The sequence below is a fragment of the Passer domesticus genome, chromosome 5 (genome assembly GCF_036417665.1).
Source record: "Passer domesticus isolate bPasDom1 chromosome 5, bPasDom1.hap1, whole genome shotgun sequence".
NCBI classification, from domain to species: Eukaryota; Metazoa; Chordata; class Aves; order Passeriformes; family Passeridae; genus Passer; species Passer domesticus.
The window spans coordinates 24866850-24938938 of NC_087478.1; the positions used below are offsets into that span (position 1 = coordinate 24866850).

Consider the following 72089-nt stretch of genomic DNA (forward strand, 5'->3'; position numbering starts at 1 on the left):
TCATCCTATTCTAATTAACCTAATCTTGTTTAAAACTTCATCACCTATTTATATTTTGTTAGCTGTGACTTATCCAAGTGCTTTGACTTGCATCTAACTAGTTCCATTTCATCCTTTAAGGGATTTGCGTATTGTGCTTGTGTTCTCTAAGATTTTGGCAGGCATTTGTTCATATTAAATACTCTGAATTCTTTTTTATGCACCCTCAGAGATATTATACTTTCAAAGACTCAAAGATGTATTCAGAGATCTGTTTCAAGAGCACCTTTTTCTCAAATACACAAAGAATGAAATCTTAAAATGACTCTGCTAAAGTCTTTCTGGCTGTCACTTAATATGCCACTAGGGAGAATGTTATTGCTCTAAAGACCATAAATAAACTTTTATTTCTTCTTTAGGAAAAATGATTGCCTTGTTTAGAATTGAATGAACTGGCAGAAAATCAGCCAGTAATTTCTCACAAAGGGGCACTCACTTTAATGCAATCAGGCTTAGAAAACAAAGAGGTTGTTTTTGATTGTGAAATAGGTACACTTGTGGCAGCACTGCATGTGACTGTATAAGCAATCGCATTTCAGGTATAAAAATTATAAAGTAAGTCAAGTTTTAGACCTCCTTAAAATATTGCTGTTGCAACTTCATTGTTTGATGGCTCAAAAATAGACTGACTTCTTTCTGAATCTCTGATCTTTGTGATCCAATGAATGACACTGAGATTAATAAAAGTAACACCCCTGCATTCTCCTATCCTTACTGTACTCTGGAGCTTATCCTCTAAACTTTCATTTGTGTAATATTCCTCAGCCTTCCATGTAATGCTGGGAACTGCATAAGCCTGTGAAAGCTATTGAACTGAATTTCAATTAAGCAAGCAGGATCAGCAAATAGTAAACTGACATCTGGAAAGGCTGGAAAACAGACTGGGCTGGAAGATGGCAGGTTCTTATTCTCCTGCCATGGCTTAGCAGTACGTGATGGAGCCCTGCACACTTTAAATGCTGCTTCTCTGGGAGCTGAAATCCATAGCAGGTGGCAGATGATAGTTTGCTTCTGGTTTAGAAGATCACTGTTACTGGCAGGGTTTCCTTCAAGCTTAAATGAAGAGTATTTCTATTTTTATAAAACTACTAAAGGACAAATAAAAAAGAAGTCTTCATCAAGAAGATGTTTCTGTACATTAACTTTAGTGGTCAAGAGACTACGCACAGACCTAAATCCAACAGAATATGTGTTTTTACATCACCTGGGCAAAGGGGAGGCTAATTGGTCAAAACAGGGTAATGATACAGTGACATCCAGCTCTTATGAAGTAATTTTTTTCCTTCCTGCCAGTAATTTTGCACTATTGTGTAATTCTTTGCTCTAACATCAACCACATCATTGCAACATTGTCACTTTACTCATATCTGGTAGTAACTTTGGCTCCATGCACGTGCCAAAAAAAAAAAAAATGTTATATTTGTGGCTAAAAGAATCATTTTTTCCCAAAAGAATCAGGAATCCATTTTACTGTGGAATGCAAAAATAGATATTCACAACACCTCTGCCACAAGAAAACAAATGGTTTTGTAGATATACCAAAGTTGCTGCTTCATCTCCTTAGGTCTTTATAATACTTAATTTTTTATATTTATTGAGATGGTAATATAGATACAAAATACTTTAGTGCTTGATATATATACACAATTCACAGAAAATAGACTATAAAAATAAATAACCAAACTCTAATATTGGGAAATCCTCCTTTTCTTTCTTTATCAGAGTCAACTCTGGAAGGTTCAACTAAAAAAACATTCACTTTTTATTTTATTCCTAATTTTTAATTTCTAACCTGATCCTATTCAATTTTTTTTTAATAGACATATGGGAATTTCCAGATGAAATTATCTTAATAGCAAAATACTTTTTTTTCTAATGAAAATATCTGTTTCTTTAATTTTTATTGTCTAAATGAAAAATTTGTCCTATACTTTGGCTAATATTGAAGTTTGCCTTTTTTTATGCAGTGAGAAATGACCTTCGGTAGTGTAGGCAGGGAACAGCACACCCACCCACACACCAGGCACACAGGCATTCACTCAGCTATAAAAACATGACCTAGCTTCACTCTGGTTCCAGCACCACACCAGGGAGCCCAGGTTTTCTTCTGGCAGGAGACAGACTCACTCTGTGTAAGGACTCTCTAAAGGAATTATTTTTGCAGTATGGAATTTTCAAGGGTAATTCCAGAATGAAAGCATGCAACATTCTATGTAATAAAATACAAAAACAAGTAAAGAAAAAGTGTATCCAAAACAACAAAATGAAAAAATAAAATATTGAAATTAATTATCATTCTGAAGTCAACAGACTTATGGTTATTTCAATTACAAAAATTATATAATGTTTTAACTGAACAATTATTTGAATTACTGATATAATTGGGCTGTTAGAAATCCATAAAAGCATTATTATTTTTACCTCAATTAATTGCAATGATAAATGGTGATGGGTTCAAAATTATCGCTACAAGATAAATGTATTTTTAATGTGTGCTATAAAATGCAAACTACATGTGTCAGTGATCCTCATTCGATTAAACATTATTAATTATCAGTTTGTTCATGCTTGGTGTGAGTAAGAGCTACATGTATCAATCACACACAGACATGTATTCAAAGGTGGTGCTACTCCAAATTGTTGTGCAGTCATTATACTATAGCCTTTCCCTCTGTGACTCAGATAAGAAATGGAGAAGCCATAAATAAGATCATCTCACAGTCAGCCCACATATTCTTCTTTTGGGAACATTTTCTTTCTATATCTGAGCTATGCTAAGCTAAACTGGATTTTGTTGGTGTGAGATATCACCTTTAGTTAGATTTCTATAAACAATTATCAGCCAGCAGCACCTGCACAACCTCTTCAGATCTTGTGAGTTGTAAAAATATTTAGATTGGAAGGTGTTTCTCTTAGACAACAGAATGGCTTGAAGGGTGTGGTACAGAAATTATTCAGCCATTTGTTTGTTATTTAATTCTTTCACTCTCCAAGCGGAGACAACAGAAATGCATACAGACTGTAAGGACAAGCTGACACTGTCCTTTAAAACTGCACTGAAGGCAGGAATATGGAAGATATAAAAAGGGCTGAGTCCCAAAGGAAGTCTCAGGGAAATTCTGGCTAGTTGAATGATGTGATCATTTTAATAATCCCAACTGTAAGCCATATTAAAGTGTGTTATTCATGTCATGAAGGCAGACAAGTCCCAGGGGCTGCCTCTTCCCTTTGTTCATCTGTCTAAAACCAGCCACAGTCTGTCTTTGCTTTGATTCAAATCCATCTCTGAACTACATTATATGTTAAAAGCATGACTGAAATTCACATTCTACTTTAGAGGCTGTGGTTGAGAAAAATACTAGATTCTCGATTTTATGATTTTTCATGAAAAAGGTTCCAATTTGGAGGAGTTAAATGCTTACCCTCTTTGCTTGGCAGACAGCTCTGGAAAACCTCCACTTACCTGGCCACTAAAGTTTCTCACAGGGATTTCATTGTTCAACCCAGCAGCTAATAAAATCTGCTTTTTTTCAGCCAGTTCTGATAATCGAAGGGAATATATTCATCATCAATTTTAGACTTACCCAAGTGTTTGTTATTCAAGAAGAGAGATGAGTAAAAAGGCAAAAGATATTATAATCAGTGAAGGTTTCTGTCATTGGACCAAAAGTAAAATACCATACAAAGTTGTTTGAGGGCTGCTCTAACTTTAGGCAGCTGTCTGACCCCTTGTGGTCTTCTAAAATTTTTTTGATCCATACTCTTCTCCTCTGACTGCTCTCTTTGCCAGCCTCAAGGGTATTGCGGGACAGGTCTCATTGACCCTGTGCAATTTGATATTCCTTTAGATACCTGCATTTACATGTAGGTGTAGATAGATATGGTGTCTTGTATTGTGATTTAAATAATTGTGTGCTTCAAGTGATTTAGGTTAAAAAAGGAGTGTCTTGGCATGAGTTTTCACTGCATTCAGACTTTTCTTAGAAGCTGCTTAAAAATATTCTATGGGAGTTTATGGAAAAAAAGTAAATCCTTATTTATTATTGAGAAAGAAATTGGGTTACTTTCTGCTGTCTATATTGATATTCAATAATATGATTACGTTAGAATAAAAAGTATTGATTTGAGCATTGATTTAATTTTTTTTCTATTTCTTATTTACTACCAACCGCTCTTCTATTTTTTATTTTTAAATTTTCTTAGGTCTGTACTTGAAGATGTTTAGACAGATGCTGTTGTCAAGGAATATGCAGTCATATACCTGGAGCTCTACTCTGTTAGTTTACTCCATATAAAGATTGTTGGGATATCTTGGGTGGATATGGATTGTTTATAACAATTTGGTTGTGAAAAGTTTTTCACTTCTTTTAATTCATTAATGTTAACTAGTTCATAAATTAAATCTTAGAACTTCACAGAATATGTTCCTTTGGCTCTGGCAGCTATCATGGTTAAAATTTAATTAATTTGACATATATGGTATGCTGTGAGGTTACAAACAAAAGACTATAGGATACCCTCTATGCTTGTGCTGTTGATTCAGGGAGATGTTCCACCTTGGGGACTCTGACTTCTGTGGTTTTTAGAGGCCAAGGAGCCAAGATGTGGCCAGCACCTTTTCTGGCTTTTGAATATTCAGCCTTTTCCTTCTGCGACTTTTTATATTTCTTGTATTATTTGCACAACCTCTTTCAGTCTGAACATTCAGACAACACAGTGTTGCCATTAATGACAAATAGTGCACAGAAATCATGGTTTTAAGAGATTACATTATCATTAAGAAAATAAACATGTGGCTCAAGAAAGGCCTTATGTGTATTCATGAAGAGGGAAAAATAAATTTCAGGGACCTACATCTTCTAAATGGCTTCCCAAGTGCTTCAAACCAGTTCTGAAACAAGGAATCTTATGACCCTTCTCTCTAGCACAGTATTGCCTTTTATAATGAGCAGTTTTAATGTCTATTCCGTCTTTGATTCTTCCTTAACGCGTGGAGTCTAATAATGTTTCCCATAATGAAATGTTTTTCAGCTATTTCTGCATATTTTTGATAAAAACTTGTATTTTTCTGTATCCAGTGAAACAAATAAAAAAAATTAGATCTAAGTACCAATTTATTAAGCCTCTCAGACTTGTAATTTGTGACTGTTAGCAAAAAAAATTATATTCAGTATCAATCTGGGGCCACTATTAGTCCTTTTTCTCTCTTACAACCACAGTGATGTCCTGAGACTCCTAAGGGATTAGGGCTATTTAAGCATTAATTGTTTAATGAAAGAACTGCCTACATCTTGCTTTGAATATCTAAGAATGTTTTCTGGCTAGTTTTTATTTTAGAAAAATGGAGGTGTGTAGCCATAATATTTTATGAAAAATCCTCTGCTAGGATTTTTCCCGTCCTGAGGATCTGAGAGCCTCAGGAAAGAAATGTAAACAATAACTCTCTGCTGCTGCAGAATGCCACAGGTGTGTCTTCCGTTGGTCCATGTGGATTGTTTTCAATTAGTGACCAATCACAGCCACCTGTGCCGAGGCTGTGAGCAGTCACAGGATTTTTGTTATGCATTCTATTCTATTCTATTCTTAGTCTCTGTAGCCTTCTGATCTGTCTTCTCTCTCTGTTCTTTTAGTATAGTTTTAATGTAGTATTTTAGTATAATATATAACATAATAAATCAGCCTTCTAAGCAACATGGAGTCAAGCCTTGTGTCCTCATACTTGGGGCATTCACCGCAAGAGAGGAGGAAATCAAACTTCCCTTGGTCCAACAACAAGTTTATCATAAATCGAGGATGACACCCCATCCAACAAAAGAGGCCTCCTGCTTAGGCTTTTTGAAAGAATAATGCTATGAATAGGCTATTAAAAAAACAATAATTTTTTTGTATTATACATCTCAAATCTAGTTTCTTTCAACATTTTTTCCCTCCAGAGGACTTTGGCTCGGGAGAAAAATGTGTTTTCAAAGCACACTGCTGCAAATACCATGCAATGCTTTAGGGAATCCCTGCTGTTTACATGCTTCCTTGAGGTGCCCAATTCCCATTTTGTAAATAAAGCCCAGTGTCTCAGAACACAAATGAGTACTTCACTCTGAAAGTCTTAACATTTTACTCCTAGATTTACCTATTAGAGTCATAACTTCTTGTTCTCAGAAGTAGCATATACCTGTGCTCCAAGCAAGAGCTGTTAGAAGAAAATCCAAGAGTAACCTAATGAAACAGTACATTACAGGATGAGGATGGTCACCTCACAAACAGGGACATGGGCAAGAGAGAGGTATTTAACATGTTCTTTGCCTCAGTCTTCAACATGGATGATGGACCAAGGGGGTCTCAGTGCCCTGATTTAGAGGACCATGGCTGTGAGAATGATCAGCTCTCAGTCAACCCTGAAATTGTGCAGGATCTGGTATTCCAGCTGGACCCCTACTAATCTATGGGGTTTGATGGGATTCATCCAAGAACCCTCAAAGACTTGCTGATGTCATTGTAAAACCTTTTTAAAAGATTTTAAGCAGTCTAGGAAATCAGAGAAGTCCCAGCTGGAAACTGGTAAACATTGTCCCAGTTTTCAAGGAGGAGAACCCCGGACTACAGGCCTGTCAGTCTCACTTCAGTGCCTGACAAAGTTATGGAGAACATTATTTCTGGGAGGTATTGAAAAACATCTGAAAGACAAGGCAGTCATTGTTTACAGCCAGCAAGAGTAAAGTTCTGCTTATCAAACCTGATTTCCTTTCATGGCAACATAACCCACCCAGCTGACCAAGGGAAGCCATTTGATGTAATCCCTTTGGATTTCAGCGCAGCTTTTGATACTGTCTGTCACAGGATCCTTCTGGACAAAATGTCCAGCACTCAGCTGGATAAACACTTTATGTGATGGGTGAGCAACTGGCTCATGAGTCAGGCACAAAGGGTTACAGTGAATGGGGTGACATCAGACTGGTGAGCTGTCACTAGTGGGGCTCCACAGGGCTCCATCCTTGGCCATGTGCCCTTCAACATCCTCATACATGACCTGGACATTGTACAGGAGGGGATACTGAGCAAGTTCACAGACCATACGAAACTGGGAGGGCAGGGAGGCCCTGCAGACACTGACAACGAAGGTGAAGGGCCTTGAGGAGAAGCTATTTGAGAAGTGGCTGAGGTCACTTGTTCTGTTCAGCCTGGAGAAGAGCAGACTGAAGGGAGACTTCACTGCAGTCACAGCTTCCTCATGAGGGGAAGAGGAGGGGCAGGCACTGATCTCTGCTCTGTGGTGACCAGAGACAGGACCCGAGGGAATGGGCCTGAAGTTGTGTCAGTGGAGATTTAGGTTCAATATTAGAAAAAGATTCTTCACCCAGAGGGGGGTTGGGCACTGGAATGGGCTCCCTATGGAAGTGGTCACAGATAATACCAAGCCTGACGGAGTTCAAGCTCTCAGGAACACGGTGTGGCTTTTGGGGATGGTGCTCTGCAGGTCTGAACACTGGACTCAATTATTCTTGTGGATCCCTTCCAGCTCAGCTTTTTTCTGTGATTCTGTGAAAATCCATCCATCTGCCAGATCAGAATTGCTCCAGCACTGCCCTTTATGCTGCCTAGATTGTCTAGCACTCATTTATTAAGTAAATATAATTAATATTCAATCAGTAGCTGGTAGCTATTTGGCTGTGCCCTTTCTACAATCCTAACAGTTCAGCCTTTTCTGTTTGTTGTTGTTGGAAACACACAGTGGCATGAGAATTTGGGGGTATCAGGATGGTTTGCCACCATAATCTCACTATTTTACAGATAATGAAAGAAAATTTATTTTAGAGAGAATGCATTTTGGGTAAGTGTCTGTATGATCTCATTGTGTGACAGTGGGTCTTGAAGTGGTGTAAATATGACTGATGAGATACAGCATCACAGAGACAGTTTGCCACCTTTTCCCAATCAGACTGTTTTCTTTTCCTTTATTTGAAATGCAGGGTATTGAATTTTTAAGCGTCATCATTCAAGAACCAGGATATATCCTGCCACAAGAATGTTTGGGAACAGTTTAGCCTTCCAATTTCTAAGCTCTGTTTCTGCAGCAATGCAACTTACCTTTTCACTCCAATTCCCTATTCATATTCCTGATGGAGGAATTGCCACACTTTTTTTTTTTCTGTTTCTAAAGGATAGGGACAAACTATATGACACAGCCACCTGTAGAACTTAGCATTTCCTAGAATTTTAAGCTGCAAAACCAGTAAAAAATTGAAGACTTCCATTAAAGGGGTGTGTCAGTGGTATTATTTTTTCATCTATCAAAGTTCCTGAAACTCTAGGAAGTAATTCCTGAAAGAAAGAAAGCAAACATGAAAGAAAAGTGTCACACAGAAAGAAAAGGCAGCAAAATCTCTATTTTTCCCCAGTAGTGATATCCACTTCTGAAATGGCTAAAAATTTACTGTCATGCAGAGGCAAACATTTACACTGTGAAAGTTACCAAGTTTGTTATTCCCTCTCACTATCTAGAAGACATAGCATTTAAAAACAAGGTGGTTGTGACTCACAAAGCCCAGAAAATTATTTCTGAAACTTCCATTCTGTAGAAAATACACAGGCAAATAGAGACAATTTTGTTACAGGTTTACATTTCCTGATTTAAATATTGTGGCATGAAACTTGACCAAATTCAAATATACTGAGACAAGTTCATTTACTGATCATGCTAAATGACAAATTTCAAATACAATGGGGGAAAGTATGCTATAGGTTGAGAAGAATAATGGGTTAATAAGAAGACAGCTGCTGTCTAGTACACACACTTGTTTGTTTATCTTTGGAGGGGTTTTCTCTCTGTGAGATATGGACAAGGTTTGACCAATTGTTTTTACCCTGACTTAGTTTTCTGAAAAGGACAAAAATACAGGAACATGCTGATAACTTTAGCTAAATTGTCCTCTTTCTTCTGAGATGAAAGAGGAGACCACAGAATGCCACCAGGAGTGTTGTATGTTCCAGGTAAAAAACTGCAAAAAAATGTCAGCTATAGCCAACTCATCTGGGCATGTAAAGACAGCAGAAAACTTAAATGGTGTTTCCAAAGGATTGATTGCATAATTGGAGAAATATCCTTGCTCTCCAGTCTAACCATGCTGTGTATGGACAAACATCAGATATTTTCACAGCAACTAAAGTGAATTCCATGCTTAAGAATGTGGAGTCAGAAGAGCAACTAAAATGTTAGTTTCCTCTAAGAAAATGAATGTGGCATCCTGAAATCAACACCTCCAGAACACAGATAATTTTGTAAATATTGTTCCCATTTTTAATATTTTAATTAAATTTGAATTTCTGCATAGATTGAAAGAAGAGAAGCAGACCACAGAAAGTGTGCAGCAAGACCAGGTTTATGCATTGGAGTGGTAAAAAGTAATTTAAAACAGGGAATGAACATTGATGAGATTCAGAAAACAGTGAAGGAGGTACATGGTAGAGAAAGTACAAAAAGCTCAACAGAATTAGAATATTTTGCAGACATTGGGGGAAAAATGGAATTTATATAATCTTGCATTTTTTCAGAAAGGAGACATGAATACAAATAAAAACTCCACAGAGCAGAAGATAATTCCTAAGGGAAATATTTATGTGACATACTGAATGATGCTGACAACTTTATTTCTCAATATCTGTGCATATATAATATATATTTCTTTGACCTACCTATAGTGTGAGACTGTGCCATAATGAACAGAATATCTATGCAAGTGGCAATGAAATATTCACTAAGGCAGCTGATAGTTCTGAGATACAATCCAAGGTTAAAAAATGCGTAACCCTGAGGTTGACAAAAAAACTAACACAAAAAACCATTTTTTGTCACCTGAAATAAATTTTAAGATCTATAAATCTGAAGTTATTGCTTTCAATTCTTAATGAATAAATTATTTTAGTATTCTGTTGCTTTCAAATGCAAAAAGTATAACAGTAGCCTTGTCTTCTACACTTTAAGTAGGGATAATGGGAAAGAAAATTTACATCCACTGCTGCCATGTCAAATACATTACAAAACACCATACTAGCATTTTGAAAATGATTGTAGAAGCTCTTGAGAAAAGAGGTAGTTACAAAATGCAGCAGACACATCTTAAATGATAACCCCCCCATTACAGATCATAATACTTTCTCATAGCACTGTATATAAAATCACAGTTCAACATTTCTTGATGCTCATTCAACCTCATTATTTAATACCAAAGTTTCATGAAGTTGAGATTCTTTTGCTCTCACTGAGACATCTAAGAGTTAGGCTTCCAGCTCAAACAGATTATCACAGATTTGTTTTATAATCAATGGAAACAGGTCTCTACATCAGGCAATTCATCTTACTGTCAGCAAAAATAAAGTTTCAGTTTCCCCAAAATAGTTACCTTGAGATTTTTGAGATCCAACTACCTGCATGTGCTTGTCAGATGGGAGGCAAGACAGGTGGGACACCCACTCCCATATGACATTTATCCTGGTAATCTGAGGTGCCAAAAGTGACAGCAGACAGCTGGATTCTGACAAGTGAGTGTTCCCCTGAGCATCCATGCAGTGGTCACTCTGAAGGGCTCCAGCTACAAAGGGAGCTTAGGATGATGGCTTAAATTAATGTTTATAGCTTTTAGATACTTAAATTGGGTCCCACCTTTTATACTAACATTTTTTTCCTGTGAATAATGCAACTCACACAGACAAAGAAATAGATCCTCTCTGCTTTACATGGTTGGCTTGAAGATCATCTTTGTCAAGAGAATTTATGCAAAAATAATTTCCTCAGGTGATGTGAGATTTACCACAGCTGAAATTGATTTGAAGGGAACAGGTGCTAAATATCTATCAACAATACCTATTTTTAGATTTAGGAAAAAATGTGAGAGAAAGAGACAATAGATATTATGGTTGAAAATATTTTCTTTTTTCCTGCTTTGCTCTCCAAAATTGTCATGCTGCCCAATATTGCCCAGCTAAGGACAGTAGAACTTTATGTGCTTAATTTAGGTTTGTATAGTAAGAGGAGAGAGTGTGGTTTAGGTCAGGTACCTTTGTAAAGTGCTCTGAGTTGCCATCTAGAATAGCCAAGTCCATGCTTTGACCCTAAACAACCAAGAGGAACAAATCTCCCTGCCAAGCCACGTCAGCGCTGTTTCATGTCAAACACAGACGGGGACAGCTTTACCTGCTCCTTTCTTTTGCCTTTTTCATCTGCTTCTCTATATGTTTATGTAGGTGGCAGAAACATATGCTCACATCCTCATTTGCCTGCTTTGGGGAACAGATTAGAATTTGTGTCTTCAGACAATCTCCTGAAGAGTGAAGTATACAAAGTAAATGTCTATTTGTTCTTCCCTAGGAGGGGGTTCCCTTTGTATAACTAGTTAACCCTGGAATTAGGACTCAGTTCCCAGATGCTTACATCTGACATGGGCATTCTGTTATGTAAAAGTTTGCTATTTGTTTCCCTGGTCCAATAAATGCTGTTTTATTTGAGGTACATGTGGAGGAGAGGAAAAGACATGTTTCTCAGCCTCATCCCTTTGAAAGTACAGAATTGAAATTCAGGTGGATTGTCTTATATTGTAACTAGAGAATTAAAGCTAACTGGGCTCTTCACAGGCTGTTTTGCTTCATGCCTTATCAAATTACATTTTTTATGGCTTGCTAGCAGGCAGCAGGCTGATATGATGATGATATTATTGGTATATATGCAGATCCAGAGTCAGACATTTACTCATTAGAGAAGTTATCTGGTGGAAAACTGTGTGCTTTAGATAGGGTAGCAAATATTTATCAAGGCCCAGAATGTGGGTCCAAAATGTGGTAGCCAATTTAATGGTTGGTAAACACCTGCATAACAGTATGTGTCCAAAAATATATGACAGTCTTTTGTGATGGATGGCAGATGGCTTTTTGTTGTAAAGCATGCATGTGAGAGATGAGTACAAGTTACTTATTCATAAAGTCAGCAATGGATATAAGTATTGGGTTTGTTATACAGTTTCATCATGTAGTTTGCATAAAATTATTTAGGATGATAACATTTCATTACAGGAATGGTTATGCTAAGATGATTCTTTGATAGAATTTGCATTCTTGTAAGTCTCTGCATGATAACAGCAACAGTAATGAAAATAGTGGGGTTTGTGTTTTTTTTGTAAATAGGCTAGAACCAGCTGTCAGTTTTGGTAATACAGATGAACAGTCCTTTATAGAGTCAGGGTAGATAATTTCTAGGCAGATTGTTTCTTAGTTATTCTTAGAAGAAGCATATGTGCTGCATACCAATGCCAGGAAATCACTTGCAGCAAGTGTGTTAGTAGCAAAAAATACTGCTATTAATTGACGCTCATAAATTTAAACTACTCATATATTTTAGCCAGTAATAAACCACAAACACAGAATAATTTAAGTAAGGCTGGGAATCTAGTGCAAAATAATCTAGGTTTAAGTGTTAAAACAGGATTTCTGAAAATTTCCTTTTACAGTAAATTTTGTGGCAACACAAAAATTATGCAAAGTTAGTTCTACTGATAGAATTATTTTTAGTCTTTTCAGTGAAGTCTTTCATAGAGCGCTTTTGGGTACTTTGGAATTCAGAATAGCATAATTGCTAAAATTTCATTAAATGGTAGAGTTTAACTGACCCAGCTCCAAATTTCCAAATTGGATCATTAGTTTTCTCATGGAAGCATAGGAAGCAAAAAGTTAGTCTTCAAAATTAGTAAGCATACACAAAGTAGGTGTTGAAAGCCAGCTAGTAAAAAACCTAATCATATGATGGATATACAGAGTTTGTAATTTCCCACCATGTCATTGTTTTAACTGGGGAGAAAAAGTTAAGTGACCACTAAAGCTGCTTTCCTCAAACTGTGTATTATACACTACAATGATTCTTGTCCTCAAAATGTAACCCATCTTCTTCTCATATTCTTAGTGGTAGCAGTATTCATAAGGAGCACATCCTTATTTTTCCCTAGGCATTTGGAGAATTTCTTTAGCAAAAAAAACCAAAACAACCTTGCATGTTGCACACCAGATTATTAAAATATGCAGAATCAAACATTTGTTTTTAAATAACCACAACATGTTTCTATGTATATATGCTAATAAAAATAATTTAAATGGCTAGATATGTTCTTCTGTGGAAACTGCTCTTTGTTGCAATAAAAAAGCCTGGGGAAAACTAAATGCAAATTTTCAGTCTTTGAGAAATTCAGAGACTGTAGAGTCTTGAATTTTTTTAGTGTTTAATATATGGGAAGCCACAGTCCTGGCTTTGTCCCATTGACCTTTACTAAACGTTAAAAAAAAAAGAAAGAAAAAAAGATTCAACACAAGTTTTGGAAAATATTTATAAATATAAAAGATATATTTTGATTTCTCCATTAAAAAAAAAACCAAACCCCCCCCCCCAAAACATAAGAAACTCCTCAATTCATTTTTAATCAAAATATATCTGTTTGAACAGTACAAAATCAATGGAGGAGAAGAAGATTGCACAGTATAATTGCAGTTCTGATTTAAATCAAAGCTTTATTGAATGGAAAGTTCTCACACTTCTACAATGACATATGAAAGTCCTAGTGTATTAGATGGTTTTCTGTAGGTTGTTAAGATGGAGATGAAAAATGGGAAGCTAGTTTCTGCCTGGCTAGCACAGCACAATATTACTCATTTAACCTATAACTGAAACCTTTTATATTCCCTGAAATATACGCAGCATCCTGCTGTGGAAATGGGTTTATTTGCTGGTGGTGGTGGTGGTTGACATTATTATGCTTTATTTTGTTAATATTCAGAATAGCAGTTAACTGTATGTAGTGCAGAGTTTGTATGGATCATGTTCATTCAGTACAGCTCAAGCTATGTGTTAGACAGAGAGAGAAGACCCAATTTGGTTCCAAAGGCTTCAGTCTTGCAGCTATGTTACATTTCAAGGATTTTTAAATAAATTAATATCTAATATACCTTCTGGTTTAGTAATCTTTGGTCTGCAGTCAGCTCTTGAGGCTACTGGTTACAAATTTGAATAAAACAGATAACAGTTATCATGGTAAAAGAACAGTAAGCCCTTCGCAGAGGAGACATGTTTTGCTTTCCTCTTTTTTATTGTTATAGATGTTTCTATATTTATTCTGTCTGGGTCAGAACATCTGACAAATAATAATAATATACAAATCAGTAGCTGCAGTTCAGATTTTCAAAAACTAGCTAGCAGAAAATGTTTCCATCTGCTTGCAAAGAACTGGCTCAAAACTTCAGAAAAAATACCCAAGTTCCTTCATGTAAGCAAGAAATACTGAAAGTAATAAACTATGAAGAAACTATATTTTAAAACTATTTTAAAACTATTTTAAAACTAAATGGACATTCTAAAAACAATGCAAGAATTATTTTATTTTAAAGAAAATCCATTATCTCCTTGCTTGAGGTGTCTCCATTTTTCTTTTAGATCAATCACAGCACCTAGGGAAAACACATTTGAAATCTTCAGTGAGCACTGAAAATGCTCTTTTGGTGCTGTTCAATTTCTTCCACCATAATAATTTAATTAGTACTAAAATATATTCTGAAGAGAAGTGTTTACATTAGTAAAACACTGTAGGTTATTAAGGATGTGAAAAACCTATACACACACAAAAATGTTGGGTATTAATTAAAGAAAAGGTCTTAGCCTAATAACATCTGTGACCCCTTATTTTCCCTACTCTTGCTGATGAATAAAATAATATTGCTAGGCATAGCATTTTTTCCTTTGTGCACCTTAGTTATTGTATTTCTTACATTTACATGTATAAAGGATATGAAAATAGAATTTTCTATGTTATTCTTTCCCGAAACTACTGGAATTTTCTTGTTTTCCATGTTATTACTGGGGAATTTCTGAAAAGGCACTGAAGCACACTAAACTCCCCATGCTTCAGTGTGAGCACACAGTTTGTCCTGCTTGCTGTGAACTTGCAAAGTTGATTGTTTGTGTTCTCCCTGCAGCAGGCAGCACAGAACAGATGCTGAGAATGATGGCACACATTCCCTCCACCTTCTCTTCTCCAGAATAACCAACTGCACTTCTCTCCAACCCTTTCCTTGGAGAATATTTATTTGTCCTCTGAAAACTTTCATTCCTTTCCTCTAGGCTAAGGAGCTGGTCCACATTACACTAGGGGATAATGGTATCCCCTAGTATAGTATTTCCCCTAAGAAAACCCAAAATACAAGATGCACCCCTGCCCCATATGGTGGGAGATACAAAAGGCAAAGACCATGGATTGAGATAAGAACAATTTACTGGAAACAGAAATAAGAAGCTGGTAATAGCAACAATACAAATTTTAAAAATGTACGAAGAGCAGGCGATTTACATGCAAAAATGCTCACCAAGTGTGGGACAATGAAAAACAATGGCAGACAGACCCTGCTGCTGCCACACTTTGCCCACAATGCCCACACCACTCCTTCCCAGAAGCAAGAGTCCCTGTGATGATGCAGGTGGTGATGATATAGGTGGTATTAATTAACAATTTAGACATGCCCACAGGGCTCCCTCCAGGCTTCACCCCCTTATGGGTACTGTGAAAAAAATTAGCTTTGTCCTGGCCAAAAGCAAGGCAATACTTCAATGAGGTATATTTTCAATATTTATTGCACTGATAAGCAGTGAGATGATTATGCAATATCTTATGGCTTTATCTTGAAGCACATACTCCCTTTCTACATCTATGCATGTTGGTCACCATTTTACAGTAGTATGACTTTGCAGCCTTGTGGTCCCCAGGCATTTCTTTTCTAAATGTTATAGGTGTATTTGAATATTCCTGCTCAACTGTAGTACTTCCTGTGGGTCTGCTCAGAATTTCATCTTTTTATCTATTCCATTCCTCAAAGTTAACAGGCCTATTTTGAATGTTTTTTAAATTCTCCAACATACTGGCTGTCCTTCCCAGTATGGTATCAGTGGCAAGCTTAATGGGTAAACTCACTGCTCTACTGTTCAATTATTTAATTAAAATATGTAATAGAACTATGGAATTGACTAATGAAAGATTATTTCTCATACATGCTTCTATCTTAACACTGAACTATTGATAATTGCAGCCTTTGGGCATTTTTATGTTCTATTATCAGTTAGACTGACATTACATTACTAGTTTAGGAGAATTTCATGAGACAGAATGTTTTTCACATAACCTGCCTTCCTGCTGTGGAAGGAAATTAGATTAGCTAGATGTGATCTTTTGTTGGCAAATCCACATTGGCTGATGTGGATCTCCTTATAGCTTTGCAGGTGCTAATGGTGTGATGACCTGTCCAACTGTATAGAAAAGACTGTACTTAACTCATCTTTTGCATCATGTAAGGTAAGCTGGCTCTCACTGTAGTGACTGGTCTTTCTGTTATTGCAAAATACATGTGCCATTTTGAGCCTTGTTTCAGTCCTTTAGCTAGGATCGGTTTTTCTTATTCATAAACCAGAGAAAAGTGCTTAGGGGTTAGTTATTAGAGAACTGCTCTTAATAGGTGATATGGGTATATATATATATATATATATATATATATAGACAGGAGTTATTATATAAGTCCCAGATTTTAATTTTGATAACCAAAGAAGCTCCGGGAGTCAACACGAATTTTAAAAGAAAACCTCTGTTGTTAACAATGGATAAAATGTCTGCAGTTTCCCTTGTTGTAATTTAGGTCCATCTTAAGTGAGACGAGAAAAAGACACTTTTCTTTTTGAGTAGATACATTGAAAGGTGATCATGGAAAATCTGTAATCACCATAAATCCAAATGAGTTCATTATGAAAGACCAATCATCAGAACAAAGCTTCAGTGAAATACAGGTATAAAAATTAACTGAAACAATTATAAGAAGGAAGCCAGGAATGTTCCAAGATTCTTATGGAAATACCTGCTTCATTAAGTTTATTGCTTTTTTCCTCAAGTCTGTTTTGGATAGACTCTGTAATTTTGCTGAGTATCACTACCCCATAAACGATGGCCTACTGCAAAGTTCTGTGCACTCAGGTCCCAGGGTCTAGATAAGCAGCTTCTGTTCTAGACCATGAGTAGGGTCTCAAAAGGTGCCCTCCAACCTAAAAAATTCTGTGAATCAGGAGCATGGTCTTGTTCATACTGGGGAAAAAATTGTAATACAGATATGACCAAATAATGGCCAGATAATTACCAAATCAACCATTAAATTTACTGATTCCATTCTATGTCTTCTAAGTAGCTACTTATCTCTATTATTATGTAGCTTAAAATCTTAATAAAAAAATGTGTCACATTTCTGTGGATTGAGTTTTAAGTGATAGAAGATAACATTATCTCTTCTTCTGTTAATTTTTCCAAATTCTTAGTTTCTGCCCTTTTTTTTTAAATTTATTTTTTAAGAAAAATATTGACAGTAGCCTGTGTGCTTGCAGTGGTTGCAAGATCTGCAGAGGTATGGGTTTCAGATCTGCACAGACATTATGCATGACTAAGAGCATGGTGGCTTTAGACACACACCTCTTCAACCTGGCTTAGAAAATTTTTGTGCTCAATCTCTTGACACATTTAGGTCTCTGAGTAAATATCTATGAGTTGTCTGAGAGTACAGCACATTTTCTGCTGGATGGCATGTCAAGTATGTGCATGTGTTTGGGAAGGCTGTATGATTTTGTAGAGGATGCTCAGAAAAAAGACGCATAACAACACAGTTGGCATTTCTTTATTGTGAATTTAGGATACTGAAGTGGTAGAGTCCTTTCAGTGTGGTTGTGCTCTTATTTTCTGTGCCAGATGAAGTTCTTGCTGCTGAAAGAACATAATTCTAAATAAAATCTCTGCATCATTTTTCAACCTGAACAAGGATTTATTGATTTCCCCTGCTGTTGCTGGTAGTTGGGACAAAGGATACAGTAATTTGTGACTTGCTGGATCAGCTTAATGTAGTCCACAGGATCAGGAAATTATAAGTAGCTCTCAGATGGCTTCCGTTCCAGGTGTCTCAGGTTCTAAGTGCAGTTTCAAATAGAATTAAAAGAAAGTTTTCTGAAAGTACCAGGTCTGAAGCATCACAGTTCTGTGTTTCTTACCTTACTCTTACCTTATTCTAGCGACAGGGCAGTTGAAATAGTTTTGAATTTTCCACATCAGGGGAACACTGTGGCTGAGTAAATCTGCTCTGACTCAAGTGAAAACATTGAAAAGAAGGCTTTTTTTTTTTTTTTTTGTTAAGCAGCAGTAACTGAGTTCTGAGTGCCTTAAAATTCAGATCACTTAAAGACAAACTACCAGGTCTCCTGGACTCTCTTTCTTCTTCCTTCCCTTCACCTCTTTCTTAGTCATCATCACTCCCAAACTAGATAAAAGTTTAAACTTTCTGTTGAAATGTTTCTATCAATTTCTCTGCTAGTTTCTAAATCATGCAATTTTTCCTCAGCATGAGTCTTTTTATTCATGCCATCTGAACTTCAGAATACTTTGCCTCAATTAAAAGAAAGATATTTTCAAAAGGTGGTCCTATTCCTCTGCTTTCAATCAGAACTTGTACTCATGCCTGTGAAGTTAAAGCTAAGTCATGGACGTTAAGAAATACACTTTTATGGAGCTTGTACATAGTTCAGTATTTGGGAATAAGGCATAAATGGGGTTACAGTGGTGAGGAGCCTGATCTAAAGCATTTAGAGGAATAAAAGTATCAGAGAATTTTGAGTGGTATTATATGATGCTTCAACAAAGAAAATGGGTTTTACTGAATGCAACCTACACTGACATCAACATCTGCTTTTGTGTCTGGAATTTTTAAACATGTCTCTCTTGCGTATTCTGATTTTTTTTCCTAAGAAAAGCATTATGTAAATGTTTTGTATAAGCCTTTTCAGCCTGAATTTCTATTGTACAAGGAATGACTCACAAGTCTTCATTTCAGAGCCTATCCTGCTTATAAGTTTTGACTTTGGCTAAAGTCCAAGACAAGCAACAAAGAAAGAACAACCATAATTCCTTGACAAAAAGGTATTAATAAATAATATTAGGGATACAGGTGATGAAAAATGGGAAGATTTTATTTCTATATTTCTTAAGGGTTTTCAGTGCACAGATATTCTGCCTAGGATTTTCTAATGCTGTGTTGGCACTTTTCATTCACACATGTTTCCCTCTTAGGGGTAGGGAGCAAAACACCTTAACTTGAGCAATCTGGTCTAATGGTAAGTGCCCCAGTCCGTGGCAGGTTGCTTGGAACTGATGATCTTTAAGGTCTGTTCCAACCCAAACCATTCTATGATCCTATGAAACTGTGGATCATGCCTTTGTAACAGCACCTGGGAGAGTTTCTTATTCCTTATTATGAGCAGTATATTAAGTGGAGATGTCATACAAGTATACAAGTTTTGTGCTCACTAACTCCTTTCTAAGACAGATCCACCAGTTTGCATCCAAAGGCACTATGGCACTCTCCAATTAAAAAAAAAAAAGAGGATCTGAGTTGTGATCAAGTGCCTCAAAACTGTGGAGACCAGAGTAGGATATGTGAAGTTGAGTGTAATGATATTTGGCAGCATGTCTTACCAGCTTTGTACCAAATTTTGAGTATGAATGCCTGCACTGAAATGCTGCAGCTTATGTTCTTTCTTCTTTCTGTCTCTTTGTGCTTTTTTATTTGGTGTTTTTTATTATTACATTTTCTTTCCTGGCCACTTTACTTTGTGACTAAAAACTTACAAGAAATTAGGATGAAGAAGGTTGAAAGAATGAGTCAAGCATATTCCATAAACCACCCTGAAAACATTTCTTCCTGTTGGTTAGGTAATTAAAAATTTATTTTAAGGTAACCGCATTCATTAGTTTACCAGGACAGGAAATGCAGTTATTGGTTTTCTGAGATAATCAGCTAGTATTTTAGAAAGCTTGCACAATTTCATTTTGGTGTCTATCTGTCTATGTATCTATGTATCTATCTGCTGCTGCAGACATTGTTTGCATTTCCACACTCTCCTCACATTAAGAAATTCAGTTTTAGTGTAGTAAAAAGAAATTAACATTGGTAAAATGTGGTATTTTGCAGCAAGTGCAAGGCCAACATTACTCCAGCAGCAGAGGTTGGGGAATGACTGACTTCAAAGCAGCTTTGCCAAAAGAAAAACAAAGCAAAACAAAACAAACAAAAGCAAAAACCCCAAACAAACAAAAAACTCCCACCTCCCAACCACCAAATACACAAACATATCAACTTGTGGGGGCTCAGTCAGCAACAAATTGAACATGAACCAGTGGGGCATCTCAGCTGAGTGCAGCCATCAGGTCAGGCTAAGTGCTTTTTCCTCTCTCTCTCTGGCACTTGTAAGACCAGATCTGGAGTACATATAATTTCTGTCACAACAATGACATGGACACATTGGAGCATGGCCAGAGGAGACTTCCAAGATGATAAGGGACTGAAACTCACAATGTGAAAGGAGAGGCTGAGAGACCCATTCAGACGGGAAAAGATTTGAGGATGTCTTAAAAAAATTGTTTAATGTGACAGTGCAGAGAGGACAAGCTAAAATCTATTCAAGGTACACACAGTGAAAGGATGAGAGACACCATCCACGAGGCTGCAGTGTAGGAAATTTTTTGACTTTTTCATGAAGTGCACAATTTTTTACCATGAAAATATTTAAATGCAGGAGCAGATCACACAGAGCTGTGGGATCTCCACCTTTGATGTCTTATGTTTACGTCTTAGCACTTAGAATTACAGATGTCTCTAGATAATTTAGGCAACTGAACTGTCTCTCATGTCTACCTTTAGACAACTCAGTGATCATGACCCCACTGTGTTAGGCTCTCCATAAAAGAAGTTCCAAACAGGCTAAGAAGGAATGAGAATATTTCTGCTGAACAAACCTCTAAGTTTACTGCAGGTATATTGGCAAACAAATTTTGGGAAAGGTTCTTCTAAGTTAGTTAATAGAGCTCTTTATGATATTTGTTGTGAGTGTCTCAGGAGGCAGTATGATCAGCAGTATTTCTTGGTTTAAAAGTTTAAGATTCATTTAGTCAGTTAGTTTGGGAGTGAATTTGCAGGTAGAGCTTAACAGAGGACATGAGCTCAATGAATACTAATAGGGAAGACAGGATGCTGGTGTTCAATTCAATAAAGATAGGGGGGCCAATGGAGAAATAGAAAAGAAGGTGATGTCTAACTGTTCTTTATCTCCATGGTCTCAGAGGCCCAGCACTTGCAGTGCTCTTCAAAATCTAGTGTGAATCAGTTGAAAGAGAAGGTGACATATGGTTCACTCAGCTGCCAGCTATGTGCTTCTGACAGTCAAATACACCTCCTATTCTCAACTACTGAAACCACTTTTTCCTGAATATAAAAAAGTCTTCAGGAGATAAATGGAGAGAAGAATCTAGTCAAGATTATAAAAGAGCTAGTGAAAACATGGTGACCAAGATTTCTCAATTTATCCATTTTGCAGCGTAGCAGAGAAGATAGGAGAAAATTACTGATTTGCTAATCCTTTTAAGTAATAATATAGAAATCTTGACCAACTTCTTAAATAAGAAGAGGCTACTTTTGAGATCCTTTGGCTGTGTGTGAAGTAGGGTAGACAACTGGAACTCTCTGAAAGCATCTCAAAGTATTGCATGAAAAAGTCACAAAGCTGTGGCTGAAGCAATATTTTTCATACACGTGAGCTATTTGAAAACATTTCTCCAGCTTTTCCATATATCACATGACCACAACCTTCCAAAAAACTCACTTCCTTCTTAACCTATGACACACCTACGTGTCAAAGTTTGTTCTAAAAAATCTACTACATTAGCAAAAATTATATATGGAACCATTCTCCCAGACAGCACAGAAGCAAAAAAACTTGGTCAATTTTTCTTACAGAAAGTGAAAGAGAGAGGTTATTATGAAAGGTATTTTCAGGTCTATATGGAATGCATTAATGATGTTACTGAACTCATTTCAGTGAGTCAAGTATTTGCTACAATCTGAATAACCTACTGTAACCTGACGGAAATACTTTTAACAACCCGTAGAATTATTCATAGACAGAGTCAATTATTAACAAATAAATGCAAAAACCATATAACTCAAGCCCAAAAAAGCAATAGAACACAGCTTTCTGAAGAAAAGTACTTCAATGCATATTACTGGTTCTCAGTACAAAATTCAAGACAACATTGGATTGACCCTGTCTTTCCTTGTGTTCCTCTGTAAAACAAGTGGAAACAGCTTTGAAGAAGGAACTCTTCACAAGACTACACTTTTGGCAATTATTCATTTGATCTCTCAGGGTAGGAAACAGACTCCAAGTAGAAAACATGCTGGTAGAAGCTGTGAAAACAAGAATATTAAGATGATGGTTAAATAACAGTCACTGTGTTGAGATTTATATCCTGTGCATCACCTGTCTGAGGATCAGACAATTTTACAATCCAGTCTTTGTGAACCAGGTCGCAGTACAGGAAAACTGTGACAAAAAAACCCAAAAAAACAAACCCCTCAGAGGTCTCATATTATATAACGATTATTAAATATGTAACTTTAAAGGCAGATCCAGATCCTTATATGTGCAAGACTGGAAATTATCTTATTGTGGAAGAGTGAGAGGAAGTTAAATCCCTTTCCACAATGTGGCACACCCTCTCTCTGGTTCTTCATAGGAGGACAGTCTGTGGGAATGGCAGCTACCAAGAATCCCATCCTGCTCAGACAGCAGAATTCTGTATCTAAATTTCAGTGACAGATACTTCTTAGGCTAAGGCTCTTGTTAAGACCAAAATATTTTGTGAGGAAGATTCTAATTCAGCAAGCTTCAGCCAAAATACAGGCAGTAATTTGAAGGAACTTGGACCATCAGGAAGGTTTTTATCCAAAACCTGTCAAATTCATGCCAGAGTGCTGGGAATCCTGCTCAACGGGTGCTACAGAGCAAAGATATCCACCTGTGAAGAGGGACAGGGCTCACTTGGGATGAATGTCAGTTAAATGTATCTGAGATCTCCACCTCTTGCCATATCTAGTTCCTGGATCCCCATCTGGCAGCCAGTGACTGCTGTCTGTGCAGCAGGGCTGCTCCACATGCCTGGGCTCTGCTGCTTGGAGCCTCAGTAGCCTGCCAGCGAGGTTCTCAGGAAGCTGAGAAAATAAGGGCTGGGACTGGGATCTGGTGAGTTTTATTTTGACATTTATATTCAGAGTTTTCCTTTCAGCAGAGAAGTCACCAAAACATTTCAACCAGTAATCCACAGAAGAAGGAACACTCCTTGTCAGTTATAGCTTGATTTGAGCTTTTAGAAAAGGGTTACCACTTTCCCTGGGAAGCAGCTGGCATCTTGGTGTTCAGAGAAACAGAAGATAATTTTATACCACAAGAGAAAAAAAAAGCATGGAAGGACTCTCAAGGGAAATTTTCATGCAAAAGGGAAACTACAATGGAGAGGAAGGGGTGAGTTCATCATCCTCCTTCATTCACATGATGACAGTGTCTCACTCACATTAGGAGCTGGAACTATATTTAGTTATATGGCCTTCACTATTACAGTGTCTGATACCAATGAGTAACAACTTTCTCCTCAGAAGCTCCAGAGAGGCGTTATCTCATTTAGGAGATGAGGACTGAAGAATAAACAAGGGTAGCCACAGTTTCCCTGGCACCCCTATTCCTGTCTCCCTTCCATGGTGAGGAGCAGTTGTCCTCCCTTGCCCCATGCCTCCAGAGCAGGAGCCTTTCTGCACAAGGCCTGGAGTGGCTCTGCCTCCTCTGCCATGGCCTCCAAGGGCAGCTACTTCTGTCTTGCCCAAAAAGTCCTGCTCAGCTGGCACTACATCAGTGAGCCCCACGACAGGCACAAGCACTCCAGGAAGCTGCTGTACACCAGGCTTCTCTCCTCAGCTCCTTCATCTTCCAACACTGGCTGTAGCAGAGCCTCATCCTTATGGAGCTTTGACCCCCAAAACAAGGGACTGACTTTTATACATTGTTTTGTGAATTTTGGGTGAGTCAAAACAGCAGAGAATTTAGCATTTAGTGAATATGACTGCTATTGCTCTGCTCCCAACTTCATTCATGGAAAGAAACATGCCTCTGCTTTTTATCTTAATTTAGAAATGAATCTTCAGGTACAGGCAATGACTGTGTTTTGGAAAATATCACAGTGACCAAGAAGCTCTGCTGGGAGTCTCAAAGGTTCTTTAGAATTTTAACATTACTTTAAGAAAAAAAAAGAGAAAATTAAACTCTGTCTGCATTTCTCACTTTTTTCCTTCTCTCCACAACAAATGACACATGACTACCGCAGCTGATTATTGAAATTAGCTCATTCTGGAAGCAAAACTGAGATATGCTCTTTCTTCTCCTCAGCCCACTCTTTTTCTGCTCCTTCTTCAGTAAATTTTAAATGTACTGGTGAGTACTCATTAGTACATATTTGGTTTCAACATCTTGTAGAAAACAGAGAGAGGGAAAGAAAGATGAGAAGAACTGAAGAAAGAATAAAAGAAAGTTGAAAAAGAGAATAAAAGAAAATAAAGAAAAGAAAGCCTAGAAGAAGAAAAGGACACAGACATGATCTATATTTGTGGTGCCCATTTCAAGAGAAATTCTTCTCAAGTTAAAAATTTACACACCTATTGAGGTGACTATAAGATATAGTTCAGAACATTTTGAACAGTAATGAACTTTAGACTAAAGTGCCATGAGATGTTTAGATGAATTCAGATATTTATTCACAGCACTGTCTTTTCCAACTGTTCGCAGTGTTAACAACACTTACATTTTAAGGACCTATTTACAAATTCACAGTAAATTTCACAGTGTTCTGTGGTTTCCTAGATCATCCTTGGCAGGATCCTTGAGGATAAACTGCTCCCAATGTATTCTGCCTTGCTCATGAGGCAACTCTGGGCTATGTTGGGAGTTGCACAGTTGGCATGACAGGAAAACATGCTCCAAAGGACAGTCATCTTTATAACCACCCTCATTTGTCTCTCTCTCTGCCAACTCAGTCTGGACAGCTTGCATGAAGGATCCCTTTGAAAACATCTCTAGTCGTTGGAAGCATGCGCAGAATGTCTGTCCTCAAAATTCATTTTCAGGCTCAGAAATTGCTTCACACTTTCTGTAACAGCCCTGAGGCATCATCAAGGTGCTCACTTGTGCTAGAGAATACTCTGTGTGATTCTCAGTATGGGTGGCTAAAAAGTAGCTTCAGGTAGCTAAAACAAGAGCCATCACTCTCCACAAGAGCAGCAGGACAAAAGGTTTCTGCTGTCACTGTTCAGTCCAAAAACCAGCCTAACAGCGAGTGTGAGACAGTGGTGGCCAGGTACAGCACACTTCAGTGAACATAGCATTTCCTGTCTGGATCTAGTCAACCAAATTGACTTTTTTTTTTTTTAAAGAAAGATACATATATATTTTTTCAGTTTTAAAGAAAAACATGATCAATTATAAGTTTACACTTAACAAACTACTGTAGTCCTTCTAAGCTCAATTTTATTGTACTGATTCCTTCTGATGCTTCTATCATACTGATCTTTTTTCACCTACTTCTGATGTCAACAATTTTAGCAAGATTGGCCAGTTCTCAGCTATGTATGACTAGACTCAAGATGGAAGGCACAGGAACCCAGTGTCAACCCTGCTGCACCATAATACCTAAGCATTGACTGTAATATGAAACAAAATGGAAAAGAATTTCTGGATTTATAATATCTTGATTTATAATATCAATATCTGGATATTGATATTGGATTTCTGAATTTAGAAATATCTGCATTTATAATACCAATAATAGCTTACAGTGAAGGTCAGTCACCACTGGATATTTTTAGACAGACCAAGACCTCCTTTCCCAGTTTACAAGGAAAAATGTGCTATATGTTTTGGAATATGTGCTCAGCTTGCACATCTTTTTCCACGTAAATGATTTAACCTTTTAGCCATCTGGAAGTTAGAAGTAGCAGGATTCGAATTTCTGTATGTAATTGAATTGCAGATGCAAATTTTGCAAAGTTTGACCACAAATGCAAGTCTCACCTTACTGGAAATTTACCTTTTCATTTGCACATGTTCCACTACAGAACATGAGTCAAGTGCTGTCAGTGCTTGAGAATTTTCCATTGGCCACCAACTCATTAAAACCAGACAGTAACAAATAATCATCATGACCCTTAGTCAGAGGGACCTTTTGGTATAGAAAAATCTCTTCCTCATCTATTCAGTTAATCACTTTTCCACAGCTTCTAGTTCCTCAGGAGCCATTCACTGGTCCCCTAGCCACTGTGAGAGCTCCATTAAATTTTGCCTGTGACCTTCTGTGCCTCACAAAACTCTATGTGAAACACTACTGGTGTCAGCAAAGCTTTTATCTTATCTATACAATGCCTGCTCAGTGATCTTTCCCTGGATTGTTCTTGCTACCTTACCCAACTTTGCTACTGCTCAAATCCTCTTCCCGTTTATCCTATGAATGCCCCCAAACTGATGCCCTTTCATTCCTGCATCTTGCCCTGAGGACTGAATTCTTGCCATGTGAGTGACATGGTCATTCTACAGGATAAAAGGGGAAGAATCAACATGTATCCTTTGGTGACAGGGTGACTATGGAAAAGGTTAAGTATACAGCAGTGGAAACAAACCCTATTGTCTTCTTCATTTCAATGTGGATGTGTGGAATTGTCATCACTGTGTGATAATTCTGGAATTTATTCCAAATGATTTTGTATAACCAGAACAACGTCTCACTATGTTGTGTAATACACCTCAAGAAAAATAATGTGAAGTAAAATAGTGCTTCAGTCAGTGGTGTCCTGCGTGATAAAGGCTCTCCTATGAGAGGCTTTGTCCCATTGTTTTCTCCAGTGTCTGGCTTTTTTGTCTTTTATTTATTACTATTTTGTTATGACAGTAACACAGATGTTGCTTTTCAAATTCATTATCATTGTTGTTTCTCAACATTTCCCAAATGACACCATGGTGAGACAGAGCACCAGGCTTCCATTTCCTTGATAATCACTTTCTCCAAGGAAACTGATAGGTTTCAAATTTATGTTGATGATGAAGGTACTATTTGTATACGGCTAGATTGGTGAGTTGGGTTTTTCTCTCTCTCTCTCTCTTTTTCTTTTATTACCTTTTTTTATTCCCTTTTTTATTTTTCCCCCTTTTTCCAGCACAACAGCCTTGGTGCTTTCCAGGTCACTGAAAATGGGACAGAATGCTCTCAGCTATGTGCCCTACTGAGTGGAACTGTTTTGTTCATATGCACTGATGCTCCCTTTGTAAAGATATAACAAAAACAAGCAGGAGAATGCAGAAGTCAATGTTTTTTATTCTGTGCTCTAAGTTTAACAAAACAAACAGATTGCAGACCTCCTTTGTATTTGAAATATTTCACATATTCGGTCAGGTACATTCTGCTATGGCATTTGATAATTTTTATTGCACTACAAGGTTAATGTTTATATGAAACTGTTCTACTTTTGCAATGGCACTTTAATGCAGTAGTGTTTTTCAAAGAAAACATTTCTTTATGGATTTTTTTCTCTGCATAAACAGACTCCCCCCCACCTTGCGTTAGCCTAATATTTACAATATTAAAAATATTTTATAAAATCACGTAACAGCATCAAAATAGTCAGAATAATTGCAAAATTTGTTTTATTTTAAAGGATCTGGTGCTGTGCACAGAAATATAATGAATGCTGGCTGACCTGGGATGAAACTCTAAAGAAAAGCTGAGGTGAGAGACATCTTTGCTACAAATAAATGTTTTCTGTAAATGTGAAAAAAGGAAGTATCTTACTGCAAAAAGAATGGAGGTAGGGAGCTCACCCTTTCTTGGGTGTAACTTACTAGATTTTCCTGTCTGCTATTTTTTAAGTACCCTAAGTTTGATGGATTCTAGTGCAGAAGACAGATGTAAAAGCAAAGATTCAAATGTTTCAATACAGTGCATTTTTAGTAGTATTAGATAGTAAGAGATGGGAAGGGAACATACTTTTAAAATGTGATTGGGTAATCATGATAATAGAAAATATGTTCTAAACATGTTTTGAGTGATAAAATACAGTGGATGGAAGATTCCTTCTTATTTATCTCTGTAAAACAGCAAATGATTACAGACATCTGGCTTTCATCTCTAACAGACTGAAATTTCAGTGATGAGGCTTTCTTTTCCTGTGACATCACAATTTTTACATCTATGGTAAAAATGTTAAAATATGCTTGCAAATTTTTTCTCTTAATGTGATTATATTTTCATCATTTCTGCAGAGAAATTGGTGTTGAATATGCTTTCAGAATCATCCATAAAGTTCCTGACAAAAGTTGTTTCACTAACATGAAAACAGAACATATAAATATATGTCTATATCTTTAGGTACACACAGCTATAGACACAGAGACAATATTTGAGATTATTCTATGTCTAGGGCAGTTAAATTTTTCAAAGTGAGTGTTGATTTTGAATGTTTTTATTTATCAGTATCATTCTTGGAACCTCTGATGGGGACAATCTTCATAAGGCAAATGTAGGTCATTTTCCCTAGATTTTAATTTTTAATCTGAATACACAAAAATAAGCCATTGCATTAACTTGATTTGTTTTTGTTGTTTTGTGGTGGTTTTTTTTCCAAATATATGTCAATAGTTCATAACATCCTGGATGTGTTACTTGTTTTCTTTCCTTTTCTTTCCAATATGCTGATGAAAAGAGATAAAGAGATAAGCTGACTCCTCTTCATAAAAATTAATGTATGCAGAATTTTGCTAGAATTAATGAAAACAATCCAACTGTGTATCCTGTAACACAGAAGGAGGCATAAACCAAGGTTTCCAATGCACACAGACTTTGACTCAGTCCAGACAAGTTCATTTTCATAGGTCCATTTTCAGGAAAGAACTGGTTGTAAGTATTTCACTAATTTTAAGTACTTTAGTGGAGCAGTTATTGAGTGTTTAGCACTTTGCAATGTTTAGATTTATGTGTTGTTCACTGCCTCCCTGGGTCCATCAACTTTGAAGCATGCCTCCTCTTACGACTCAGAGGCACTGCCACCTTCTGAAGCACTGACACCACTGCCCCTAGCGTCCAGGTGGATTTTTGTGAAGCTTTCAAGAGCACATAAATCAGGTCCTGAGACTCTTACGTTTAAGAAATAAGACCAGATCTTGGGCTCAGTTACTGTCTCTGATAGGTTCCAGAAATACATATTCTCAAGTAAACATAAGCACATGTGCAGCTTGTCAACAGAACTTTGTCAAGTCATAACATTGAAACGTAGGAAAGCAAGTAAGTAATCAAATGTTATTAATTAACCCAGATTATTTTCTACAGAGCATATCCTTTATCATCTGCTGGGAATCTTTGCCATTTAATCTGAGATTTAGGACAAACTGCCTAACCTCAGGTTTTAATTCTAGGCACGCTTCTGTTTCTAAAGTTTTCCCCAGGCACAATCTCTTTGATTCACTACAAAATGAAGTTTGACATATCTTATTATGAAGAAATACTTCATTTGAAAATGTGCAAAGTAGCTCTAGGAAAACAACAGCATACTGAGAAAACCTTGCCAACAGTGCAGCCTTTCTACAAATGCAAAAAATACAAAACTAAAATAATATTTCTCATTAACAATGAAGTTTTCAAATAGCTGTGAGTGGAATCTATGAAGGTAGCCTAGGTATAAAACTGTTGGCCAGAAAAAATGTTGAGAATTTATAAATTGGCTATGCTGCCCTGAGAGTACTTACAGAGAATTCAGTGGTCTGACGCATCCTCAGTAACCCTGTCACCTCTCTTTGTTGCTGTGGGAGAAACACAGGAGGAGTATTTATTCAGCAGGTCTTGTGGTACCAGCTCCTCTGAGTCAGTATTGAAGACATTTCACAAGTGACTGCATCCTGGGTTGCACAAAACCAGTCTGTCAAAATCTCATATCCCTTTTGTCCTTCTCAGCAGAATGTTATCGTTTTTGTGAAATTGGTGCTTTAATGTCCACTTACAAGGCTTGGGTTTAATTCTGAAGCTTTCCCTCTCCACATACTCTTCTCTTCATTGTTCTCCTCTTTCACTGACATCTGCAATGACATCTTACGTCCAGATATGGCTCATATTGCACACCCTATAAATCAGATTGTTGATTCATATTGTGAAGTGTTTCACATTTTCTGAGAATTCCTTGAGATGCTGTAGCCTTTTCGTCTCAAAGAAAACTCCCTGTAAGGCTCAATATGTTGACTTTTACATTGAATGTGCTAAGGGGGGAGGGGGAAATGAAGGAATGGATATTCTTTATTGATATACATTTTTATTAGTTAAAAATACCAAACAAAATGTCAACCCTTTTGAGTGGAAAGGTCATTAATGGAAAATGCAGGGGTGCATGGGATACTGAGCTCCAGTTAAATCTTCATGGATTTCTCATTATCTCCAGTACCATTGTGAACTCCATGAAGCTTACTCATGTTTGGGAGACATCAAAGTAATGACTAGCTGGAGGGGAAGAGATGGGCAGCCTCATCACCTTGGTCTGCTTCTGTGAAATCTCCACCAGTACTTAAGAGAGAAGTGGTTCCTGTCACACCCAGTGACTCATTTCCATCTTTATCTTTTCCCATTAAAAAAAGAACTTTCCTCTTCATTTTATGCCAAAACAAGCCTGTAGTTTGCAAGTCTCACTTTGCTGCGACCCATGACTGACATGTTGAGATAAATGCCTTCAACAGCCAGGCAAGAAGGACCTGGGAGCTGTATGAGCAGCCCATCTGACCAGGTGCTGTATTTCTGCAATAAAGAGAGCACAAGAGGAAGTCAGCTCCAGAAATAGATACATTTTCCAGAAACTTTTTCCCTTGTCATCCTTTTGTTTTCATTGGGAACACTTTTTGTTTTTTAAGAAAGATAATCCAATTATAAGAATAGTCCCAAAATTTCTCTTCCTCACACAAAAGACTCTTTAAATTATTATTGATGCCATCCCAAATATTGCCCTATGGTAGGAGGGATTTTTCTGCTCTTCTGAATGAGCATTATTTTAAATGCAAATTTTACTTGACTGGATGTTTAAGGAAGGAGGCAGTAGCTTCATTGCAATATTCTTTTCACTGGTTCATAAGGAGGGGGTTGAGATGCATTTCCCCGTGCCAGCCCAGATGTCTCGTTGTGTGACTTCATCAAATGGGGGTGTCTCTTCATCAGAGATCAATTAATGCAGAACCAGCACAGGGGAGTAGAAGGCAAGGAACCAGCACTGCTGCTCAGTGGCTGTGCACAGCAGAGCAAACCAGGTGGCTGCATGATGTCCCCAGCAGCCTGACCACAAGCACTGACTCACCAGTGCTGCCCTTAGATGGTAGACCAGTAATTAACTTACCTGCTGATTAGAGAGAAATGTTTTGCATGCTCTTCCAGCTCCAGCACAAATATCAAAAATTCAATATTATATTAATATTATTCAATATTATATGCAGCTGACTTAATGATCCATGGCAATAGAGCATTTTTTTCTTATTTTTCTCACTTTCATGTGTGTAAATATGAGAGTGCAGATGCAGAGAGCTGTCAGTCATCTCATACTCTAACTTCTTGGCAATTAAGTAATTCAGAAATACAGTTTCATGCAGGTAAAAGTAAAAGCTTTTAAAGAAAGATTTTAAAAGCCTCTTTTACATCAAGGCATCTCCTTTCATAGGTGTGCTGAACCAGGAGACCTAATTGCTCTTCTAGCTCTATGCACACAAACAGAAAAAATGTGAAAGGTTACATCCTAGCAAAAGGTGATAGCAGAAGATAAATAAATTGTGGCATTATTATTACAAGGAAATCAGTTCAAGTCTTTGAAGAAAACTGCTGGATAATTGACCTTTAAATCACTGTAACTAGTACTTATTTAGCCATCTTAAAAAAATGAATATTTCTAACTAGGCAATTAATTAATAGGATTTAATATAATTGACTTTTCCACCTGCTCCATCTAAAATTGTATTAAAAACAAAGTGCACAGAGATGCTGTGACCTCCATCTGCAGGAGCAGCAGCACCTTTGAGAGCTCAGGAGATCTCTACTACTACTAAATACTTTCTTTCTTTGGAGATGTGCACAGGTAAAAAATATCTGCAGGAACTGATAGAAGCAGTTCACCAAGATAAAGTGTTCTTACATTTCTGACATGTCAAGAACATCTGCTCTCTTCTTACATAAACCATTGAATGAATATTCTCATAGAGCATTAGTGAAGCATGCAATATTGCTTCACTAAGAGCCTTCCCCTGCCCTCCAGATACACTTAAGAAAAGAACTCCAAATGGAAGGATGATACACACAATAGCTAAAGGGAATGCAGTCACATTCAGAGAAGATAAAGAAATCATAAACAGACACCTGCATTTCTGGAAATTCCTTGGGCTCTTGCTATTGGCAATTTTAGCAAAACACTTCACGGCATAGACCTAAGTCTGCTCCCAGAGCTTTCAGGTTGAACCACAGCTCTGGCTCACATCGCTATTGTGAGCAAAAACTACTTCTATGAAAAGAAGTTACTTAGGAACAGGAAAAACACTATTAGAAATAAGTACTAGCCAGGCAATTCTTCCCCAGAAACTGAAGGGAAACTTTTAAGCATTAAAAGAAAATAAGACCTAAGGGATGGATCCTCAAGACTGTCTTTGTATGCATGTCAGAGTACTCAGTCAGGCCAGCTCCTTCTGCCTGCATAGGAAACTCAGGTTCAGCTATTTCTTATACCATGGGACAGAGGGAAAATTTCTGTCCTCAGACCACCATGTTAAACATAAGTTCAGGAAGATCCGGTCATGACTAAGGTTGTTTGATGCCATTTTTCAAAAGAAAATAGAAAGCACTTTGGAAGCAGGAACAAGAGAACATGATTAGTCTTTTACCAGGTCATCAGTAGTAATATATATAGGAATATAGAGAGACTTTGAGCTAAATCTATTCTGTTTCTGCAATTTCAGATTTCCTTCCTTCTTCACAGCTTAAATAAAATAAATTTGCCTACTATTTTGTATTCCTGTTGTGTTAGTTTCCCCCTTTGAGATCAACTCTCACACATTATCCTTCTGTCTTTACTTTTCACCAATTCCTACCCTGGGCAAGTAGACTGTCCCCTAACTTGGCTGCAGCTGAGAACTGTCAGTATCCCAGGAAATTCTCTCCTAATCTTCCCAGCTGAAGTGCTACTGAGCACAGCTCTACCAACTGTGTTTGCTCCGTTAACATCTTGACTACTTGACCTTTGAGCTCCAAAACAAAGCCTGAACTGAAACATCAAACAACATATTCTTAAAACACCAACATGTCATATTCTTCATAAAGGACATATAGGTCAGTGCTAAATTTTTAAAGACCCTTTCCTTTTTCTATGAACAAGACATGGATCTTTCAAATGTGTAAAATGCTGGAGTAAAGGGTCTTCCTGCAGTCTTTGTCTCCTGTAGAGTTACTACCTCCTCAATAAGAAAAAAAGGTGCTCTTGTTTAAGGCTATGGGGGGCATACTGAGCTTCCCATCCCCTCTCTTAAATGTTCTTCCTTTTTTTCCCTTAAAAATCCTGTTGAAAGGAGTGTATTTCTTAGAGTGAAATTCAGAGAGAAGGACTAGAATAGCTTCCTGCAGGCAGTTGCCAGGTTGATACATCAAAGTGATATTGCTTTCTGAATTGAGTGGCACCAATCAGCAGGAACTGTCAGTCTGGGGATATAATAACTGTGGTGCCAGTCTTCAGGAATCTAAATGAAAGTTTCAGCTGTACTTGCATATTTAAAGTGCCTGTTGGCTCAGGGAGGGAAATAGAAACTGGGAAGAGCTTTTCTGGCATTGTCAAGGAAAGATGGCATCTGAAGAAAAAAATTGGTGAAGCACAGAGCACCTGGATTCTCCCCTGGGACCAGTATGAGAGTGAGATGACCAAAGGCATGGAATGGATCTCACATCTGCAGTCCCCTTAATTATAAGCCCTGTTAACTATCTTTCTGAAGAGAAGGTGAAAACTTTTACAAGTCTGTCACATTTGTCATGCTGATATCCTACCTAACTGCCTCTCTGGACTGCAGTCCAAATATAGATCCCTGGAACCTCTGCTCAGCTGCTGTCTGACTCTGTCAATGCCTGATATATGTAGACAGATGATTTTTAAATTAAGTTCCTCGATTCTTACCAAGATGGTGACACAAACTCTCTCAGACCTGGCAGAGCCTGTGGCTTTCCCTTCATCCTGCCCAGATATGGCTCCAAGCACATGGGGGAGCTGACAACACTTGGATCTTTGGGTGGGGAGAGAAAAGCAGTGGACTCAGTCACAGCACTCATCCATCAACTGTGGGGATGAGGGAGCCCATTTCCACTTTCCCACAAAACTTCTCTAGTGTCCAGGCTGTCACTGTGGGCAAAACTCTTTTGCCCCTCCTGTTCAAGTTGGTTCCTTCACATTACACAGGTGTTGCTCGTATAAAGGTCAAGACTTTCAGGTGATGTCACAGAGAGATCAGGCTGCTTTCTGCTTCCAAGGCTCTTTCAGAATATTATCATATTAAGGCCTCTCCAGACAAAAAAATACAGTTTGAGCAAACACAATCCCCTGGTTACCCCACCCAGGAGTGCCCAGACCACCATAGGGCACGTTTTGGAAATCCTGAGGTATTGCCACTCACAGTGCTATGACTGATATTTGAGGCCTTTTGCAGGTCTAGGACTAAAATAACTGATGTAATTAGCTGGATCACCCTCCTCTGAAGGAAACACAGGTCTTGGGATTAGAGCTCTTTTAATCAAATTCTTTTATGTGAATCATATTTCAATTGGATTTTGCTTTTTAATAGTCTGCACTGCAAACATGAGATAAATAATTTTATCCATGTGGTACTTGTGACTAGTGAGTAAGGTCACAGTGCTGATTCAGTTTTCCACATATACAGCTATGATTCACTAAGCACAGGAAAACTCTCCAACTATGGCAATTCAGGTATCAAAAAACAGGTAAAATTTGTCTTTTCTGAACCACAAAAGTGAGTCTTCATCTCCAAAAACCTCAAGCAGATTTGAGAATTATTGTGAGGAGGGTAGATCCTCAGCTTCAGGTACTCCCATGTTGCAGATCTGTGACACTCAGCTAACTTGAAAAGTTGTCTGGAAAGCCATTCTCCTGCTGCATCAAGAAAAAAATATCACCATCTACTAAAAAAGGTGAAATGACATTGTATGTGACTTCACCATTCCTGATACGGAGTTTCTAGGACAGTAAGACACAACTCCCACAAAAGAAAACAAGGACATCACAGGAGGGCCAGGCTCCTGGCCAAAAGGGTTCTTCTTAAAAGTTCATAAGCTGGAAGCATCTGTCATTCATCCAGCCATTTCAGTTATGAAATTAAATATATAATTATATAAATTTAAGCATATTTGGAGGTTATCCTCTTAAATTATACAAAATTGAAACTAAGTGAAGAAAATGCCTTTTAAAATAAATTTTAATTAAATGTAATAAATTATTTAAATAATTTAAAATACATATTCCAAAAATTCCCTTTTCTCATTTACATCTTCCCATAATGAAAAAAAAAGAAATCATGATGTCTGTGAAGTGGGACTAAATGGACATTTGAAACATATTCTTTTCCTGGGAAAGAAACAGATAAAGTCTCATTTTTCAATTTATCTGAGCATGCTCTCTCAAAGATGATAAGCACTGAAAGGTGACAACCAGTTTAAAAGGATATGTAATTCTGATTTTATAAATGGGTTCAGGTTAACCAGATATGACTGCAGAATTTCCTACCATCTGTCCCTTAGGGGAATGCTCTGCGGTATTACTGAAGATCCGTGGCAGATCTCATGCTCAGCCTCTCCAGGCTGTTTTGTCCTCCTGGATGCTGTCAATTGCATTTGCATTTCTTTTTATTCTCAGATTTTTCATCCTGGTGTCCAGTGAGGAAGAGATTCTTGTGTACACATCCTGGAGCAGTGTTACAGGCTATATGTTTCTATCCCAGCACATCATTGGTTGTCTTAAAATCCTTAAGATTTCTTCCTTAAAGGACTTTGCCTAATGTCTGCTGTGCCAGCAGTAGAATGATCTTTTTTATTATTCAGCTTTAGAGCAGCTGTCGGAACAAAAAAGAATTATAGAAGGTATCCAAAACTGTTTTTCATTAAATAATCAAAAGTAAATTCACTTGCTCAAAATGTTCTTGAAATATTTAACCTGGAAAAAAAAGTCCAAGCCAATATTGATTGGCTGAAAATTTAAACTAAAATAAAACCTGATTATTGAGAGAGTATAATAACCTTTAGTCTCTAAATTAAACTCATATCTCTTAGTATTGACAATCCTACTCCAAAAAGCTCCTTCATAGGGACTGTGGGTTCAGATGATCTGATTCAGACATACCATGTGAAAAATCAGAACATGTGATAAGGAACATTTCTAGCTTAACATTTTCACCATGGTTTTACTTGGAAGCTATTTTCTTTGGCTTTATGTGTGGAATGAACCACAAGGAGCTAACACAGCTTAACCATCCAGTGAAAATCAAAAGACAAGGCTGAAAGAAAATAAGAAAAGGAAAAGGAAAATTTAAGTTCTTGATTCTTGTTTATTTTTAATGTATGATATTTACCTTTCTATTAGTTGTCATTGTATTTGGAAGTATATCAGGATATTAAGAAAGATAAGCAGTCACAAAAAGAGAATCTCTACAAATAGACTAATAACTGTGAGGAAATTTGGGGAAAAAGGATCCCTGATGACTCTGAAATTGTTGCTTCCAGTGATTTGAACACATTCCTCTGCAGAATCATACCTGGGCTGAGATGTGGATATGGCACACAATGGATCAGTGTCTTGATGCTCCAAAAGTGTTATATTTTTATGATGCAGTCTTTGTAGTTTAAATATTTTCAACCTTTTTTATTAGAGTAAAATTGTGAATTAAATATTTCAAAATCATAACAGTTATTAGATTGTGAACTCTTTTACCCAACTAGTTATTTCCCTTTTTATTTTCACTTCCACAAATATTTTCCTTTTTGTTTATTTGGTTGTTTTTTGTTTGTTTTTTGAAAGGCAAAGACCATTCCCTAAAAGGTGTAAGGATGGATTCAAAGAATGTAATGCTTGCAGGCAAGCTTCACATTTTTTGATTTGTGAATTATGCTCCCATTTAGATGAATATTTGGCAGTGTCTTAGCTCACCTCGAAAATTCTGTTTGCCAACTTGGTCTGCCTTTTGATTGATTAATGAGAAACAGAACAGTCCTCTTGAAGTGTGAATGCTCTGAATATTAGAAATTTCATGAAGTTGTCATAAATACCCTGGCCTTTATTTAGAGAGGTCAGGTACGCAGTTGGCTCCTTGAATTTTGATATATCTGTTTATTCACAGCCTTAATTTTATTAGCTGTGTTGGCAAAGGATCGTGAATTCCTTGGTGGGAACAAGGGTATTTTTCAAGAGCTTGTCAATTGCTCCTCTCTTTAACAGATATCTACTTTTAGATGAGCAGGATGTTAGAGATATAGAAATAAGTAAAATGAACTGTGTAACTTAGCCAGCACAATGGTAGATAAACATAATTATTTAGCAGATTATTTCATTATTTAAGAACAGGTAATGAAATGATGCACATCAACTGTCTTCTGCTCTCTGTTGACTGCTACAGGAAACACCACCATTGACAGAGTGAGTAGAGATGCTGAGTTACACTTTGCTGCTTTGCATTGCTCATGTAAGGAGACAAAGGAGACAAAAATCAAGCAGAAAGACTGATCAAGAAATCAGGCTCTGAGTGTGCAAGAGCAGTGCTGTGGGGTAGTGCTTGGGAGGGAAGAAGAGACACTGAATCCATAGGGGACAGCAGGTTTGGACAGTGAGCACCTGTATTGAAAAATCTGTGGGAAGGGTCCAAGACTTCAAGTATTATGATGAGGAACCCAGTGTTTGGGAGGTGGGGTAAAGGCAAAAACCCCCAGATTAAGTAAAAGGGTTGACTTAATGGAAACTTGCATTATCTTTATTTTTAAGGAACATATACTGACATGATCTAAAGAGTTTCTCTGTTTTGAGGTTAAAAGTTGCTAGGAGAAATATAACCCTTCACCTAGCTAAAGCCATAAAGCCTTGTCTGGTGAAAGGCTAATGTGACAGCTGCCAGGAAGCATCTACAATTATTCTAAAACATACCGTGAGGATGTTGGAAGATGTAGGAATATGAACGAGTGACGACAACAACAACTTTTCATTTGTTTTCTTCCTGATCATATCAAGGCTTTATGCTGAAAACCTGATGGCACCTGCTTCCCTCCAGCTGCTCCCAACAGGGAGACCGGGGAGGCTCTGATGCAACCATGGTCTCTGCATCATTTTGCTTGTGAAGCTGCAGCCCTCACTGCTCTGTCTCCAGTGAATGATACTGAAAATGACCTAGATTTAAGATCAACTTCCAAAACCATTCAAAGGTTGGACTTTCTTGTGATGTTCATATTTTACTTCTAGTATTGTCTGATCATGTGAAAGATGTCAACCTACTGTCATCCTCCACTTTCTCCATTAGCTCAAACAGTGGACTCAGACACTCAGAGTAAAAGTTGCACAAGGTGGACCACTTTCTGAGATGGCTCAAGTTTCTGATGTAAGGTTCCTCAATGCATGTGTAACAGGGGCTGAAAGGCTTGTGCTGAGGAAGATAGGATTTCCATAAGAAAAAGAGTGGTCTTGTGATTAAGACAGTCTGCCAAAAATCCTGCACTAAATACTCTACACAATATGTAGTCTTTGGTGCTTCAAATTAGCTGCCCAAATTAAAGGCTAATTTCAAGCCTAATCTGTCTACCTTTCTTCAATACAAAAATTCAGCTAATATCACTCCTCACCACTGCACAAATAAAATTTGCAATGAGTAACATCACAGAAAAAATTTCCTGAGGACATCTATAATTCTATCACATGAAAAAGTTTGAGTTGCATAAAATAAATGTGTCCATGGGGCATGCTCTGAAATATGAGGGTAAAACAAAAATATTGAGGAGCCACTCAATCACTGAGTGCTGTTCAGCCAGGGCACTGAATGAGACAGTCTTGCAGACTGTGGATGATCCTCAGTCAAACTGGCAAAATTCACACACAACAAGGGGACAGCCCACGGCTGTACAGATTGAAATGCAGAGACGTATACAGAAAGCTTAGTTCTAGCATTTTGTAACTTTTCACTGTTTGCTTTACAACCTTAATATAACTTTACTGGGTATCTTTTTTAGAACATAAGGTTGACCAGAAGTGAAGGGTATCCTCATCATTTTACGGAAGTTTTACTGTCACCTCTGTATTTTTTACATATTTTCAGAACAAGCCACTTCTATTTTAATGTGGTACAATTGTGGTTTTGAAATTCTCTCCTGAATCAGTAGTCATACTGGATAGCCATGAGAGGAAACCTTTCATAGTTTGAAGTTCACTGTATTATCATCATTTCAATTTGTTCCATGGAACATATGTTCACTCACCTTGGATGCCACATAATTTTCACTAGAATTTGATTCCTTCTATTCTGACTAGCACAGGTTTCAGAAACCATAGGAAGCAAGCAATTTTGAGCTCATTCAGGTACACCTTGCATCTACAGTGAGGCAATTAGCCAGTAGCTGCAGTAGCCAACACCAATCTAGGTAAGACACAGGCATCCTAGCCATGCTACGAGGTGGTGCCTGCAGCAACTCTTGCTCCATGATGGGTGCAAGGCAGGACTGTTCCCTAGTTCTGCCCCCAGGGAATTAGCTTGCTGCATATATAGATGGGAGCACTTTCTGCTCATTTAAGAGTGTCAGGATCTGACGCAGCACCATGTACTATCGTTCAGGTGAAGGGAGGGTTCAGGCTAAGCACACCACAGATTCTCTTGGGAGTCTCATTTTTCACTGTTCCTGTGTCATCTGGAAATGAAGGGGGAAAAAACCCAACAAACCAAAACAGAATCAGACCTAATATTTTTTAACACATTTAGTTTGGTCAAATATGAAGTCTTCTTCCTAAATGTGTTGGTGTTGCAATTTTCTGTACCTTGTCAGTTGAAAGACGGGAAAGTACATATTTTCAGTGAGTGTTGCAAATGTGCCCTACCAACTTGGTGCAATATTTAAAGGATGAGAACTGACAGTTCATCCTCTTTTGCTCTAATATGCTGAATCTAAATGCCCTAAAGTGAAGAAAGCTAGAATTTCAATTCAAAATTCAACACCCACATCCTTAAATTCAAGAGCATTTGGGATTAGTTTTAATGTTCATTCCTTACAGGAATAAAAACAATCTGGTCTGAAGCCAGAAAAATCTGGGGTGCTGTCTGCTCCTGCCTACTGTTGTCTGGCAAATCAATCTCATGCCTAATTGTAGACTGCACCTGCAGAATATTAAATGTGGGGAGTGTGCAATGCATTATGAGTGACCCTCACCTTGCTATGATGGATGCTTCCTGACAGTGCAAACACAGAGAAAAGACAACAGCTGTCCTCTCCCATCACAGGACCCTGACAGCAGTCAGACAGTAGGCATCCTGTGGCAGCCACTGACTGGGCTGCCCAGTCTGCTCTCACTGTCTCCTTATCCCATGTGTTGTAGAAGGGGGCTGTTGAGCAAACTCCTCTGAAGCTGTCCCTTCCCTGCCCCTCAGTTTAACACTCTGCTGGAATGTGAGCTAGAGCTCCCTGTCTGTTCAGGAAGTGTTGGGATTCAGAGACTTTAAGCTAAAATACTAATTAAGCAGATGTTAATCATTGCCAGCCAGTATTCAGAGGAAAGGCTCTTAGAAAAGGGAGCATTAAATACATACAGAAAATACTAGAAATAATATTAAATATCTGTAATGCTTTGCACAACTAAAAATAAGATGGAGTTAGCTACTAGAGATACTGTGGTTCTTCCTACACAGATATGGCTCTTTTCTTCTCCTACCTCTATTAATAGGATTGCAGCTGCAATATTAATTTACATAGCATTTATATTGCATTAAGACAAAAATAATTTAGTGCCCATGCAAATTCAATCCTTCACAAGTTTCTTTAAGAGGTGGTTTCTTGGCCTTTCCAGAATATAGATGATAACCTATTGCCTGGGCTCCAGAGCTTAGAAAGAAAGTCTCAGCATCTCAGTCAGTCCTTTCAATATTCCCCTGACTCGTATTATCAAACTTTTAAAATTCCCCACATTCTGAGTGGCATGTTAAGCACTAATGACCCTGTACTTAACAGTTAACACAGAAGTAGGACTGATGTTGGATTCATCAATTAAAGATCTCTTCCATCTATGGGGTTTTACTTGAGAACCTGTATCCCTTGCCTATGCATGGGTTAGTAGGCTACAAAATGGTATCTTGTTCCAATAAATCCAAGTTAAATAAAATACTAATATCCACAGAAGCATACAATCACCACAAGTGCACCTGCCTGCATTCTCATCTGGAGAGGCAGAATTCCAGCTTAAAAACAGTGCATAGTGAAATGCAGTCTGTAATCCATGAAGGTCAGCTAGTCCATTCTGCACCCTGCCTGGTCCATAAAACAACTTATGGTAGGTCAAAAGTCACTCATGGCAGAGAAAGAAAGCCATTATATTTGTTTGAAGTGGTGAAAGTAGGGACAGAAGATAGAATTTACAGAAAATTCATTTGGGTTCTGCACTGCTCAAGTCTTTTATGCAATCTTTTTTTCAAGCAGTTTGACTGGAAACACTCCTGAAGGGTGACCATGTATGCCTTGAGGGAATAATCAACCAGAATCTTCCTCAGATAGTGCCAGAAGAAGCTGCCATGTATTCCTTACGATGACCATCCTCCACTCCTGATTTTTCTGAGTCTCGTAGTTGAATGCCCCAGCCCTCTACATGTGGGTAGGGATCCAGAATATTTCAATTCTGCCTTTCTCTTTAGCTGCCTTTTTTTTTTTTTTTCCTGTCCTGTGGAACAAATTCAAGTGCTTGGAATACCAAAGCATGTAAACTACAGGATTAGATAGATCTCTTTGCCTTTATCTACTCATCACCTCTGTTCTGACATTGAAAGAAATGTCTGTTTTTGGAGCTAAGACATCTATTTGAATCTGAGCACTTAATACAGCAGGGTCATAGTCAGTAGCAGATACTCCCTGGGGACTCATTAGGATTTCCAAAATTGTGTATAAATGCAGTATGGATATATATATATGCGCTCCTGTATCTTGGAAATCCCAGTGTAATGTACATACACTGAAGGCCACAAAAGAAGTGGGCATCTTGGCAACCACACCCAAAGCAGGAACATCTGTTTCCATTCATGATGAATTTTTTCAGCTGAAACAAGCTGAATCACAAAATTTTGCTTTAACTACAGCACATAACAAATCTTCCTCCATTCTTTGTCTACTAGGTGAAGCTTCAGGATGGCTAAGTTGGACCTGTCTTAAAGTGAAACTAATTCATTGGTGCTGGAGTAATTTAAGGACTTCCTATAAGCCATCACTAAAGCTACTTGCCAGGATGACCTATGCAGGACAAGCTAGAGTGAGAAAAATTAACTGGAAGAGGTGGTTCATTTTAATTTTTCTTCAACTATTTTCCCACACTGCTAAATAATAATGAAAAGCAAAACAGCCTGCCCAACATTACTTCAGCCTGCCACCAGTGCTACCACCAGTGCTGATGGGCTCAGCAGTGGATTCACAGGTCAGTTCATAACACACAGTCTCTGCTGCTTTTTCCTCACAAGGGGGAGGATTCCTCATGGTGGGGTGGTGGGGTGGAGTCCCTCCCACAGCAGGCAGCCTACAAACTCCTACAACATGGGTCTTTCCCTTGGGCTGTAGTTCTTCAGGAGCAGGTCCAGCACGGGGTCACAAGTCCTGCCTGCAAACTCGCTCCAGCGTGGACTCCTCTCTCTAGAGGTCCTGCCAGGAGGTCCTGCCAGGAGCGTCCAGCATGGGCTTCCCACAGGCTCACAGTGTCCTTCAGGCATCCAGCTGCTCCAGTGTGGGGTTCTCCATGGGCTGCAGAGGGACTGCCTGACACACCAGGGTCTGCAACAGGGACTGAAGTGAAACTCTTCTCCAACACATGGGGCACCTCTTCGTCCTTCTTCACTGCCCTAGGTGCCTGCACAGCCGCTCCTCTTGCATATTCTCACTCCTGTATTTGGCTGACGCTGCTATTGTGCAGAAAAGCTTTCTCTTCTTAATTGTGTTATGCCAGAGGCACTACCAGAGTACAGATGGGGTCATCCTTGGCCAGTTTGACATGGAGATGGCTGGCACTGACTCTGTGGACATAGTGGAAGATTCTGGAAGGTTCTGACAGAGCCACCCTTGTAGCCACCCTACTATCAGAACCTGGCCACACAAACTCCCCCCACAGACCCTTCTGTTGTTTCTGTGCTGCATTTTTTAGCCTCATATGGATGTCTCAGATACACAAATTACACTTCGACCTTCATTCCCTTAAACTGCAGTCTAAAAACCTAATTCACATGGAGACAGTTAAAGTTCATGAGAAAGGATGGCAATGAGCTGGTATATATTTAAACTGAACTGAAACCAGGGTCATATATTTCTTTTCTTGTAAAGAAAGTGAACTGTTGTAAAAGGCCTTGAGGAGAAAATAAGTTACAAGAAATGAAGAAAAGTTCTTTTGACTTTTGATCACTATAAAGATCTTTATGGCTCAGAAGCATTTAAGGACTTGCATGTTAGTTCTACAGAAACCTAGAGTTAATGGAACACTTTAACATTTAACATCATATTTGTTTACTTGAATATTTTTACCCAGGTCAGTCTCATTATGTGATATTATTTTCATGTTTCAGCCCTAAATTATCAGCATGAGGATCAATTACAACACTACATTTTCCTGTTTAAAAAGTGACAGAGTGCTGAAACAGCAAAAATATTTTTTCCAAAAAATAACCTTTTCTTCAGCAGTCTCGCTAATAACTTTGTTAAATTATGGAAGATCTCACAATACCCATAAACTTCCATATAGGTCTCTTGTGCCTGTGCTGTCCTGGAATATTTGCACTTATCAGAACCAAGCTATGAAAAAAAGGGCTCTTTCCCCCTCATTAATCTAGACTTACATTCAGAGGAAGACAAGCGTTCTCAGGTGGCTTGGTTTTTAAGTGACTACCTTGAATTACTGAAATCCATTCAAAAGCACCAACTACCTCTCTGGGAGCTGGGTCCCATTAAACTTTCCATTTTGGGCAACCTAAATGGGCCAAATCAAATCTCACACTAAAGCTAAATGTAGATGTGTGTTAATGACATTTGTTGCAGCTGGAGGTAGTAAACATCTAGCACTGCAGGGACGTTTCCTTTTGCTTTCACATGGTGCTTTCATGGTGTACATGCAGGTTTTTTTCTCACAAGTACCAAGATTACCAAATTCACATCAAACTTGAGAAGCAGGCAGCTTACTCCATGCTTCTTCCTCAGTGACAAAGATGTCTATGGATGCTTGTGCAGCATAGCTCTGCACCTTTCTCTTGTTTTTGACTTTGCACTGCATTCAGCTGTTCAGTGGGTCACCGTGGCCACGTCACAGTTGTCACCAAGCATGAGCAGAAATGGGATATGACCCTACAGCCTGGTGGGGTCCTCAGAGGAGCTCCACAGCCTGGCACCCTGCATGTCTGCAGGTCACCAAAGCCCCATAAGCTGATCTATGGCCACACTGCTGGAAAAGGGTAGGAAAAGAACATGTCTGAGTTCTATAAACAGGAGGGCTAAAAGATGCTCTTCCTCCACAGAATAAAAGCTTGAGTAGATGAGTCTATCAGTAGGATTTAAAAAATCAGCTCTGACAAGAGATGGCAATACAACATTTGTTTCTTCTGGTAGATTTTGCAATTCAGATTTAAGCTTGTGACACTTTAGCATATGAGAAAGCTGTCAGAAGCATTTTAAGCATAGTTATTTTTCTCTTTCCTAGGCTGTGCAAAGGTAACCTGGGTTTGTATCTTGAGGAATTAAAGCAGAACATTTTGTATAATTCTGAAGTAGTTTTTAAATATTGTCTGTAAGACACAGCTTTATGCTGCAAACGTGACGATGAGGTAATGTTTATTAGTATTCACTTGATATAACCTAATTTATTCATTGCTTAATCACCCCTGAGAAATATGGACCTCTCCAAGTGAGATGACTAAACAGTATATATTGCTATCATACATTCTCTCTCCATGAGATTCCAAAAAAATTAAATGCATGGAAAATATGTTTCTTCCACCAAGATTAATCGATGCAGTTAGGGAGACTGATGTATTATACAGCAATTCATTTCAGTAAAATATTTCTACATGACTGTTGATAGAGAACAAAGCTGGAATTTGCTGAAATGGTTGTATATGGTATGCACTTGCCTCACAACAGCAGGAAACTTTTAGCAGTACAGCAGCTCATTCCTAAAGGGTTCTTTTCTTAAGCCAAGATGCAGCAAAGTTGGCAGCTCAGGCCCATCCAAACTGGTGCTAGACAAGATGCAGAACCACAGGGTTTGGACAGATGTACCACTGACAGATGGTGCTGAGATTAGTCATTATCAATCAGCTTCAACTTGCATTTATTTCTCTGGTTCAATGCCAGTCAGGGATGAACCCTGACTGATAATGCCTTATTACAGGCTAATATTTATTAAGAATTGCTGGCTCCCTAGAGGATGAAATGGAGGCACAGACCCTGCTCATAGGAAAGGACAGACATAACAAACTGAGTTTGCTCATTATCACTAACACTGGTGCTTAGAGCTCCAGCATCAGCTCTGCCAGTGACACTCTGTAGAGGGATCAAGGGTTGCACAGAAGTGGAAAGACCAGCTGCCACTTCTCTCAGAGGCATTTCCACCTAGTTAAGGCCAAAGTGTGCGTTTTGGGATAGCATAAGAGGAGCATAAGTAGGCTAGATCTAGAAATCCAGGACTGGCAATTATCTTAGTACTATGTCCACTCTGTCTCAGGAATAGAAAAAAAGTACATGTATAAGTACATATACAGATACTCATACATGTACCACTCTGTTGCACAGACATATGTGTAAAGATGGTAGATGGGTCTGTGTATTTACACCTGCCTCTTTCTCCATAATACAATCTCATGAAGTGGCAGTAACAAAGCAGGACTGGATTCACTACATCACCTGTGATCACCCATACAATTCTGTTATAATATTAAACTCATCCTCCAGCCCTAATCTATAAGGCTGTAATAAAAACCGAAACGTTAATACACTAGATTCAACCTTGATTTATACAACTGAAGCTCACACTAAGACATTAGTCTCAAGTCTCTCCCTTGACATTAGGGAGATTGAAAAACCGATGTTAAAAATAAAGATAGTTGTCCTTACAGTCTGACTAGTTATACAAATTATATTAAATTTCTCTAAAGAAAAAAAAAGAAATTATGCTATAAGCAGTAGACAATATATTGCATGTTCACTGTTGAGGTGCCATTGAAAAGTTTTCTAAAATCTTCACTGCTGATATTGACTGGAAGAAAAATAAAGCTATAATAGATAGCTGGTTTAACAAAAATGTCCTAGTATGTCTTTTATTTGAAAAGGATTAAAAGAAAATTACTGCATAATGCAATATACCCAAGTCAGCGCAATAGTAAGAGGAGTCATTTTATCAACAGGATTAAGTCTCACAATAGAATAATCCATAATGGAAGTTACAGGAATGGAGCAAAAGAGAGAGCTAAAATGGTTGTTCTTTTTCCCCAAGAGTTATAAGGAGATGATCTAATGCTATGTTTTTATAAGCAGAGATCTTTCCCAAAGCATTTCCTAGGATAATTTCTTTTATATTTAATGAATTTCAAGAAGTGAGGAAGGTTGATGTTTTATGTTTAATGTAGTCCCTGAAGAGCAGAATAACGCCATGAAGATATTCTATGTATCTAATTTTACAGCTGCCAGATATGCTATTTTTCCTTGAACAAAGACTCTCCAGCAATTTATGAATGCAGTTAAATGATCAGATATTTCAGTGCAGGAGAGGTTTTACCTGTGCAACTGAGAATATAGAGAATTTATAAATCCCAGGTTCTCAGCAGAAACCTGTCTCCAAAGCAATGCTTGTGAACTGATTGCTCCCCTGCAGACAACTAGGGTTTCATCACAAACTCCCCCCAATCTCATTTCATACCAATACTCTCCAGGGTAGGCTGGGCAGTGTCCATCTGCCTCTCCCAGAATGGAAGAGCCTTTCAGTGGGATGCTGCAGTCTGGATGCTGCAGTCTGTGTTCAGAGGTGAAGTTCAGTAAGAAAGCCCAGTTCACAGGAGACACCACCATTCAGCTGCACCTCCTTTGAGGCAGCACCCAAGAAACAAGTAATTTCTAACACAAGAATTTCTCTACAAGCTGGGAAGCCCAGGTGCTTTAAGAATCCCTGCAGATGCTCATGGCACTTCCATAGGTACTTTTCAAGGCTGATGTAATCAGATCAACCCCCCTTTATAAATAATTACCTACTCAGAGTTCATTCTTCAGCTGAATATAGCAAATTTGAGCAATTAGTTGGTCAGAAAAACACATCTAACTTTTCAATAATATATACAGAGCTATATATTCAGTTATATATAATATAGAGAAGGAAGGTAACATCCTTTAATTTCTTTTTTTTAAATTCACAAAGAGGATTTCAAGTAAATAACCAGCTAGTAGAAAAAAAGAAAATATCTGAAACATTTTAATTCACTGACAATAATGAGAAAATAATCTCCAGCATCTAATGTATTATAAACTACTTTATGTGCAAAATATCACATTGGGTCATGTTGTACTTAATAGCTGAAACACAAGCTCACCTGATAACTGACACTGTTATTTTGGGCAAATTTCTTATTTACCAAAGCAGTTTTCCTGATATTTTCTAAAATCCCACACAAGCTAATGCAATTTGGAAAAAAAAATAATTGAATTGATGCCAGAGAAATGTACCTGAAAAAAGATTCATACCTTAGATAATAGAGGTCTGAACTTGCAGCCCTGACATAGATAAATAGGTTGCCTAGTAGGTTGTTTACTGTGCTATTGGACCTGGAGCATGATAAAGTAAGCAGAAAAGGGACTGGATAAGCTATATCTCCATAACAACCAAGAAAAGAACGATTACAAAAGAGCATGGAAAAGCCACCTTCACAAAACAGGCTTTAACCTTAGAGCAATGGGAGCAGCACAGCACACTGCACTGCTGATGCCTAAATAAGAAAAGACAGTCTTGGCTCAAAACTATTGCATCTCACACCAAGTTGGGTGCTGCAGCTGGAATAATAAAAGTACAAAGCTATCTAATACAGCAGCCGTATGGAACAATAAATTCTTTTAGAGGAATTGAATTGTGATCAGTGTGTTACAGAGGAAGGAAAGATAGCATGGCATTAAAGTGATTTTCAGAATATACCTTTATATCAAGAAATCATTCACACGCTACTTTCCTTTAGCATGTTTCAGGGCATTAAGCCATTTTAAAATTAGTTAGTTTTTCTTTGTTTTCCATAAGTTTCATGATTTGAACAGCTCCTTACAGTAGTTTGACCTAACTGAGCGAGTTCTTTTAGGTTTTACAAGAAAGACAGCATTCAAATACAGTCTTCACAGAAACCTCCTAAATGAATGAAAAAGGGACAGACTTTTGAAATGAAGAAGTCATTGGGAAGGTAGACTCACAACCTGAACCTTTTCCTACTCAAAACATTATTGAAACTCCTGCTGGCTTTAATGAGCATTGGATCAAAACCTTGGTTTTCTCTTTGACTATGAATTAAGCTCTTTGATGTTAAACTACTTTTAAGGGGAAACTTCAGCTTTAATGTACAAGCCTTCAGAAACACAATCTCTAGAAGAACTTCACTTTGACCAAAGTACCTGGGGGCATTTTTATTCCCCCCAGGTACAATAAGTTATCAATGGAAATAGTGCAGACATGCTACTGGTATATGTAGCCATGCTGAATGGGAACAGCTACCCTGGCTGCCATTAACGATTTAACTCTTCCCTTCTCTTGCAACCCATAAACTTTTTGCATGGTCACTCTCACACAGTGTCATTTCAGTGGGTTAGAGTCATTACAACAACTACATTCCCTTGAAGAATTTAGAAGCTCTTCTATCTGACACTTTCCATTTTCATAGAAATAGGAGACCCCAACCTGAAATGGCTATTTGGTTTGGATATTTTCCCTCTGCTGTCTAATGTTTGAAAGATAAAAGGATGTTTTTTTCTTAGTCAAATAAGGGTTCTAGTAAACAAGAATTGATGGCACAGATTTTCAAACAAACATAAATAAGTCTGGAGAGGAAAAAAGGGTAATTTTCAATAGTAAAGCTCTTAATTAAAAATAATTCCAGTGTCTCTAGAAAGAAATTCTTGCCCATGCAGCAGATCCCCTGCCCCTGACCTTCCTGCCTTGGGCCCAGCCCATAGTAGAGAGCAGTCCTTGTGCCTATGGCAGCCACAGCACAACAAGAGGATGCTTGCCTCAGTTTCCTTACTCATGTCTAGTTCCATTCCACAAAACAAAATCTTGCCTGAACTGAGCACATTTGTCCTATTATCAACCTACCTACCACTAACCTATGTACATGAGCAACTTTCACAAAGACTTTCAGTCCAAATACCAATTAAATTTTTTCTAGGCAGACATTCTACAAGTATCTGTACAAGGCAAACAAGCTATAACAGCTGCAAATAGCAAATATGTGTGTAAGATTTATTCAAGCACTAGTCGTTCAAGACTAGTTGTTATTTATTTATTATTCTTTTCCTTACTTATTTATTATTCTTTTCCTTACTGTCATATGTTTCAATTAAGTCATAATTTCATTATCTGTGCCAAAATATTGTAATTGCAAAATTCTTCCTCCCAAACAATGCACAAGAAATACAGTTGTAAAGACCTGTCAAGGCTGATGTGTCATATTTACTGTTTCAGTATTAGTTTTACACTGAAACTTGTAACTTCAAATGTATTTTTATTAATTTTGTCTTTTTTTGTTTGTTTTGTTGTTTGTTTGTTTTTATTTTCATGCTGTGCTCACTGAGTATATTATATTAATCAGAGGAAAAATGAGAAACTGATGTTTAGCAGATGCAGGGGTAAAGGTGCTAAGCTATGCCTCTGCAGCAAACCAGACTATTCAGGTATTCATGCTGAAATACAACCTACCTAATTAACTCTGCACCAAGAATGCTGGAAGTGGCTGGTTTTGAGTGAAAGACCACAGTTCCTTTGAAATCCCACACAAGTGGAAGTTTTACCTCTTACTCAGGGAAGAAATGGATTCAGACATATTGTCATGACCAAAAAGTGCAAGAAGGATTTACTATGTAAAATCCTCCACTGCCATTTCTAGCAGGTTTCAAAATATTTATTCCCAAATCAGTTTTTCAATTTACTCTGAGGTACTTTTACTGAATTACTGACCGGGAAATTATCACAGTAGCACTAGCAAAGTTTGTTATTCAGAACATCTTAAAGTCTTTCCTTTTGGTATATTTGACAAACGTGGAAGTTTTAGACCAAACCTTACCAGCACGTACAGTATCTAATTATAAAGTGTTGTAATCATTAGTATGATTCTTGTGGAAAATTGAAACCCTTTCCTAGATACATGCATATTTGGCCTATATAGCATCCATAAGCAATTTTCATTAAAGCAATTGTTTCTTTGAAAGTCTACTGTGCAAATCCTACTTATAAAACTTACAAAGGGGTGATGGTAATATTTAAGATATAACCAATATCTGATAGATGACTTCATTTGCTTTCACAAGAGAATTCTTAACTTTTTCTAGAAGATTAATATCGTAAGTGACCATCTGTGCTGATTTTGGCAGTGATAGATTTAATTTTCAAAATAGTATCTAGTATGGGGCTAAGTTTTGGGTTCATGCTGGAAGCATGTTGATAACACAGGGATATTTCAGCTGCTGCTGAGCAGAGTTTACCCAGAGTCAAGGCCTTTTCCACCTCTCACCCCAGCCCACCAGTGAGGAGCTGGGGGTGCACACGGAGGGGACACAGCCAGGACAGCTGAGCCCAGCTGACCACAGGGATATCCCAGACCATGCGTGTTGTGCTCAGCACACAGAGCTGGGGGAAGGAGAAGGAAAGGGGGGGATGTTTGGAGGAATGGTGTTTGTCTTTCCCAGTCACTGTTACCCATGATGGAGCTTTGCTTTCCCTGGGATGGCTGAACATCTGCCTGCCCATGGCGAGTGGTGAGTGAATCTCTTGTTTTTCTTTGTTTGCATGCTCAGGTTTGCTTTGCCTGTTAAAATGTTTCTATCTCAATTCATGGATTTTCTCAGTTTTCCAATTTTCTCCCCTATCCCTCTTCAGGGAGACTGAGCAAGCAGCTGCATGGAGCTGCTCTCTGAGGGTAAATAACAACAGCATCATATACCCAGATAGACACACATGCAGAGTATGCTAGTATTTTATTCAATGTGACCTAATGAAAGCTTTCTCCCAATCTGTGACACAGGGAATGAAGCCGGTGATACAACCTCTATGTGTTCTGCTACGGTAAGCCAGAAATCTTCTAGGGTAAACCTCATTTGCACAAACTCTACCACTATTCTTTGTTTCACACAGGCAGGTAGTGATAGGACAAGCATAAATGGTTTTAAACTAAAAGAGAATAGATTTAGTTTAGAAGTCAGGAAGACATTCTTCACTAAGAGAGGGTGAGGCACTGGAGCAGAGAAGCTGTGAATGCCTCATCCCTGGAAGAGTTCAAGGCCACTTGATGGGGTCTTGGGCAACTTGATCTAGTGGATAGCATTCCTCTATGGCAGGGATAATCTTTAAGGTTCCTTCCAAGACAAATCAGTCTAGGATTTTATAATTCTATGATTGTTAGCACCACACACAGCGTTAGAGGTTCAAGTCTTCAACTTAAATTTAAATTAAGGGGCAAACTTGTAGTGCAGATGCCCCTTCTTTTGGTCAAGATTTGAGTGTGTACAAAACAAGAGGTGAGGTTCCCTTTATATCTGTTCAACTACTTGTGTTTTTCAGAACACTTCAGTGTATTAGAGAAAATGTTTTAATCTTCTATAACTTAATTTACTATAATTTTACTGGCCTCACTACTATCTTCTTAAAATCATGTTGTACATGTTGCACTGTTGACAATTTGTCCATTATTGAATAATATCCTGCTGTGTTCAGTACTGCCCAAATTAACAACAAAACCTGTTTTCTTATTCATGAACCTGCAATCTAAACAATCCATGCACTTGACAAGGTTTTAGTGACCAACATTAACAGGTCGACTTTGTATCAGAAGCCTTTCTGAACTCCTGTTTGAATCTGGCTTAGCTATAAGGAAAATAAGTTTGTCCAATTGACCTATATGATTAAGAGCTAAGAGTGGGTAGATTTCCCAAAGCTAATTCAGCCCAGTTCACATCCTAAAGAGCTTTGCAAAGGCAAATATCTCTCCTCAGGCAATCAAGTTTTGAAAGAACTTGGTCACTAGCCTGCACTCAACAGGAATTTCACAGTCTGCAAATAGCTCATTACTTCCTGCAAACTTACTTCCTCATCCTTATCACTTTATATAAAAAGGTTTAAGATCCTTTTGAAGGTAAGCAAGCACAAATAGGCTCAAAAGATTAAATACCAGAGAAAATTTTTTTCTGAGGCACAAAGAAAAGTTAAGTACTTAGCTCTAGACATGTTTGTCTTTAATGACTCTTGCCAGGAACCAGCACAATGACATTTACAGCAGCATAATTGTGGCATGGTGCTACTTCACAGCTGCCTGAGATTCTGGGATGGAACTGAAGTTACACGGTAGGGCAGACAGATGGAGAAATGGCAGCTCCTTTCTCAGTATCTCAGCTCTGGGAAGCCATTCCTGTCTGTAGCCATTTCTAGGGTGTCTGCATGAAAATAACACCACTGGGATACTACTGACATGCTGTAATCCTTCCATAGTGCAATGCTGGACCAGCTGGAAATATCCCAGACTGATCTTGTCTCCTAACAGTCAGGAGAGTGAATTCCACTGTGTTTCTTGTGCTGAGTTACAACTCCCATGAGTCAATTTGCAGCTCAATACAAGAATGAGGCAGTCACACAGTGATGAGCAGCAAGAAATAACATCCTGTTCCCCTTCTGTCTAACCAGTGAGGCACTTTGGCTTTCCCAGGGAGCCAATACTCTCCAGCCTCTCTGCTGCTGTAGTTTATCCATTCACACCTCCTTTTTCTTTCCTCCATCTTTGCTAAAAGAACCACATCAGGTTTTCCTCTCCCTCTGAGAACACAAAAATTTGCATCTGCCCACTTATTCTGGGTTAAAAACTTATATAAACACCAACAACTAAAACTGCTGGTCTCATTCTCGAGACCTGTGCATGCTTCCTACACAGTTGACAACAGCTGCACTTTTAGGCTCTTAAAATACCGACATACCTCTTGAGGATTCAGTCAGGTTACAATGTTTATGCTCCCTAATGGTCTTCTGAAGACCTCATGTTCTGCCCTCTTCCCCAGGAGGAGCAGTTGGATGTGGAAGCAGGGCTGCTGCACTGTGTTCTTTTTATGTCGCACAACTGCAAGGCACAGGCTGTGCTTCTGCAACACGAGGCACACCAAAGAGGGGTTTTGATACTGTTTTGTGATTTAAACATCAGCTTTCCCTTTCAACTATATTTGTTGTCCTACTTTCTAATTACATCTGTTTAGAAATACTTTTGCTCTGCTTTCATCTGCTCTACCACTGCGTTGTTCTGGGCATATGCCAATAAGCCTGTCAGCGTAATATCTAGATACAGGTAAGGTAAGTGGAGAAATATGAGGATATTGGCAAAGAAATTACTGTCTGCAAGAAAATTCTATGAGATAAGGTCTGTTTTGGCAACAACCAGATGAGTGGTATCTCAGTCTTTGTTTTGCTGAGTCTGGAGAGACAGGAGGAGAGAAGTAGAACTGTCACATAATATAGTGAGAGACAAGCCTGGTAAAAAAGGATTAACTTTAGTGAGAGAGAGAATGAGAGAGGTCAAAGGAGATTGAGATGCTTTCAGGAGGCCTTGATCATCAGGAAATGCTTAGCAATCTACTATCTTCTTGCCTATAAATGATTAGTTGGTTTCGAATCCTAAGTCACTGGACATCATTAATTCATTCCCAATCTTAATATCTAAATAAATATAACTATTCATATATTTGAACAATTGTGTATGATGTTCAAAGGCCAGAACTTAGAGAAATACAAAGTTTCCAGACCTGTTTCATATGTGGCTTTGTTCATTAGCAGCATTTATAGAATATATATTCATGTAGCCATAACATTCTGCTAGTCATGTGGTTTTGTATATTATAGTAGTAGCAACACAAGATTAGAGAAAATGGTCACTATGATATAGGATACAACCAGATTAGTATGCTCCGTTGGAACAGTAGTTCGTTTCTGAAGCTGAAGCCCCTTTATCACTCAATGGTTTGGACTGGAGAGTATCATCTTTGAATAAAGTCAAATGATGAACAGTTGCATTGCCCGCCTAAAGTACCTCCAGCACACAGACACTACAGAGCCAGAAAAAGAAACATGGATAGATAGATAGATAGATAGATAGATAGATAGATAGATGATAGATAGATGGCAGTTTTCAGCTCTACATGGATTTTGTTGATGTTGAGATGTTCAGCACTTTCCCAAACCTTTTGCTTCCAGACCAACCACATTACCTGAGAATCTTTAGTGTCATTAGAAAAACATAAATGTTTGGTTCTCAAGAGTTCAGAGAAAAGCTTAGGAATTTTAACTGTCATGACTTCAAAACTAACCTCATTTACTGGCAACTTGCCCTTCGATTTTTTAATGCTTTAAGCTAGCATCTTCTAATAATTTTCTCTAATAATGGTGAGCCAGAATCATCTGTGCCAAGCTTGATTTTGACAGAAAATCGAATTGACATCAATGATATGAAAATATTTATTGATATGTCTATGTCTAAATGTATGTATTTTATATAGATGTGTAGTATGTAAAATGTGGTTGCTAAAATTAGCTTACAGCAGATGAGGTAGTTATTCTAGCCTTGATTCAATACTATTACTATTCAGTGAGAAACTAGCAACATTTACAATGCTTGCAGAAATTATGCTTTCTAGATTTGAACAAAACCACCAAAATTTAACCCCGAACAAAACCACCAAAATTTAACCCCAAACAAAACCAAATTCTACAAGACACTCTAGCACTGATTGTTTATTTTGCTTTTATTCTCTGAAATACAACCTTTTGATGGTTCATTTATTAATCTTGTGCATAACATGAGAAGTTCAAAGGTTCCCACTTTTCATCTGAAAAATTAATCTATTAAAACCAAATTTAATATATGACTGGGAAATTAGTTTCTGTGCTCCCTTTCTTTCTCTCTTGTACATGCATGTGCCATATGAATCCTCTGCAATATCTATTAACCCACTGAGGAAATTCTAAATTGTGAAGCTGAAATTATTTCTAGACACCAGGCTATTGATGATTAGTGATAGTTCATTTTTATATCTACTTTTCTTGCAAATAGAAGCAAGTTTGTATGCTTTATTTATCTTTTTGACCTGGACTAACTGATGTCAATTTCAGAACATTAACAGAATCTTATTATAATAAAAAACTTGATATTTTAAATGCGATGGAAAACACAATTAACCTAAGAGAGGGGGGAAAGGCCTTTCTTAATTGAGTAGCTGACATAATAGTCAGATGTTGCTAATAAAATACATTTAATAGAAACTCAGTTTAGTTTTGAATACAAAAGAGACTTGATGGTGAACATTCTTGATGAGTCATACATGTTTTTCATTAAATAAAGGTCTTGGGCATTTGAATGACTATGTGTTTTTCATTCTACAAGCCTCTTAATATAAAAAAATATATATATTGTGTATCCCCAAGTGTAGATGGGGTGATCTGGAGTCACTTGAGCTTCTGGCATTGGCAGACCTCCATAAAACTGCCTTCTTTCCTTTCTAGGAGATAAGGAATAGCTGATATGGAATTGTGTCCAAATGGTCCAGCACTTGGTCCTAGGTTACTCTGTTCAGTTAGGGAAAGGCACAGATACACAGCACCTCCTCTGAATTCATCCAGGTGGATGCTGAATTGATGCAGCCTACATGGAACAGAAGATGTCAAAGAATGAAACCTGACACTATGTTTTCAGAAAATTGAACTGACATGGCCACATAAATTCAGATTTCATATAAGAAAGATTTTTTATTGCCTATGCTGTTGTCTGTGATGAAGATAACATCAAAGGAGACCAGATCCAGTACTGACAAGTGTGACTAATCAGTAATTGAGTCTATGGCATCCCTCATTCCTACTAGCACTGTTGTGCTCTCTTTACATCACAAACAAGGAAAGGGCACAGAGATCTCATCTTCAGAAATTTTTCATGCTGGGTGATGCCTGTGTCCAATTACTTTTTCTGGGAAAAGATGCAGTCATTTCTAATGGTGGGAGCAGATGCAATATACAGCTTTGCCTACATGAAGCCTGGCAGTCTTACTGGAAGCCTCTGCTGACCTCCTGCTTCCAAGGTGGCAGCTGACATCAGTCAGAAGAGTTAATTCAAAAGGGTGACAAGAAATTTTATCAAACCTGTGAAAATTTACGCAAATTCAGCCAAGTGATAAATCACTGGAAAACTTCCAATCCAAGGACTTTTTTGCTCAATTTCCTGTCTCTTATGGTGACCAGTATCTTCAGGAAAAGTATCAGAAAAGTGTGAGTATGTGGTACTCTTTCTTGGCCTTCATCCAAGCCTTGGCCAAGACATTGAGGTTAGAAAGTGATTCTGATGCACTCTTGATTTCTGAAAAGCAATTGCTTGTGCTTTGTGGGATCACCAAGTTCTCACAAAAATCAATTGAATGAAAAATTTGAAGAAATAAATATTTCCTTTTTTTTACAAAATTTGAAGGCTTTTAAAGGAGCTATTCAGATATGTAAGAAAAATACGGTGAAGGGGAAGTAGAGGAAAAAATATAATTTTCTCATAGGATGACTTATCACATAGTTAATGACTATTGTTATAAGCCTTTACAAGGAAAAAATAAAATTTCTACACACAAACAATTAGCAGTTGTTTTCCAATTATCATGTAACCAAAATAATGTTTCTCAATAAACAAACTTGGTTAGTGAACAAAGTTAATACAAAAAACATTAAGTAGTACACAAAATAAAGACAATTAAAATAATATATTTTACTTTAATAATTTATAATGGCTGTATAATTTTAAAAAATTAGAAGAATTTTTAATGCAAATTTAATTGAATTCCTATTTGTTAATATATTTGCAGCTTTGAAATGAAAATAAAGAAAAAACAAACAATTTATCTTTAAGCAAATAAAGAATGAAAAATCAGACTTTCTTTCTCTAAATTTTTGTTAGGGTCCTCTCAAAATATACAAGTATGTAAAACAACTTCTCCAGATTGCAATTTGACCTATGTTGCATACAAAAGCATAAAATGACAACATACATATAACAGCTCTATGGAACAAACAGTGAGAAAAAGGTAGATATAGTTCTATAGTTTCATCTTGATGATATGTTTTCTTCTTTTGTGAATATAAGGTGAATCAATGTCATTATGATTTAATAACACATATGGATCACCTTCATAATACAGAGAAAATAAATGCTTCCTTCATGTATGAAGGTCAATTATGCCTTGAAGGCTTGTAGAAGTCAATGTAACAGTGATAATGAAAGGCTGCAATTTAGATGAAGTCTAGCTATATGAGTCTAGCTATAATGAAAACTTGAGAAGTGTTCCAGATAAACCCAACAGTTATAACTCTAATAAAAAGGTCTTTCCAAGTAGCTCATCCAACATTAAAAAATTAATAAAAATTTTGTGTTTCAGATCAATTCTTAAGCCTGCTCAGAGAAATAACCAAATTATTAACTTATTAAAAGGCCATTTGAGTCTCATACCCATGCATGACTCCATATTTTAACTACAATTAGAAATTATCATCCTTATCCCATATTCAGTAAAAAAGTTGTAATTTTCCTGGTTAAAGTAATTTTCCTGGTTAAAATGGTGCCCACAAATGTTACTACAGACAGGAGTCTGACAGCATTTTCATTGTGCAATATTATTTTCAGAGATTTAGCACAAGATCGTTGTCAAACCCAGTTCTTTGTTGAATTAAGAAGCATAGTGACTCAGAGCAGTGAATTTGCCTTAATAAAAAGAAAGAAAAGAAACCTTGTCTTTAAAAATATTTTGGTTAAGGCACACAAACTAAATCTTTTTAAAGGAAAGGTTAGCTGTCAAGTAGACATTTAAACTCACCTAAGTTTGCAGGACCCTGTACTGGTTGGGTTAAATTATGCTTTCAATTTAATGACAACATTATAGAGCAGTTCTCATAGAGTACAGATTCTAATCATGTAGGTAGCTGAAAATGTTCAAATATTCCTTGTATGCTTAAGGAAAGTCATATATACAAATAATTATCAGATCAGAGAAAAAAAACCTCAAAGATACTTTGGAGTGCAGGTACCAAGAATGTAAAAAAGATCCTCAAAACCACCTGAATAAGGAACTATTTATGCTTAAGGAATAAGATGTTTGGCTGCAGTGTCTGACTGGCACTCTCCACATCTTCCTCCAGCTGGGATCCTGTGAAGCTGACTCTTTTCTTGCAAATATGTCCACAAAGAGACAGCAAGACAGATTTCTTTGAGAGTTGAGACAGCTTGTACACTTCCCTGGGAGTGGGTTTCAAATTTCTGAATCAAACTACAGCTACAAGCTCAAGTCTTTCCACTTAATACTGCTCCACTCCATACAATGTTAATCTATTCATTCAGTTATTCTCAAAGTTAAATATTGAAAGGAAGTTAGAGTCTCACTGACTTTCCCAGGCAGGATTTAGGTGTGATCATCAGATCACTTTACATCATTTAAATGACTTTTTTCAGGAACAAAAGATTTTGCAAACAGGTGAGACATCAGCTCAAATACAAAAAAGCTATTTATTTGTTAATAAACACCAAAAATGTCTAAAATTAATGAGCTCAACACCCCAGTAAAATATGTTTGCTGAACCAGTAGGCATCAGTTAGCTGGGGAAGATCTGACTTCCACTGGTCCCAAGAGCAGACCCTCCACGCTACTCACTTACCATCTTCCAGATCCATGGGGGTTTTTTTCCTTCAGAAAATATCTATCTTTCCAAGCTGGGATTTCTCCTCCTGAACCCTTGTTCAATAAGCCCAGCCTCAACAATCTCACACCTTTCTGCCTTTTTTTTGTTATGTATGACCTTTCTTACACCACTTCCTCACTTCGCAATCACAATCACAGAATTGCAATCACAGACTCACAGGATGGATAAAGCTGGAAGGAGCAACAGAACATCATTCGGTCCATCCTCCCTTTTCAAGCAGGGTCATCCCAGAGCATGTGGCACACAATTGTGCCTAGATGGTTCTTGAATATCTCCAGTCAGGGAGGATCCACAACCTCTCTGGACAATCTGTTCCAGTGCTCAGTCACCTGCACAGTAAAGAAGTTCTTCCCCATATTCAGGTGGAACTTTCTGTTCATCAGTTCCTGCCCATTGCCGCTTGTCCCATTGCCTGGCACCACCAAGATAAGCCTGGTTCCATCCTTTTGACACCCTCCCTTCAGGTTCTGACTTTCATTGATGAGGTTCCCCCTCAGCTGTCACTTCTCAAGGCCGAACACGCCCAGTGCCCTCAGCCGTTCCTTACGAGAGAGATGCTCCAGCTCCATACTTCTCTTTGTTACCCTCCAGGAGCCCAAAAGTGGACACAGAGTTCTAGATGTGGCCTCATGGAGCTGAGCAGAAGGGCTCACCATCCTTGTCCTGCTCCCAGCATTCTTCCTAATGCACCCCAGGACATGCCACCAGGACTCCTTCTATCTACGTGTTGTCAATGAGCTTGCTGAGAAGGCATCTGCTCCTTTTAATCCAAGTAATTGATGAATAAGTTTAAAAAACTGGACCCAGTATTGAATCTTGAGTAACTCTGTTAGTGACAGGCATCCAATTAGTCTTTGTGCCACTGATTATGACCTTCTGGGATTTGCTGCTCAGCCAGTTCTCAATCCACATCACTGTCAGCTCACCCAGTCCACACTTCCTGACTTTGCCTATGAGGATATTGTGAGAGATAAGTACTGAAAGCCTTACTGAAGTCGAGGTAGACAATATCCACTGCTTTTCCCTCATCCATCCAGGTAGTTGTTTCATCATAGGTGATCAGGTTGGTCAAGCATGATTTACCTTTAGTGAATCCATGCAGACTATGCCTGATCACCTTGTCATCCACATGGCTAGAGATGGCCTCCAGGACTTCCTCAGAAATCTGAGCTAAGGTTATGCATGTGCATTGTATCAAAGTTGGACCTTGAATTCTTGGTCACAAATAGCTGAATGTCCGAGTAATAAAAAGGTTATGGTCCCCCAGGTCTGTGGGGTGACAAAATTCAGGTTCCTCTTTGATTAATGTTATTGAACTGTAAGGCTTACAGTAAGAGAGGATGTCAAAGTACCATCGTGGAATAACTAAAAACTGATGGCTAAATTTTTATACATCCTCTTGGAAAAGAGCAAAGCTAAAAATCTTAGAGAAAAAATAAGATGAGCAAGGATGTGAAACCCGATGCTGTGACTCTGTGACACCCTTTGCTTTTTCTTCTCAACCAGGCACTTCCACTGTAAGTCTGCAGGGCTGCAGCACAGTAAGTGCTAGTTAACATGGAAAAGAGTCTCTTTTAGTGTCTATGTGACTGGCCATAAACGAGGTTCAGGCATTGACACTGTAAGGCAGCACAACACTGTTTCTGCAGACATTAGAAGCGCAGTTCTTTGAACAAAATGCATAAAATATCCTGGGACCTGGAAGGATGCTGAAGCCTGAAAGTTTCTCATTTAGCACCCTGAATAAATTACATAAAAGATATCCATAATGATAGTTCTTTTTCTTTTGTATTTACTTGGACCTACCAATATGTTAATTCATTAATTATACCAAGAATGGCTGACAGAGTCTATTTGTGAGGGTGGAAGACTTCATTTTCCTCTTGTCAGGCAATGAAAGCTTTTGTTTCAAAAAGATAAGGGCAGCTTTGGGTCCATTAAAAAACTTAACTATACTGTCTGAGGCACAATAAAATGAAAAATATAGTACCTGTGGAGGCTGAGAGGTGACTGTAGTGGAGCAAGGATCATAGTCAGAAACATAAACTTAGAAGGTCCATCTTAAACTTCTCCTTAGATACCTATCACCTGCTTCTTTAGTATATTCAGTGCTTTATCTAGAGTACTCAAGTGATAAAATCAGGGCAATGGATATAAACGAGCCCTTCATTTTCAGTACTCATGTTGCATTCTGAGGGAATGATTTAGATCCAAATTCTATTTACAGCTAGGGAAAATATCTTTCATAAAGAAGTCATTGTAAATTTTGGCAATTTTTGCATTGCTTATTCACAGTCCTTTATTAAGCCAGCTCTATGAATGTCTAAACAATATCATACAAATAGCATCCATTGCAGATTTTTTGTGGCTTTTTTCAATGAATAATTATCTATCTTGACATTTTCTAGTTGCTCAAACAGCCATTTTTCTCAGACATACATATATACTACTACTAATACTACATCAGGAATATGCTGAAAGTCCAAAATATCCAAGAATATATTTTCAAGCAACACAGACACATTGCAACATGCAATGCCTGAAGTTTCATAAGAACCAAGCTACTAAATCCACAACTCCTCTATGATCTCCCAGAGCATAAAACAGAGAGGCATCCTTTGTATTGAATCCAGTGTTAATCTTCATTCTCTCTCTTTTTCATGGTGAACCTCAGTAAATCCTCTCAGTTCTCACAGACCTAGCTTGAATAGCTTGTGTTTAATGCCATCACCACATAAAGTTCCCATAAATCCTCCCAGTGGACTAGGTATCTATGAAATGTGTTACAGGCTGTATTACATTCCCCATTTTGAAAATTTAGAGGCAAGTGCTTAAAGAATGCTGTGGTTAAGGTGGGTATTTTGATTACCAATAAGCTGGAGCACACAGGTGCCACAATTTATGTTACTTCAGGGAGCAGGCAGACTGAGCTGGATATTGCAAAGGTGAAGAGAGATATGTTGTAACATAGCTGGTTCTACATCTGCCAAAAGGAAAATGCAGCTTATGGAAGCGTTTTTTAGAGGCTTGCTGGAACTTGGCATAGTATTTGGAACTAGCAGATGTCTAAAACCAGGTGGTAACACCCAGTTTTCTTAATCATCATCACCATTAAATATTAAAGAGTGGTGTCATTTCTCACAAGTACATAGGGTAATAGCTTTTGCAGAACTTCCAGTCCCTAATTGTCTTTGGAAAAGCACTGGCAAGTACTTAGTCTGAAGGGATAGTCAATGTGTGGAGCACAGTGATGAAGTTCCATGAGCTGCCTCTCCCTAAATATTTCCCATGAGCTGCTGATCAGCACCTCTGATTTTCTAGTGTCCTTCCTCCAGCATCTGCTGGATGGTGTCCTGCCTGCCCCTTTCAATGAGAGAAGGAACCCAAGTCCTGAACTAGTCTTGATTCATAGTTTAGACTCTAAAATTTAGTCCTTGTAAGTCTTCTAAAGTTTTCACTCAGAGGAGCCTTAAAATAGAGGGGAATTAGGCCTGACATATTTTTAGCTATGTAACTAAACAGTGTTGTATTCAGCAGAGAGAGGTTATTTTTGCTGGATCCATAAATCGATTTCCACAGGAATGCTGTACCTAGGAAGTAAAATTCTTGTCTTAGCAGAGATATGGAAAAAAGACTGGGAGCTGTTTATGTCCCATTTGCTGTTGGTGTTTTGTATCTGGCTAGGTATGTTTGCATGCACCTGCAGACAGAAGAGCTCCTATCAAATCTAGCTTAGGGATGGATTCTAAAAATAATAGATACACTCACTCATTGCAGATTTCCAGTAGAAGCTGCACTTTTTTAGCTTTCAGTGGCCAAGATCCACATAAACATAAATTAAATGCAAACACTACTATGCCTACTTTGAATCAGAAAACTGACATAAATTCTCAAAATTGAAGCAAAGATGGAAGCAGACACTTCTGGAGTAAACTTGAATGAAGTCCTTTTACCTTTTATATTTGTCTCTAAAATTGTCCTGCATGAAAGTACTATAATTCAATCTATGCAAGACCTTTAAATTGTGCATAATTTATGAGGGATAAGGAAATTTCCTTTTCAACTGTTCCAGTTTATTGGATCTGACCACATTTGGAAACATTTTACTTCTTGCATTGAGAAACAGATATTCTGAAATGAGTACGTATTCTACCAACTTCTTAATAAGAGCTCATATTTGTTAGAATCTGCACCTGTGTATCAACCACAGCTCCTTGAAGGGTTTGGAAGTCAAACTGGAACTGTGGGCAGCCATGGGGCCAAGGCTGCATGCAGCTCCCAGGCCAGGCTCCCCACAGAAGCTGGGGCTGAGGACCAGAACAAGGCAGGCAGCCAGGAGCCACAGCCTCAAAACAGCAAGTGAGGTCAGAACTTAAGCATTGTATAAGAAGAAGCATATTTTCAAAGTATTTTTATACATCAGATATAAATTAAAAGTACTATTCAAAAACTTTTTTTTTAAGTATTCTTCAGTCTTTTAGAATCACTATGAGTGGTGATTTGTGTCCTCTCAGAGGAAACTGCCCTTTTCCTGACACTTTCTGTCTTTTATGTTTGCCTTCAGATGCAAAAACAAATCATCCCATTTGGGACAAACATCACACAATGGCCGTGCTTCACAAAGCTCTTGCTTATCAGATATTGCTTGTCTTCATTTTCTTGTCAAAAATACCATCTTAGTATCCATTTCATCATAAAAAATTGAAGGACCTTTCAACCTCCGAAACATGAGTACAAACTTGCCAAGTAGATCTTAAAATGCAAGGAAGGACATTTCTGCTACAGCTGTCACTGGTGTAAAAGCCAAGTTTTCCCCTGGCTGGCTCAATCCTGACTCTGCATAGAAGATCTTGGAGTATGCAAAGCACATTGAAATAAGCTTGTGACTAGAATGCTAAAATATCTTAAGGGTCTTGTTCTTTCCCTCCCTCAGCACTCTTCATGCTTGTGTCATGGGTCTCTTGGTAAAAGTCATCACGTTTTTCTGAAATCCTCTGAACTCCAGGGTCATCCTTGGTTCCCCAAACAAAATTATCTCCCAATGACTTACAAAGGAAACTTGAAATCCTGTGGGACTTTTTGCATTTGATGCAAATTTGTCTTGGATTGTCCTAGCTTTGTGATTCTCAAGGTATGGAATAAAGAATTTTCAAAAGGAAAAATAAGGATAAAAATGTGTCAAGTAGGAAACCTGGGTAATTTCTTACCAATTCAGACTACCCCTGCTCCAAAATCTTGCATGCAATGTAACCAAAAATGGATGTTTAATGAAGTCTTGCCCAGGAATCAAATGCTTTACATTTGAAGTGTCTCAATGAGTTAATCCATTTTTTCTCAATAGAGATTATAGTGAAGTAAACAGTTTTACATTATATCATGACAAGGCTTTTAGCAAGTACTTTTGTAGTCAAAAAGGGATTTTAAGACATCATTTTTTCCTGTCCACAGCACAAGACCAGCTGCATCTCTGCAATTCTAGTTCACTGGCAGCCTGGGAATGGAGGTTACATCAATACTGTGGAACTGAGGAGTGGCAGCACTCACACACAGCAGTGCTGGCAGCTCCTGCCTCTGTGCCAGCCTGTGCTCCCCCAGAGCTTCTGGCACCATTCCTGAGTCCCAGACTGACCACAGCACACACACTACAGGTCAAAACTTAATATTTTAAATTCTACTGATAGGTGAATGACAATACTGCAATTTTAGAAAATTGAAAAAAAGTTGCTTTTTTATTTTGTCATGATTTTAAATCTATAAATTAACTCCTGGACTCATGAACAGAAATTAATCAGAAAATCATAGGATTGTTTGTACTGGAAGGGACCTTTAAATGTCATCTAGTCCAACCTCCCCATCATAGGCAGGGACAACTTCCATTAGACCAGATTGCTCAGAGCCCCATCCAGCCTCTCCTTGAATGTTTCCAGGGCTGGAGCATTTACCACCTCTGTGGGTAACCTGTGCCAGTGATTCACCGCTCTCATTTTTTAAAAAATCTTTTATATCTAGTAGAAATTTATCCTCCTTTAATTTAAAATCAGTAGCCTCTGTTCCACCACTACAGTCCCTACTAAAAAGTCTGATGCCAAATGCCTTATCATAGTTAAAAAAAACCAAACAAACCTTCTCTTGATAGAATAACTTCAGAACTTCAACTAATAAAATTAAAATATCTTCTGTCATTTTTCTTGTTAATTGTTTTGTGGCTTATGAGTCAATTCAATTTAAACAGTGTCAAATTTTGTTTAGGCCAAACTGATTTATAGTACATTTTGTGACCTCACCTCACTGAGAAAGCCACAATTTTTTTCCTCTTTACTGAGAAAGGAACAATTTTTCTCTAAGAAGCACTACAATTATCTAATATAGCTCAGGCACAGCTTATCTGCTCCTCTAGGAAAACATTTCTCATATATTAGTTCTGTAGGGTTCTATACCTTGAAGATATAAAACTTTTAGTTTGATAGCTAAAACATCATGCTGCCTAGTACTTCATTTATAGAAACAGAAGATTTTTAAAGCAAGTATCAAATTGTAATGCATGATTTTCAGTCATGTCAAGAACTGTCACACATTATTTTTCAGTTATCAGGTTGTTTATAGATTGATATGTCAGATTAACATTTATAGCTTAAAATATGTTGGTTGCAAACTTGGAGGAGTTGACCTTACTTTGGTAATGTACCCTTAATTGTAAATATTAAGTTCTAGACTACAAGGATTAGATCAAAACAATATCTATTTCCTCAAAAAAAAAAAAAATTTAAACAGTAAAATGTGCAATTTAAATTTTTTTGCCTCTTTTCTGAAGCTGAGTGCTCTTGACTTATGTGAAAAGAAACCCATCAGCTGTGTTCCAGAAATTTCTCTCTAAAGCAGGTAAGTTAAATTGCTTCTCAACAAATTATCTGTCATCACTTTGATCTAAATTGTTATTACTACCTTGTTGGTCAAAAATTTTTATCAAAATGGATTTGGTGGAAACTGGGCTATAAAGCTATGTCATGAGAAAACAAATAGCAGAGAAACAACTTCAACTGGAAGGGAATGAAAGAGGTTTTAAATCTCTGCTAATCAGCATCTTCCTTAATACCATGTGTTGTAACTATGAGAGCGTAATTTAAAAATGTAGAAATACGGACTAATTTTCAGACATTTCCATTAATGTAATTAAAATTTGCAAGTTAAGTTTTACAAAACCCTCACCATGGGAAATACTGAATATATTTTTGATGTTTCATGAAAACAAAATTCAAAATATCAATGTACCATCAGTTCAGGGGTTTAACCAACTCAGATAAATGCAGGAAAAAAACAACAGGATACTATCTAACAATTTTATCATTCAGCCAATAAGGATTAGAAAATGAAGCATGAAATAACATGTTTCTGATCTTCATAGACAAAGCAGTCAGGAGAAATAATCCAGTGTGCTGAGCTTTCAGCAACTTGCTTTTGTTCTTTTGAGACTGCCAGCAATAAGTATCAGACATTCCTTCCTCCTTCTTGGTCCACACATTTTTCTGAGGTGTTTGAAGCTTCCTCTGTGATTGAACAGTCCCATTTGTTTTCAGTGAGACATACAGAAAGTTTGTCTGTAGCTTGTGTTCATTTTGTGTCAACTCTCTTCAGGCATCTTTGAAGTCATGTGAGTCATCTGTTCTTTGTCCTCATTTTCTTTATTTAATAATCTAGCTCTGTGACTAAAGTTGAGCAGATAATAGTTTGCTTTCCCAGACTGAGGTCTCTATTAAAAACAGTCAAAAATATATGCCTTAAGATAATTTACACTCTTGCTGTATCCATGGAAACATGATGGGTGGAGAGAGTTCCAACAGACAACTGTTTACCCAGCTGTTTACACTTGCTAGAAACACATATTTTTTCATTGCCTTTGCCGAGTTTTCTTATTGTTCTACTTCCAGGGCAGAGACCCTGAATACAGAATGTGAGTATCTGACTTTCATCTGTGTTTATGGAAATTCCCATTTTTATATTACCTTCATGTTACCCAAGTGTATTTGGTAATTCTTTGGAATTATGTATGGAATTATTAAACATATTTATTTTATATTATTTATAGTTGTGAACAATTTTATTATGATATTTCAATAAATATCAGTCTAACAAGTCACAATCTTAACAATTTTTGCTATTGCCGTGGGACAGGAAAAAGAAGATTCTTCATTGTTATGTTTTAAAAATCAGATGGAAAATATAAATGAGAAAAGCACACTGGTATGTGAGGGAACACTGAAATTCATCTGTGCTCAGTCATACACTCACTGCTCATTTACTCACTGTGCTATTAATAGACAGAGGTTCTATTTTTGTCAAGCAGGCTCAAGTAATCTATTCTTTTCATTACAATGCTCAAGAGCACTATAAGACATTTGGGAACAGGGTTAGAATAGCAGAAAAACAACACAGAAGTGCATTGCACTAAGTCTTTACTTGCCATTATCAAGTACTAGAAAAGCAAAGAAATGGTTTCCAGAGAACTGCCTCTTTCCTTGAGGCACTCTTACAACCCAAGTATCCATCTCACACCTTTTACACACAGGAAACACCTCGCTAAGTCCTTACTAACAAACATAGTGGTGACAGTCATTAAGAGAACCTTCTCATGTTGGATCTCAAAAACCAGTTGCATTTTTTGCTCTTAGTATTCTTACTGGGAAACTTGTGACTACTCTCCTTTCCCGTGATCAGAAACTATTTAATAATTTCCATTAAAGATACAGCTAATCAAATAGTATTAGATATTGAGGATACTTTGTTCTTGAACTCAAAGAGCATCTCTTCACCTATGATGTCTGCTTTCTTTTCATATTTACAGACACAATCCTGGCATCTCGAATCCATTTATTCTTGTTTGATCAGATTAAGCAAAGTAACTTATGGTTTGACTACTTGAAGAAGAACTCATGCCTTTATACATATATATATAATTATCTATCTCCTGACCACTTCCATAATATTTTTTTCTTGCTAAGTTCAAGACAGCTTATGTTCCAGTAAGAATGAAGAAAAACTAACTTGAACATACCATGAAGTGAGTGCAGGCAAACACCTAGTAGATACTATCTTTTGGTAACTACTAAATCTGCATCCTTCCCAAATTGGCACTAACTAATGCACATGTCGATATCTTGAGACTGCTCTTTCATTGCAGCACCTATTTTGTTTTAATTTTTAGGGTAATTTGCATGTACCTACATGAATATACTAAAAAAAAGAAGTTTCAAACTTTTGAATAAAGATTTTGTCCATTTCTAGCATCACTGGAAACATTTTGCATGTACTTTTTTGACAGGCATATTCTTTAAGTGGCTCACAGGCATTGTTATTCTATAGTTAAGACTTGCAAGTTTGCCCTTCTTTCTTATTTGCACCTGTTGTCTTTCCAGTCTATGGCAGTCATTCTTCTTTCCAGTCCTTGGCTGCATGACCTTGTACTTGATACTACATGTTATCCTTCTCATCACTCCAGTTCTCAAGGTCATACAGCTCTTCCTGTATGATATTCTGATGCTTCTCTGTATTGATTGCTCTTCCCAGCTTTGTGTCATCAGCAGATTTTATCAGGGCACACTTATTCTTTGTGCCAAGGTCACCAATAAAAACATTACATATAATTGGCCTCAAGACCTATCCTTGAGGATAGCTACCTTCTCCCAACAATGCTGCTCTCTTCTTAGCAGTCTCCCTGCTTGTCAGCTGCTTCGCAGCTCTTTTGTTGTGCTTTATTGTTGCTAGAATTGGAAGAAAAGCCCTCCAAACAATATTAGAATTGATAACATAAAGGACAGCCTTTTAATGAAAGGTGCACGAAATATAGCTATGCGCACATGTGGCATTAGATTTTCACAAATTTTAAAAGTATGATTAATTAGTACATCTAGCAATTACATCCAACAAGAGAAAAGTTGCCCTGGTAACCCACCCTTGGACCTGTCCCATTGGAATCCCTCCAAGGGCTTCTATGCCCTGTGTCTTGTTATGTCTCCCAAATGCTGGTGCAAAACAGGATGACCTTGTTAGAAAGTCTTTCCTTGGAAATAAGAATAAACACAATTTCAAGAAGGTGACATGATGTGCAAGAAAGGACAATTACTATTCTAAAATGTAAGGAAGTGCTAGAAACTATACAGCCATATATTGAAAATCTACAAGGCTCCAAATATGTGGAAAAGATAAAAATCTTTAGGCATCATTATCATCCCCAGAAAACTGTGTTTAGGGGCAGGTGAATTTATCCTTTAAGGTTTTTCTCTCTTTCCTTTGTCCATGATGTTTGCTATGTCAGCAAAGTCAGAGACTAGGTTGGTCTGGCATGATCTGTCATGCATCATCCTCCATTGTTTTTTCTCCCTATTTTCCATCAGCCCCTCTGTATTTGCCTTTTCCTTTAAATGCTCTCATGCTTTGCAATTACTGTAATTGGACAGTCTGTTCATAGTAGAACAGGCATATGTGACTGCGAACTAGCTTGTAAATAATTAACAAATGCAAATTCAGATTTTTTTCCATGGGGCAGTGGTAAAGCCAACGCAGTCACCTCCTGCTGTTATTAAAACAAAGCCCTAAGGTCAGTGTTTAAGTCTCTTATACCTTCATAAGTAGGCTTGTTACAAGTCTTGTGGTTATTATTACTATTGTGGACATTAAGAGTTGCACTTCCACTCATCTCTTGGAATAAACAATTTCCCTTTAAATGTTGAAAATAATTAACTTCAGTTCCTTGTTATGAAAGTGTTTCCCACCTCTGCCTCAGAGAAGTTAAGTGTCTGTCATAGCCAGGATGTAAACAATTCTATTCCCCTTTGTATTTCTGTTATAGCAAACCCCATCTCTAAAGCGTTCTCCCTGCACTATATAAGTGAGCATGGGTGCCTCATCCAGGATTGTGAACTATGCTGGGTGCCAAGGAACGGGAAATTGCTCACATTATTATTAATTCCATTTACGAACGCTTCATAATGTGATCTAGAAATTAGATTTTTTTAAAACAGCACAAAGAGTGCTCAACGGAGAAGTTTTGTTTCGTCATCCTCTATTTTTTCTGTTCTAAGCAAGGAGAAAAGTATAGCAAAATATCTTCTCAAGGTTGCAAACTTCCCAGGGCAAGTGTCTAACTCAGTGTTTAGCAGCATCTCAGTTCCCATATACTTTAACACGATGATTTTCTTTTACATTTGCCCAGAATACCAAGAGGCTCACCTCACCTTTATAAGTATCTTGTCCTACATAAATTTGTAAGGAATTTCAAAGGCACTCACTACAAAAAAGTAGGCTTTAGCTTTCACAGACATTCTTCTCTGCTTTCCTGCTCTCACATCACATACTCAGACATAGGCTAAATCCTCCTTCCCAAATTAGCTATAGAAATGTTTATGATAATAAGATGGTGTTGCTTTATGCACAATGGGTTTCCTCTAGCTTGTTTCTAACATTTGCTGCATTATTTTGGTTACTGGTCCTTCAGAGAACTCTCATACATTGACCAGATGCACATTATGATCTTTTTGCACGTTCACTAAAAGAAAATACTTTTAGAACATCTTATTTCTAGACAGAGCAAAAAATAAAACTCATTAATCATGTCCTGTAGAATGTCACTATTATAGATGCTGTGGAGAGTTTCCACAGTGGCAGTGAAATATTCATATTTTCAGAGAACCAATTACAAGGTACAGTAAATCATTTAAACGTGTTATTGGCGACATTCAGAAAGCAGTGAGAATTTCTTCCTGCACACATAATTACCTGAGGCAACCACTTCTTTCATGGTCAGCGAGGGGAAAATTATAGTTGATGGTGAAAAAAGGAACTTGTATTTGCAGAGAAAATTTATGGCATTAAAAATCAACAATTTTCCACCTTTGACTTCAGGACTGGAATGAGTGTTCACCTCAGTGGGTAGCAGAAAACAAGCTCCAAAATTCCTTTTAAAACCTTAACAATATCCTACTGAAAGTACAATTTGATTACCCTTCGCACTCCTGCAGTACCCCTATCCATTTTGTCTGCATTTTCTGTGAAAAGAAGACCAAAGAGAATTTTTCTAGCACTCTAAAAAGACACAGTTGCTTTGTTTTCTGACAGAGGTCCTTTTTCTTAGTAGTATTCCTTAAATTCCACAATAAAATAAGTTAAAGAGAAACAAATTCTCTGTCACCATTGATCATGTTTTCAACTCTTTGTGTTCCAAATCCCTCTCTCACAGCTTATCCTGTCAAAATGCTGCCAGGTCACTGGCCTTGGCTTGGGGGACATTGTGACCATTTTGTATGTATGTAAGAAAACCCATGGTTATTGTCACTTTACTCCCTTCCTTATGTCCTCACCCCTCATGTATCTGCATGCCTTTCACATCTCTCTGGATTAGAGAATAGTCTTTTCTTTTTATATTTTATACCAAGGAACTCCCAGCAATACCATGGAAGAATTATATAAGAGTAGGAAAAAGTCTCACAGGTGCATCTTTTCGAGCTGCTGCATACAGCTGAACAGCACAGTGTATGTGGCAGTGTAATTGTTGAACAAAGCTGCACACATTTTCTTTGCCTAGTTTCTGCTAATAGTTACTATGGAAACGCAAATTAAATAATTGGTGATGTGTTGGACTATAAATATACCTCTAAATGTTGTCTGAAGTTTCCAGGTTTTAAAGCAAAACTATTTTGAATGTATATAAATGCAACTATGTGTCTGAAACACAAGAGATGTCCTGCTACCATTACTGAACTGCTCTCTAGACAGCACTCCCAGACATGAGTAAGAAGGTATGTTTGTTTTGGCAG

The 72089-nt window shown here is 37.7% G+C and overlaps 3 long non-coding RNA genes across 4 annotated transcripts; 2 read left to right on the forward strand and 1 right to left on the reverse strand.

Moving 5' to 3' along the window:
- The first annotated feature begins 15408 nt into the window (after positions 1–15408).
- LOC135301865 (uncharacterized) lies at positions 15409–27897 on the forward strand. Of its 2 annotated transcripts, none has more exons than XR_010363597.1 (3): positions 15409–15669; positions 16323–16403; positions 27712–27897. It is a non-coding gene; the product is annotated as an uncharacterized LOC135301865 (long non-coding RNA). The 2 variants fall into 2 exon arrangements; XR_010363598.1 differs by lacking the exon at positions 27712–27897 and adding an exon at positions 21249–21303.
- LOC135301864 (uncharacterized) lies at positions 27897–34494 on the reverse strand. The gene is made up of 3 exons (XR_010363596.1): positions 34219–34494; positions 30568–30827; positions 27897–30165 (listed from the first exon to the last, which is right to left on the reverse strand). It is a non-coding gene; the product is annotated as an uncharacterized LOC135301864 (long non-coding RNA).
- A 63-nt stretch (positions 34495–34557) lies between these two features.
- Positions 34558–42759, forward strand: LOC135301291 (uncharacterized). The gene is made up of 4 exons (XR_010363031.1): positions 34558–34697; positions 37661–37737; positions 38323–38513; positions 42446–42759. It is a non-coding gene; the product is annotated as an uncharacterized LOC135301291 (long non-coding RNA).
- Positions 42760–72089: the final 29330 nt, after the last annotated feature.